The 60948-nt window shown below is 43.5% G+C and overlaps 1 protein-coding gene, 2 long non-coding RNA genes and 1 other non-coding gene across 6 annotated transcripts in view; 2 read left to right on the forward strand and 2 right to left on the reverse strand.

The window, feature by feature from the left end:
- The window catches only part of rad23aa (RAD23 homolog A, nucleotide excision repair protein a), an 8208-nt gene extending 1714 nt beyond the window's left edge, over positions 1-6494 (reverse strand). The window contains exons 1-9 of one of the 2 annotated variants that reach the window (XM_014193193.3): positions 6170-6494; positions 5354-5515; positions 5081-5235; positions 4093-4142; positions 3767-3888; positions 3303-3390; positions 913-1043; positions 577-738; positions 1-430 (exon numbers count right to left, since the gene is read on the reverse strand). The exon at positions 1-430 is cut by the window's left edge and continues 1714 nt beyond it. In XM_014193193.3, the coding sequence (XP_014048668.1) occupies positions 317-430; positions 577-738; positions 913-1043; positions 3303-3390; positions 3767-3888; positions 4093-4142; positions 5081-5235; positions 5354-5515; positions 6170-6235 (1050 nt within the window). In that variant the 5' untranslated portion in view covers positions 6236-6494 and the 3' untranslated portion in view covers positions 1-316. Of the gene's footprint in view, positions 431-576; positions 739-912; positions 1044-3302; positions 3391-3766; positions 3895-4092; positions 4143-5080; positions 5236-5353; positions 5516-6169 lie in introns of both variants that reach the window. The other variant, XM_014193192.3, reaches the window with a different exon arrangement.
- Positions 6495-34415: 27921 nt separating this feature from the next.
- Positions 34416-38524, forward strand: LOC106601194 (uncharacterized). 2 transcript variants are annotated; one of them, XR_014392644.1, is made up of 3 exons: positions 34416-35397; positions 35501-36239; positions 36456-38524. It is a non-coding gene; the product is annotated as an uncharacterized LOC106601194 (transcript). The 2 variants fall into 2 exon arrangements; XR_014392643.1 differs by having other exon boundaries at positions 34416-36239.
- On the reverse strand, positions 38437-39041 carry LOC106600279 (uncharacterized). Its single transcript, XR_006770212.2, has 2 exons — positions 38879-39041; positions 38437-38759 (listed from the first exon to the last, which is right to left on the reverse strand). It is a non-coding gene; the product is annotated as an uncharacterized LOC106600279 (long non-coding RNA).
- An 18613-nt stretch (positions 39042-57654) lies between these two features.
- Positions 57655-60277, forward strand: LOC145879827 (uncharacterized). Its single transcript, XR_014392645.1, has 2 exons — positions 57655-58047; positions 58264-60277. It is a non-coding gene; the product is annotated as an uncharacterized LOC145879827 (long non-coding RNA).
- The last annotated feature ends 671 nt before the right edge of the window (positions 60278-60948 follow it).

Here is a 60948-nt window from a genome sequence, read left to right on the forward strand (position 1 = left end):
TATGCATATCAATGACTTTGCACCTTAATTGAATGGCATCCACCTGTACACACACACACACCGCAAACCCTTCAGCCCCCTCCCTCCCGTTCCCAAAGCTCTTCTAAAATCTCTCTATATATCTGCCCTAAACAAATCCCACACATTCCATTGGAATTCAAGTGGATTTCATTATTCCTCTTTCACCCTTAGATCAACATATACTTTGTGTAGCTTGTAAGACCCCCCCCTCCCTCTGAAATGACCTGAAGATTGTTGCTCTACAGTGGGGTGTAGTCCTTGTGCTCGGCTGGAGAGGAGGGCAGGCCAGCGCCTCTCATTCATCCTCAAAGCCCTGGTTCAGGAGGAAGTTGGCCGCTAGGTTCTCGTTCTTTTCACAGGCAAAGTAGGCCTGGATCACCAGTGCCTCGGGGAAACCCAACGCTTTTAACTGAGACAGGAGAGAAAAAAAACACAGAACATTACAATTTCTCACCAGAAAGGTCACAATGTATGCATTTCTTAGCTAGTCTCCTTGTCAGTTGAAGCCATCTTATGCACTAAACAGTGCATTGAGAGGTCTTTAGCTCCCCTCACCCTCTCGATGGCTTCCTTCTCCTGAGGCGTGACCTGAATGTAGTTGACTGGAGCTCCCTCCTCCACTGCAGCACCCAAGTCCCCCACCTCAGGCACGTCTCCTACCTCCCCCGCCGGCTCATTCAGCATCTGGATGAACAGCTCCTGGTACTGGCTGATTTGCTGTTGTTGAGTTTAATCAATAGGGAAAGATAAGTAGACAGCAATCAGCAACAAGCAGAACATGCATTGTGAAATCACAAAACCTGGGAGGTATCACTATAGGGAGTGTGTGACGCAAGCTAGTATGAGTGGTGGTGCCATCAGTGTGTGTAGTGCATGGTGTATGTGTGTTACCTGTAGAAGCTGTGGGTTCTCCCGGCCAAGCTGTTGGAGTAGAGCTGGCAGCAGTGAGGGGTTTTGCTGGATCACCTGCCTCATGCTCTGGAACTGAGGCTGGGAACGCAGGAACTCCAGAGGGTTTTCTCCTGCAACACATACAGAATGTTTACAGAAGAGCACATGTTGAAACATACAGTAGATGTAGATACAACACTTACTTCGGAAAATGCACATAAACCATTCCCATCTTTCCAACAATCTGATATGCAGTGCATTTGGAAAGTATTCAGACCCCTTGACTTTTTCCACGTTGTTATGTTACAGCCGTATTCTAAAATTGATTAAATAAATGTTTTCCTCATCAATCTCCACACAATACCCAATAATGACAAAGTGAAAACAGGTTTTAGATTTTTTTTTGCTAATCATTTTTCAGACCTTTGCTATGAGACTTGAAATTGAGCTCAGGTGCATCCTATTTCCATTGATCATCTTTGAGATGTTTCTACAACTTGATTGGAAAGGCACTCACCTGTCTATATAAGGTCCTACAGTTGACAATGCATGTCAGAGCAAAAACCAAGCCATGAGGTCGAAGGAATTGTCCGTAGAGCTCTGAGACAGGATTGTGTTGTGGCACAGATCTGGGGAAGAGTACCAAACAAGTTCTGCAGCATTGAAGGTCCCCAAGAACACAGTGGCCTCCATCATTCTTAAATGGAAGAAGTTTTGAACCACCAAGACTCTTCCTAGAGCTAGCCACCTGGCCAAACTGAGTAATCGGGATAGAAGGGCCTTGGTCAGGGAGGTGACTAAGAAACCGATGGTCACTGACAGAGCTCCAGAGTTCCTCTGTGGACATGGGAGAATCTTCTAGAAGGAAAACCATCTCTGCAGCACTCCATCAATCAGGAATTTATGGTAGAGTGGCCAGACGGAAGCCGCACCTCAGTCAAAGGCACATGACAGCCCACTTGGAGTTTGCCAAAAGGTACCTAAAGGACTCTCAGACCATGAGAAACAAGATTCTCTGGTCTGATGAAACCAAGATTAAGGAGATTATTGTGGACTACAGGAAAAGGAGGACCGAGCACGCCCCCATTCTCATCGATGGGGCTGTAGTGGAGCAGGTAGAGAGCTTCAAGTTCCTTGGTGTCCACATCAACAACAAACTAGAATGGTCCAAACACACCAAGACAGTCGTGAAGAGGGCACGACAAAGCCTATTCCCCCTCAGGAAACTCAAAAGATTTGGCACAGGTCCTGAGATCCTTAAAAGGTTCTACAGCTGCAACATCGAGAGCATCCTGACTGGTTGCATCACGAGCATCAATTGCTCGCCCTCTGACCGCAAGGCACTACAGAGGGTAGTGCGTACGGCCCAGTACATCACTGGGGCTAAGCTTCCTGCCATCCAGGACCTCTACACCAGGCGGTGTCAGAGGAAGGCCCTAAGAATTGTCAAAAACCCCACCCACCCCAGTCATAGACTGTTCTCTCTACTACCGCATGGCAAGCAGTACCGGAGTGCCAAGTCTAGGACAAAAAGGCTTCTCAAAAGTTTCTACCCCCAAGCCATAAGACTCCTGAACAGGTAATCAAATGGCTACCCAGACCATTTGAATTGTGTGCCTGACTAACCAATCAATCAGCCTGACTAACCGGTGTCTGTATGTAGCCTCGCTACTTTTATAGCCTGTCTTTTTACTGTTGTTTTACTTCTTTACTTACCCATTGTTCACCTAATACCTTTTTTTGCACTATTGGTTAGAGCCTGTAAGTAAGCATTTCACTGTAAGGTCTACACCTGTTGTATTCAGCGCACGTGCCAAATAAACTTTGATTTGAAGATTGAACTCTTTGGCCTGAATGCCAAGCGTCACGTCTGGAGGAAACCTGGTACCATCCCTACGGTGAAGCATGGTGGTGGCTGCATCATGCTGTGGGGATGTTTTTCAGCGGCAGGGACTGGGAGACCAGTAAGGATCAAGAGAAAGATGAACAGAGCAAAGTAGAGAGATCCTTGATGAAGAGTGCTCTGGAGCAGGTTAGGACCTCAGGACTGGGGTGAAGGTTCACCTTCCAACAAGATAACGACCCTAGCGTCATACCTAAGAAGACTCGAGGCTGTAATCGCTGCCAAAGGTGCTTCAACAAAGTTCTGAGTAAAGGGTCTGAATACTTATGTAAATGTAATCTTTTTATTTTATTTATTAAAATCCTGTTTTTGCTTTGCTATTGTGGGGTATTGTGTGTAGATTGATCCGGGGAAAAAAACATTTCATTTTAGAATAAGGCTGTAACGTAACAAAACATGTAAAAAGTCAAGTGGTCTGAAAACATTTCCAAAATGCACTGTACAGTAGATGTAATACTATAGCAGAGCTATAGGCAGATGGTCTCACCCTCAGCTACAGTAGGAGTCTCTGTGCGGGCAGATGCAGGAAGCTGTGCTGGGGGATTAGTCTCTTGGACCGGACTGCTAGGAATGCCCTGGAAACACACAGCAGCACATACTCTCACACACACAGCACTAACGGACAGGCTGGTTCTAAGCTGAGGGTACATATAAAACTATTTTATAGCATCACTGTGCTGTAATAGTGTTTCTGGTAAAAATTTTGTACACCAGTGTTAAACTGTATTCTGAAAGCTGATGTCGCACAGTGCTGGTGTAATTTTGCTGAGACATTGTACATGCTGCCATGTTAAAGACTCATCAAATATGGTGCCATGCTGTACAGTGTAATTTAGCATTCATGGACTTTTTTGGGGCTATTGTTCAGTGTCATTTTGCAGAGTCATGGTGTATGGTGCCTGGTTGCACAGTATTGTGCATGCTAGGTAGTTGTGTGTTGACGGTTCTCACAGTGAGGAGGTACTCCACGGCCCGATGTGGGTTGTTGAAGCTGGCCCGGAGAGCAGCTACCACTCTCTCCCTCTCATAACCCATAGACATGATCTCTGCCAGCATGATCTCATACTCCGCTCCTGTCACTGACCAAAATAAACAAGTTGTTAACTATCTACCCGAGTTACAATGGACAATATTTACACCCATAAACACATAGCTGCTAGAAGGCATCTTACAAATCCCCATGCCCATACTACTTGCTATCATCAATCTAGCAACACAGCAGATACATTCCACACTGACACATTATTCACATATCCAGGTCGAAGTCCATCACTCACCCAAGGCAGAGGAGGCATCTCCCCCCTGGACCTCCACACTGGGGTCGGAACTGCAAACAGAACGACAGGGTCAAAAATCCAGTCAACCCATTCAAAACATTCAGTGGTATATTGTATATTCTGCTGCCAATGACTGGAACGAACTGCAAAAAAAATCACTAAAGCTGGAGACTAATCTCCCTCACAAGCTTTAAGCACCAGCTGTCAGAGCAGCTCACTGATCACTGCATCTGTACATAGCCCATCTGTACATAGCCCATCCAACTACCTCATCCCCATACTGTATTTATTTATCTTGCTCCTTTGCACCCCAGTATCTCTACTTGCACATTCATCTTCTGCACATGCTACCATTCCAGTGTTTAATTTCTATATTGTAATTACTTCGCCACCATGGCCTATTTATTGCCTTACCTCCCTTATACTACCTCATTTGCACATGCTGTATATAGACTTTTTGTACTGTATTATTGATTGCATGTTTGTTTATTCCATGTGTAACTCTGTGTTGTTGTATGTGTCGAACTGCTTTGCTTTATCTTGGCCAGGTCGCAGTTGCAAATGAGAACTTGTTATCAAATAGCCTACCTGGTTAAATAAAAGTAAAATAAAACAATTGTGTCCGTAAATAATATGCCATTTAGCAAACGCTTTTATCCAAAGCGACTTAGTCATGCGTTCATACATTTTCCCTATGGGTAGTCCCGGGAAATGAACCCACTATCCTTGAGTTGCAAACACCATGCTCTACCAACTGAGCTACAGGGACTACAGGGGGTGTATTCAGTAAGATGAAAAAAACTAAGAAATGTTGAATAATGTTTAGGATATATTTGTCCTACACAAAATGTGTCTATGTTAAGAGTTCTGCAATGCTCTACCCTCCTGAACAGGCCTCAAGATTACTTTATTACGCTCTCCAATTTGGCAGACTGTCTACCAAATCATAGGTTAATATCAGTTCTACAGCTGTCTTCTGTCTGCCTACCTGGCTGGAGCTGGGGGCTCTGCGACTGAAGGTGTGGGCTCCTCTGGGGGGATAGGGATGGCTGCAGGGGCCGGGCCCGCAGACGACCCAGAGTCCTGGACAGGGGCCTTGGGTGCCTCTGAGGAAGGTGTTGAAGCAGCTGTGGCAGACTTTGCCTAGTTCCAGAGGAGATATAAACAGGCTATTACTGTCATCTATGCAGACAATCATGTAACCCAAAACAGGTGGGTGCAGCTCATTATGAGTCCAAGTAAAATGGATTCGGAAATGTACCTTCGATACCATAACTACAACGAAATTCTTCTCGTCAATTTTGTAGTCTTTAATAGGTGTGTCATCTTGCAGGATTTTGCCAGCATATATGAGCTTCTGTCCAGACACTGGGAAGTTATCTTTCCCCCTTTCTGCTTCTATCTTCTCCTTCAATGCCTTCACCTGTTGAAACCAAAAAGAAGCTGTTCAGCCTTGCTTTAATTGTTAAACACAGTGCAACCAAAAAGTTGCTCGCTAACACTGACTGTTTGAATTGCCCAACTTTTTACATTGCGGTTTACCTTACATGATGTAGTTAGCTAGCCATTTTCACTCGTTATGACCTAGCTAGTAAATGTCTGCTATAATATTGCTGATTAATCGTCCAACTAGACTTGCATAGACTAAAATAGATAACGTAGTTAGCTAACTAGCTAGTAATATGGCTGTCTAGCTAACGCTAGATAGTTGGCTTAAACTCACATTAACGCGATGAGGGATAACTAACGTTGGCTAGTCATGTAGCAAGCTGATGTTTTAGAGGATAATAATTTACCTAGCTAGCTAATAATGAGACTCAACATTGGATTAGCAAATTGACACACATTAGCTTGCAAGCTAGTTTGCTTTAGCTATGTCATGCTGGAAAGCTAAGACTAAGAACTAGCTAGTTAGCTAATGCTAGGGGTGTCAATAACATCTAGCTAGCTAGCGTTAGCCTGTTAGTTGTATTATCCGAATTGATCATCTGGGACCAATTCATTTGGTCTTTCGTGCAAATAACAAAGAAAATAGTTAGCCAAGCGGGCTAGATAAAAAGAACAAATGGGCACTTACCGTTTGATCTGGGTCTATGTCAATTTGAATGGTCTGCTGTTGCAGTGTTTTTAGCGTGATTTGCATTGTTGCGGTAGCTAACGCTATTTTCCCTTTGCGCTTCGATTACAGCTGTGTTTTAAAATATTCAAAAGTAAAACAGAAACTACATTTAACCACAAGTTCAAGCAAGAGAATATTTATCCATGACCATGAGATGTGTCCATGAGCACTCAGCAAATCGCCATCTTTGATGACACAAAACTCAGAAGTAGGTGCAGTGTAACGGTTTGCTGCCCAACTTGCAGCCTCGAGCGCTCTCTGAGTCTGATTGCTACAACCACTAACTGGTCAATCATATGAATATCCCGGTGTAATCACACACCTGGGGTGCCAGTTCATCCAGGTGGTAATAGGATCTAGAGTCTACTTTGCGAGAACAAACGATGCTTTGCATTTATGGCATGATCTGTTGACAGTTGTGACCGGTGCGGTGGCGACCAACTGGGTGTACAGAACAGCAAATATACAACAAATGTACTAACGTTAGTATTTTTGTTTAGTTTACAGTCACTAGGCAGAGTGGCACCTTTTCAATGAGGTACGGTCAGAGGTCCTCCTAACATACCCTGATGAAGACAGCTTGTCGGTCGGAACGTTGGATATTAGGTTATTCAATTATTGAGTCTGAGCAAGAGAGTGCGGCTCTCCTTTTCTTTTTCAAAGGTCATCCTAACAACCATTGCAAAGCTATACGTTCGATCTGTATCAGATCACCGTCAACTGAAGTGAAATAGGCATTTTACTTTCCATAATAAAATATTACTCTAAAGTATTTTAAGAAGATAGAAGCTAATAAATATGTTTTATGTTTACTGTATATTGTATAGGCTGTAAATGTGTCTTTACATTTGTCTATTGCTGGCAGCACCAATTCACCGAGTCAAATTCTGTGAATGTGTGAAGGTAGGCCACTTGGGCAATAAAAGTTATTTTGATTCTGATAGACAGTACTTCGAATTTCCTAGCTTCTTACTATATCCCATACAATCATGCGTCAGTGACCCAGGGAGCATGGGAGAAAGAGAAGACAATGTTTTCTCAATAAAAAAACAGGTTTATTGGCAAGAACCTAGTTATTTTGTATATTTTATGAAATAGGAACAACTCTGAATACACGATCAATTCATTTTGTAAATTATTTTTCAACATTTTGGTTTGTGTGATTTGTTGGCTATTTACGCTGGTAACGCGTAGTCAAGCGCATCATAATTTGGTTATGACATCACAATGTTAAATAGGCAACATATTTTGATGTTCTGCAAAATAAGGCATAGTCTACAAATACACTGAAATGGGATGTTTGTGTTGCTGTAAAAAGGTATATGTTTAGTCTGGGCTAGAATTGATCTAATTCTGTTACAATTTAGAGTATATTATATTCTTTATTTTATGGTCAGATCATGTGGTTTGGGTGTGACCTTTGCTGCTAGTTCAAATATAACAAGGTCTGTTGTGAAGCAAGTAAGATCTTTTTATTTGATTTGTTATGTACTATATTAGCTATATAATGTTTCTCCAAACAGAAAAAGAAGTGCAGAGTTCGCCTCGGGATTGGGAGCCGCTGTCCATCGCCGTTCCCAATCCCACCCAAACTGACGTCATTGGATGCCAGCATGGTAACTGCGTCAGTTTGGAAAAACCGGGAGAAGAAGAACGTAAAGGATCACCACCAACTTGATTCTTCCTTTGTCTCTTCTTTCCATTTGAAACCGTCTACAACATCTCTGACACCCCTCGACCCCTTGTCTGGCCGAACACCAATCGGCGCTGCATCCCCCTCACCCCCTGGATCCCCTGCCAGATCCCCTTCCACTCTCTCCAAGTTCTTCAGCCTCTCTTCCCTCTCCTCTCTCCACATGTCATCTGTCTCTTCTTCTTCTTCTTCAGAGGAAGGATCACAGACCTCCTCCCCTTTTAGTGCTTCCTCTGTTTCCCTGGCTGTCTCAACTCAGTCATCCTCCTCTGCCACTCCCCCCAGTCCTGCCTGCCCTTCCTCCACAACCCACGTCTCCTCCCCTGCCCCCCAGTCCTCCTCTCCAAACCCCGTGGACCACCATGGAGAGACCAACAAAGACAGTGAGACTGCCAGGTACTGCAGCCTGATATCAAATTTCATGCCAACCAACACCATTGAATTGAAATGAAAAAGCCAATATAATATAGCTAACCTAATGCATATGTCTGTGTGTCTTTACAGAGATCTTATGAGCTCTGAGGTCAAAGAGGTGGGGGCATTTGTTCCACAGACAAAGAGAATGGTACCCCGATTTGCTGGCATCGCAGGTCTGTAAACGGGTGCCATTTGTTGGTGCTATTTTTCTCAATTCATCTTTGACAAAGCTTCTTTCTTACCGCTGTCCGTCTCTCGGTCTCTCTCTGCAGAGGCCTCCATTGACCTGAGGGATTCCTCTGTCTCCTTGGAGAGGTAAGTACTGTAGACAATAGCCACCTTCATCTCACTCGACTCTACATAAGAGTGGTCACTCACACCATGACATGGTAAGGAATATCTGTATGCTTGTACATTAAAACAGTGTTCAAACAGACCGATTGGTATCGAGCTACTGCAACTGAGGCCTCTAACCAGTCTCTCTTCCTCCAGGCCATTGGTCAGACCTCGGGAAGCCATGGCTCGCCTCCCAAACCTGTTCAGCAAGAGTAGCACCCAGCTGGGGGAGCAGAGCTGCACAGGCGAGGGCGAAGACAACACCAAGCTCCTCGGGTAAAACACACACACATCTACACACACACACCTACTCTTATCTCTGAGCTCTGCTTTTTGTTTTAAATAATTCTGTGTGGTATTCAGAGTTATCTTGCGTTCATGCCTTACAAATCCATTCATTAGTTTACCTTTGGTCCACTGTTCAGATATTAGTGTGTAACTGATGGCTTCTTTCCCACAGGTTGCCTAATATTGGCAACACCTGCTTCATGAACTCTGCTCTGCAGTGCCTGCTGGGGCTGCCAGCATTTTGCAGAGACATCCTGAGACAGCAGGACACCTGGAGTTCCTCCCCCTCCTCTAAACTGCTATGGTATACAGCCTCGCTTTCACTCTCCTGTCCCACCTGTACACACACTGACCCACCCATCTAGACGCTTATAGTTACAGTACACAAGTCCCGACTCAATGTATGTGTCAGTGGAGGCTGCTGAGGGGAGGACGGCTCGTAATGATGTCTGTAATGGAGCAAATGGAATGGCATCAAACACATAGAAACCATATGTTTGATGTATTTGATAGCATTCCACTGATTCCGCTCCAGCCATTACCAATTAAGGTGCCATCAACCTCCTGTGGTATGTATGTACAGTATGTACAGTATGTACAGTATGTATGTATGTATGTATGTATGTATGCTATCTATCTATCTATCTATCTATCTATCTATCTATCTATCTATCTATCTATCTATCTATCTATCTATCTATCTATCCTAAACAAATATATAAATGTAACATGCAACAATTTCAAAGATTTTACTCAGTTACAATTCATATAAGGAAATTAGTCTATTGAAATAAGTTCATTAGGCCATAATCTATGGATTTCACGACTGAGCAAGGGCACAGCCATGGGTGGGGCTGGGAGGGCGTAGGCCCAACCACTGGGGAGTTAGGCCCAGCCGATCAGAATGAGATTTCCCCCACAAAAGGGCTTTATTACAGACAGAAATACTCCTCAGCACACCCTCAGACGATGCCGCAGGTGAAGAAGCTGGATGTGGAGGTCCTGGGCTTGTGTGGTTACACGTGGTCTGCGGTTGGACGTACTGCCAAATTCTCTAAAACAATGTTGGAGATGGCTTATGGTATAGAAATTAACATTCAATTCTCTGGCAACAGCTCTGGTGGACATTCCTGCTGTCAGCATGCCAATTGCACACTCCCTCAAAACCTGTGACATCTGTGGTATTGTGTTGTGTAACAAAACTGCACATTTTAGAGTGGCCTTTTATTGTCCTCAGCACAAGGTTTACCTGTGTACCTGTGTGATGATCATGCTGTTTAATCAGCTTATTGATATACCACCTGTCAGGTGGATGGATTATCTTGGCAAAGGATAAATGCTCACTAACAGGGATGTTAATTGGGGCTAGGGGGCAGTATTGAGAATTTTGAAAAAAATATGTGCCCATTTTTAACTGCCTCCTACACCAACTCAGAAGCTAGAATATGCATATTATTGTTCAGGTTTGGATAGAAAACACTCCGAATTTTCTAAAACTGTTTGAATGGTGTCTGTAAGTATAACAGAACTCATATGGCAGTCAAAACCCTGAGACAAATTCTGACAGGAAGTGGATACCTGATGTGTTGAATTACCTTTAAGCCTATGCCATTGAAACACACAGGGGCTTATTAATCTTTGAGCACTTCCTATGGCTTCCACCAGATGTCACCAGTCTTTACAAAGTGTTTTGAGTCTTATACTGTGAGATCTGACCGAACAAGAGCCTTGGAACGGTGGTGGCCGATTAGACTCTGGCTCGCGAGTTCATGTTGGGTACTCTCGTTCCAATGCGTTTTAAAAGAGAATGCAATCGTCCGCCTTGAATATTATTCATGTTCTGGTTAAAAAAGGCACTAATGATTTATGCTATACAACGTTTGACATGTTTGAACGAACGTAAATATTTTTCCCCCCTCGTTTATGAAGACAAGTCCGGAGGGCATAGATCATGTGCTAACAACACGGAGCTTTTTGGACATAAATTATGAGCTTTTTCGAACAAAACTACATTTGTTATGGACCTGGGATTCCTGGAAGTGACATCTGATGAAGAGAATCAAAGGTAATGAATTATTTACATAGTATTTTCGATTTTAGATCTCTCCAACATGGCGGTTAGTTTGTATCGCAAAGCGTATTTCTCTGGGCGCAGTGCTCAGATTATTGCAAAGTGTGATTTTCCCAGTAAGGTTATTTTTAAATCTGGCAATCGGGTTGCCTTCAACAGATGTAAATCTATAATTCTTTGAATGACAATATAATATTTTACCAATGTTTTCGAATAGTAATTATTTAATTTGTTGTGCTAATTGACTGGCGGTTATTGGAGGGAAACGATTTCCTCAACATCAACGCCATAGTAAAACGCTGTTTTTGGATATAAATATGAACTTGATAGAACAAAAAATGCATGTATTGTCTAACATAATGTCTTAGGAGTGTCATCTGATGGAGATTGTCAAAGGTTAGTGCATAATTTTAGCTGGTTTTCTGCTTTTGGTGACGCCTGTCTTTGAATTGACAAAACATTACACACAGCTATTGTCAATGTACTCTCCTAACATAATCTAACTTTATGCTTTCGCCGTAAAGCCTTTTTGGAATCGGACAACGTGGTTAGATTAAGGAGATGTTTATCTTTCAAAGGGTGTAAGATAGTTGTATGTTTGAGAAATTTGAATTATGACATTTAATTGTTTTCAAATTTGGCGCTCTTGATATTTCACCTGTTGTTGATAGGGTGTATCAGGGGTGGGACATAGCCCATAGAGGTTAACAAATTTGTGCACAGAATTTGAGAGAAATAAGCTTTTTGTACATATGGAACATTTCTGGGATCTTTTATTTCAGCTCATGAAACATGGGACCAACACTTCACATGTTGCATTTATATTTTTGTTCAGTGTACTGTATGTATGTATGTATGTATGTATACATACTGTCTTTTGTACACTCTTAGTGCCTCATATGATTTTTAAGATAAAACCACACCCAACTCAGCTACTGATTAACACCAGAGATGATTTCCTGTCACAATCAGGAATCAGTTGAATCATATTTGATCAGAGGCTAAAGTAGAAGCACAGAGTTAATCTGTGGCCAAAGTGAGAGAGTGAAACCTGAATGCATGCTCTTTGTCTCCCTCCACAGCTGCTTTGCCGAGTTACATCAGGCAAGGCTTTCTGGAGGCACTGTCAATGCTAAGAAAAAGGAAAAGATGAAAATCCTTCAAACAGTCAAGCGCTGTCTCTCCGTTGTCAATGAGGACTATGAGGACGACGGTGAACAGGTAAGATATTATATGCTAAAAGACTCACTTAACAATAAACCTGGGACACGTGACAATCTTTTTCCTTAGCTCTGTTTCAGTTGTAGTTGTTGATGTATTTTCTGTTTCTTTCCCATTCTTCTCTTAGGATGCCCATGAATGTGTGTTGCTCCTCCTCTTTCAGCTGAAGGAGGAGGGTATGGCATTAAAGGGCTCCCCAGAGCCATACACCTGCCCCGTGAAGCAGTTAGAATTCAAGCTGAAGACTTTCCGTACCTGCACCAGGTAACAGCTGTCATTTGTATATGGTGTACCTTGATGTCTTCATCACATTTGTGAGGAGGTTTAATGTCAGCATAACATGCAGGATACAGAGGTAAAGCATTAAGATAGTTAGTGTGTAGAGGGATCAAAAGGTTTGTGTTGGAGAGCTGATGCATTTCTCTCCGTACCTCTGAAGCTGTGGAGTTATAGTGTATGGTCAGGAGGATTACAATCACCTGTCACTGAACCTGAGCCAAGACCTGACACACAGCCTGGACCTCTACTTTAAGGTCAGCACTTAGCTTCAACCAAGAGTTAGTGAGTATGTCAAGGAACACTATCATTAATGTCATGTTCATAATTGTATTGCTATGCTTTGTTACCTAGCCATCTGCATTAGAGTGTGCATGCAGGGTGTGCTCAGGCAGCATGGCATCTGTGACTAGGCACTTCCTCACGCTGCCCCGGTGAGTCCCTCAGATTACAATTGACAGTCCTGATCTAACTCACCAAACTGGGTTATTGATTTGAGTACAAGACTGATGCCTTTGTCTGTGTGAATGCCTGCCTGGTCGTCTGTGTATGTGAATGCCTGCCTGGTCGTCTGTGTATGTGAATGCCTGCCTGGTCGTCTGTGTATGTGAATGCCTGCCTGGTCGTCTGTTTATGTGAATGCCTGTCTGCCTCTGTCCGTCTGTCTGTGTGTGTGAATGCCTGTCTCTGAGCAGGGTCCTAATGCTTCATATCAAGCGGTTTACTGCAGGCAACTGGGAGCCAGAGAAGGTGGATGATCCCATATCCATCCCTGCAGAACTGACCCTCCCAGCCGTATGTGGGGCGACAGCCCCTGTCCAGCATGGAGCCAGGTTGGTTTAGACTCTGTTTGGGGACATTGCACATTGGGTAGCCAACACACACCATGATTTTCACACACTAGATATTTCTTTTCAATGCCATCAATTTACACAGGGCAAGCTCCATGGGGAAAAACAACATGGACAACACACCTGCAAACTCCCCGAAAGGCACCCTTGATAGACCAGGTAGGACATTGTGTTACTGACATCATGCAGAACACCCTCTCATGAAACAGGACTATTGAGGAAAGCAAGTCAGAAGCTGAAGTTAAGAGTATATTTGTTGATAGGTTTCCACTTCACTTTCTGGTTTGCATTTACACTATATTTGATATACCCCCACCAGCTTCAAATTCCTCTGACCAGCTAGAGAAACCAGCTGTTAGTGAGAAAGAGCAGCAGGCAGCCGCTGTGGTGAGGAGAGAGAGAGAAAGAGAGAGAGAGAAATAGAGAGAGAGAGAGAAATAGATAACATAATTCCATCCAGTTGAGATAGTGGGCGGATCAAGATAAGGCAGTTATAGAAGGCACCCCTATCCTGTAGACAAAATAACAATCCTATTATTAAATGTGTTTCCTTACAGAGACACCAGCCAGACAATATCTACAAATTGTCAAGTGTGATCTCACATCTGGGAGACAACATGTGTACAGGTAAAATGCACGCACGCACACACAATTCTGAAAGCTTAATGTACACTCTATTCTGTTTCCCTTGTTCCCTAGGCCACTACATCAGTGATGTTTTGGACAGCCGTGGCAGTGGGTGGCTCTGCCTGGATGACGCACATGTCTTGAGGACAGATGAGGCCACTGTGCTGAGGGCAACGGCACAGACTGCCTACATCCTGTTCTATGTCTGCAGGTAAGGCTCTAGCCCACACATTTGAGAAGAATGCCACAAATGGAGTCAATCACGACAATGAGTCATCAAGAAAAAAAAAAGTGTTCACCAAAGCTAGAAAGATGATTAATTGACCACGCATTAAGAGTTATCCCTTTAACGTGTAATCCCTCTGTATGTGTTATTTTCCAGACATTGTATGTACATGTAAGATCTCCCTGTCATTTCTCATTGTAGTGGAGCAGGTGAAGGAGACCAGGCCCCTCACTACTAGGAGAAGCACCAGGAGAACCCATCGTTAGGGGCACAGCGCTCAGGGACCACCTGGAGTAGCACCTACCGCACACCAAGAAACATCAGATTCATCGAATTAGGATGCCCTAGACCACCATCAAGCTGCCCTAGACCACCATCAAGCTGCCCTAGACCACCATCAAGCTGCCCTAGACCACCATCAAGCTGCCCTAGACCACCATCAAGCTGCCCTAGACCACCATCAACCTGCCCTAGACCACCATCAAGCTGCCCTAGACCACCATCAAGCTGCCCTAGACCACCATCAAGCTGCCCTAGACCACCATCAAGCTGCCTTAGACCACCATCAAGCTGCCCTAGACCACCATCAAGCTGCCCTAGACCACCATCAAGCTGCCTTAGACCACCATCAAGCTGCCCTAGACCACCATCAAGCTGCCTTAGACCACCATCAAGCTGCCCTAGACCACCATCAAGCTGCCCTAGACCACCATCAAGCTGCCCTAGACTACCATCAGGCTGCCCTAGACCACCAGAAGAAACAGCCTACACCACTGTAGGCTATCCACTGTTTATATAAATATAAAACATCTCACCTACCTAGTGCAATTCATTTTCCTTTACTGTACATGGTAGTTAATAACTGCACCTACAGTGCATTCAGAAAGTATTCAGACCCCTTGACTTTTTCCACATTTTGTTAAGTTACAGCCTTATTCTAAAATGGATTAAATTGTTTTTCTTCTTCTCATCAATCTACCCCATAATGACAGCAAAAACAGTTTTTAGAATTTTTTGCAAATGTATAAAGAAAACAAAAAGCTTAACTATCACATTTACATAAGTATTCAGACCCTTTACTCAGTACTTTGTTGAAGCATCTTTGGCAGCGATTACACCCTCGAGTCTTCTTGGGTATGACGCTACAAGCTTAGCACACCTGTATTTGGGGAGTTTCTCCCATTCTTCTCTGCAGATCCTCTCAAGCTCTGTCAGGTTGGATGGGGAGAATCGCTGCACAGCTATTTTCAGGTCTCCAGAGATGTTCAATCAGGTTAAAGTCTGGGCTCTGGCTGGGCCACTCAGAGACTTGTCCCCAAGCCACCCCTGCGTTGTCTTGGCTGTGTGCTTATGGTCGTTGTCTTGTTGGAAGTTGACCCCTTCGCCCCAGTCTGAGATCCTGAACGCTCTGGAGTTGGTTTTCAACAAGCATCTCTCTGTACTTTGTGCCATTCATCTTTCCCTCGATTCTGACTAGTCTCCCAGTCCCTGCTGCTGAAAAACATCCCCACAGCACGATGCTGCCACCACCATACTTCACCGTAGAAATGGTGCCAGGTTTCCTCCAGATGTGACGCTTGGCATTCAGGCCAAGGAGTTCAATCTTGTTTCTCATGGTCTGAGAGTCTTTAGGTGGCTTTTGGCAAACTCCAAGCGTGCTGTCATATGCCTTTTGCTGAGAAGTGGCTTCCGTCTGGCCACTCTACCAGAAAGACCTGATTGGTGGAGTGCTGCAGAGATGGTTGTCCTTCTGGAGGGTTCTCCAATCTCCACAGAGGAACTCTGGAGCTCTGTCAGAGTGACCATCAGGTTCTTGTTCACCTCCCTGACCAAGGCCTTTCTCACCTGATTGCTCAGTTTGGCCAGGCAGCCAGCTCTAGGAGTCTTTGAGGTTCCAAACTTCTTCCATTTAGGAATGATGGAGGACAATTCCTTTGACCTCATGGCTTGGTTTTTGTTCTGACATGCACTGTCAACTGCGGGACCTTATATAGACAGGTGTGCCTTTCCAAATCATGTACAATCATGTACAAGTATTTCTGTTTTTTATTTTGTATACATTTGCTAGAATGTCTAAAAACCTGTCTTCACTTTGTCATTATGGGGTATTGTGTGTAGATTGAGGATTTGTAATTTTTTTAAATCCTTTTTGAATAAGGCTGTAACGTAACAAAATGTGGAAAAAGTCAATGGGTGTGAATACGTTCCGAATGCACTGTATAAGAGGCAATCTCTATCATTCATTCATTCATGTTGAGTAAAAAGTGGAAAAAGTTAATAATATTAAAACAATATTGTGTGTCTGTGCACAGTCTATCTACGCACTCCCTCAGGATTTGAATGTAACCACAAATACAATAAAGTAATGGAACAATGAATGGCAATGTAACAGACCATACATCACAGATCAGTTTGGAAGACAGTCTTGACCCACAACTACTGTGGGAAAGACTAAGAGGACATCAGAGCTGGGGGCTCTGCGACTGGAGGTGTGGGCTCCTCTGGGGGGATAGGGATGGCTGCAGGGGCCGGCCCGCAGACGACCCAGAGTCCTGGACAGGGGCCTTGGGTGCCTCTGAGGAAGGTGTTGAAGCAGCTGTGGCAGACTTTGCCTAGTTCCAGAGGAGATATAAACAGGCTATTACTGTCATCTATGCAGACAATCATGTGACCCAAAACAGGTGGGTGCAGCTCATTATGAGTCCAAGTAAAATGGATTAGGGAAATGTACCTTCGATACCATAACTACAACGAAGTTCTTCTCGTCAATTTTGTAGTCTTTAATAGGTGTGTCATCTTGCAGGATTTTGCCAGCATATATGAGCTTCTGTCCAGACACTGGGAAGTTATCTTCTCCTTCAGTACCTTCACCTGTTGAAACCAAAAATAAGCTGTTCAGTATTGCTTTAATTGTTAAACACAGTGCAACCAAAAAGTTGCTCGCTAACACTGACTGTTTGAATTGCCCAACTTTTTACATTGCGGTTTACCTTACATGATGTAGCTAGCTAGCCATTTTCACTCGTTATGACCTAGCTAGTAAAGGTCTGCTAGAATATTGCTGATTAATCGTCCAACTAGACTTGCATAGACTAAAATAGATAACGTAGTTAGCTAGCTAGCTAGTAATATGGCTGTCAAGCTAATATACAACAAATGGCTGTCTAGCAAATATGGCTGTCTAGCAAATATGGCTATCTAGCAAATATACAACAAATGTACTAACGTTAGTATTTTTGTTTAGTTTACAGTCACTAGGCAGAGTGGCACCTTTTCAATGAGGTACGGTCAGAGGTCCTCCTAACATACAATGATGAAGACAGCTTGTCGGTCGGAACGTTGGATATTAGGTTATTCAATTATTGAGTCTGAGCAAGAGAGTGCGGCTCTCCTTTTCTTTTTCAAAGGTCATCCTAACAACCATTGCAAAGCTACACGTTCGATCTGTATCAGATCAGCGTCAACTGAAGTGAAATAGGCATTTTACTTTCCATAATAAAATATTACTCTAAAGTATTTTAAGAAGATAGAAGCTAATAAATATGTTTTATGTTTACTGTATATTGTATAGGCTGTAAATGTGTCTTTACATTTGTCTATTGCTGGCAGCACCAATTCACCGAGTCAAATTCTGTGAATGTGTGAATGTAGGCCACTTGGGCAATAAAAGTTATTTTGATTCTGATAGACAGTACTTCGAATTTCCTAGCCTCTTACTATATCCCATACAATCATGCGTCAGTGACCCAGGGAGCATGGGAGAAAGAGAAGACAAATGTTTTCTCAATAAAAAAACAGGTTTATTGGCAAGAACCTAGTTATTTTGTATATTTTATGAAATAGGAACAACTCTGAATACACGATCAATTCATTTTGTAAATTATTTTTCAACATTTTGGTTTGTGTGATTTGTTGGCTATTTACGCTGGTAACGCGTAGTCAAGCGCATCATAATTTGGTTATGACATCACAATGTTAAATAGGCAACATATTTTGATGTTCTGCAAAATAAGGCATAGTCTACAAATACACTGAAATGGGATGTTTGTGTTGCTGTAAAAAGGTATATGTTTAGTCTGGGCTAGAATTGATCTAATTCTGTTACAATTTAGAGTATATTCTATTCTTTTCTGCTATTCCTAGTTGTTTCATTGTCTATTTATGTGTCCCATATGGCAGGATTTGGGACAGAGGGTATAACTATGGTTACAATGGGCGACAAGTTCTTTATTTTATGGTCAGATCATGTGGTTTGGGTGTGACCTTTGCTGCTAGTTCAAATATAACAAGGTCTGTTGTGAAGCAAGTAAGATCTTTTTATTTGATTTGTTATGTACTATATTAGCTATATAATGTTTCTCCAAACAGAAAAAGAAGTGCAGAGTTCGCCTCGGGATTGGGAGCCGCTGTCCATCGCCGTTCCCAATCCCACCCAAACTGACGTCATTGGATGCCAGCATGGTAACTGCGTCAGTTTGGAAAAACCGGGAGAAGAAGAACGTAAAGGATCACCACCAACTTGATTCTTCCTTTGTCTCTTCTTTCCATTTGAAACCGTCTACAACATCTCTGACACCCCTCGACCCCTTGTCTGGCCGAACACCAATCGGCGCTGCATCCCCCTCACCCCCTGGATCCCCTGCCAGATCCCCTTCCACTCTCTCCAAGTTCTTCAGCCTCTCTTCCCTCTCCTCTCTCCACATGTCATCTGTCTCTTCTTCTTCTTCTTCAGAGGAAGGATCACAGACCTCCTCCCCTTTTAGTGCTTCCTCTGTTTCCCTGGCTGTCTCAACTCAGTCATCCTCCTCTGCCACTCCCCCCAGTCCTGCCTGCCCTTCCTCCACAACCCACGTCTCCTCCCCTGCCCCCCAGTCCTCCTCTCCAAACCCCGTGGACCACCATGGAGAGACCAACAAAGACAGTGAGACTGCCAGGTACTGCAGCCTGATATCAAATTTCATGCCAACCAACACCATTGAATTGAAATGAAAAAGCCAATATAATATAGCTAACCTAATGCATATGTCTGTGTGTCTTTACAGAGATCTTATGAGCTCTGAGGTCAAAGAGGTGGGGGCATTTGTTCCACAGACAAAGAGAATGGTACCCCGATTTGCTGGCATCGCAGGTCTGTAAACGGGTGCCATTTGTTGGTGCTATTTTTCTCAATTCATCTTTGACAAAGCTTCTTTCTTACCGCTGTCCGTCTCTCGGTCTCTCTCTGCAGAGGCCTCCATTGACCTGAGGGATTCCTCTGTCTCCTTGGAGAGGTAAGTACTGTAGACAATAGCCACCTTCATCTCACTCGACTCTACATAAGAGTGGTCACTCACACCATGACATGGTAAGGAATATCTGTATGCTTGTACATTAAAACAGTGTTCAAACAGACCGATTGGTATCGAGCTACTGCAACTGAGGCCTCTAACCAGTCTCTCTTCCTCCAGGCCATTGGTCAGACCTCGGGAAGCCATGGCTCGCCTCCCAAACCTGTTCAGCAAGAGTAGCACCCAGCTGGGGGAGCAGAGCTGCACAGGCGAGGGCGAAGACAACACCAAGCTCCTCGGGTAAAACACACACACATCTACACACACACACCTACTCTTATCTCTGAGCTCTGCTTTTTGTTTTAAATAATTCTGTGTGGTATTCAGAGTTATCTTGCGTTCATGCCTTACAAATCCATTCATTAGTTTACCTTTGGTCCACTGTTCAGATATTAGTGTGTAACTGATGGCTTCTTTCCCACAGGTTGCCTAATATTGGCAACACCTGCTTCATGAACTCTGCTCTGCAGTGCCTGCTGGGGCTGCCAGCATTTTGCAGAGACATCCTGAGACAGCAGGACACCTGGAGTTCCTCCCCCTCCTCTAAACTGCTATGGTATACAGCCTCGCTTTCACTCTCCTGTCCCACCTGTACACACACTGACCCACCCATCTAGACGCTTATAGTTACAGTACACAAGTCCCGACTCAATGTATGTGTCAGTGGAGGCTGCTGAGGGGAGGACGGCTCGTAATGATGTCTGTAATGGAGCAAATGGAATGGCATCAAACACATAGAAACCATATGTTTGATGTATTTGATAGCATTCCACTGATTCCGCTCCAGCCATTACCAATTAAGGTGCCATCAACCTCCTGTGGTATGTATGTACAGTATGTACAGTATGTACAGTATGTATGTATGTATGTATGTATGTATGTATCTATCTATCTATCTATCTATCTATCTATCTATCTATCTATCTATCTATCTATCTATCTATCTATCTATCCTAAACAAATATATAAATGTAACATGCAACAATTTCAAAGATTTTACTCAGTTACAATTCATATAAGGAAATTAGTCTATTGAAATAAGTTCATTAGGCCATAATCTATGGATTTCACGACTGAGCAAGGGCACAGCCATGGGTGGGGCTGGGAGGGCGTAGGCCCAACCACTGGGGAGTTAGGCCCAGCCGATCAGAATGAGATTTCCCCCACAAAAGGGCTTTATTACAGACAGAAATACTCCTCAGCACCCCCTCAGACGATGCCGCAGGTGAAGAAGCTGGATGTGGAGGTCCTGGGCTTGTGTGGTTACACGTGGTCTGCGGTTGGACGTACTGCCAAATTCTCTAAAACAATGTTGGAGATGGCTTATGGTATAGAAATTAACATTCAATTCTCTGGCAACAGCTCTGGTGGACATTCCTGCTGTCAGCATGCCAATTGCACACTCCCTCAAAACCTGTGACATCTGTGGTATTGTGTTGTGTAACAAAACTGCACATTTTAGAGTGGCCTTTTATTGTCCTCAGCACAAGGTTTACCTGTGTACCTGTGTGATGATCATGCTGTTTAATCAGCTTATTGATATACCACCTGTCAGGTGGATGGATTATCTTGGCAAAGGATAAATGCTCACTAACAGGGATGTTAATTGGGGCTAGGGGGCAGTATTGAGAATTTTGAAAAAAATATGTGCCCATTTTTAACTGCCTCCTACACCAACTCAGAAGCTAGAATATGCATATTATTGTTCAGGTTTGGATAGAAAACACTCCGAATTTTCTAAAACTGTTTGAATGGTGTCTGTAAGTATAACAGAACTCATATGGCAGTCAAAACCCTGAGACAAATTCTGACAGGAAGTGGATACCTGATGTGTTGAATTACCTTTAAGCCTATGCCATTGAAACACACAGGGGCTTATTAATCTTTGAGCACTTCCTATGGCTTCCACCAGATGTCACCAGTCTTTACAAAGTGTTTTGAGTCTTATACTGTGAGATCTGACCGAACAAGAGCCTTGGAACGGTGGTGGCCGATTAGACTCTGGCTCGCGAGTTCATGTTGGGTACTCTCGTTCCAATGCGTTTTAAAAGAGAATGCAATCGTCCGCCTTGAATATTATTCATGTTCTGGTTAAAAAAGGCACTAATGATTTATGCTATACAACGTTTGACATGTTTGAACGAACGTAAATATTTTTCCCCCCTCGTTTATGAAGACAAGTCCGGAGGGCATAGATCATGTGCTAACAACACGGAGCTTTTTGGACATAAATTATGAGCTTTTTCGAACAAAACTACATTTGTTATGGACCTGGGATTCCTGGAAGTGACATCTGATGAAGAGAATCAAAGGTAATGAATTATTTACATAGTATTTTCGATTTTAGATCTCTCCAACATGGCGGTTAGTTTGTATCGCAAAGCGTATTTCTCTGGGCGCAGTGCTCAGATTATTGCAAAGTGTGATTTTCCCAGTAAGGTTATTTTTAAATCTGGCAATCGGGTTGCCTTCAACAGATGTAAATCTATAATTCTTTGAATGACAATATAATATTTTACCAATGTTTTCGAATAGTAATTATTTAATTTGTTGTGCTAATTGACTGGCGGTTATTGGAGGGAAACGATTTCCTCAACATCAACGCCATAGTAAAACGCTGTTTTTGGATATAAATATGAACTTGATAGAACAAAAAATGCATGTATTGTCTAACATAATGTCTTAGGAGTGTCATCTGATGGAGATTGTCAAAGGTTAGTGCATAATTTTAGCTGGTTTTCTGCTTTTGGTGACGCCTGTCTTTGAATTGACAAAACATTACACACAGCTATTGTCAATGTACTCTCCTAACATAATCTAACTTTATGCTTTCGCCGTAAAGCCTTTTTGGAATCGGACAACGTGGTTAGATTAAGGAGATGTTTATCTTTCAAAGGGTGTAAGATAGTTGTATGTTTGAGAAATTTGAATTATGACATTTAATTGTTTTCAAATTTGGCGCTCTTGATATTTCACCTGTTGTTGATAGGGTGTATCAGGGGTGGGACATAGCCCATAGAGGTTAACAAATTTGTGCACAGAATTTGAGAGAAATAAGCTTTTTGTACATATGGAACATTTCTGGGATCTTTTATTTCAGCTCATGAAACATGGGACCAACACTTCACATGTTGCATTTATATTTTTGTTCAGTGTACTGTATGTATGTATGTATGTATGTATGTATACATACTGTCTTTTGTACACTCTTAGTGCCTCATATGATTTTTAAGATAAAACCACACCCAACTCAGCTACTGATTAACACCAGAGATGATTTCCTGTCACAATCAGGAATCAGTTGAATCATATTTGATCAGAGGCTAAAGTAGAAGCACAGAGTTAATCTGTGGCCAAAGTGAGAGAGTGAAACCTGAATGCATGCTCTTTGTCTCCCTCCACAGCTGCTTTGCCGAGTTACATCAGGCAAGGCTTTCTGGAGGCACTGTCAATGCTAAGAAAAAGGAAAAGATGAAAATCCTTCAAACAGTCAAGCGCTGTCTCTCCGTTGTCAATGAGGACTATGAGGACGACGGTGAACAGGTAAGATATTATATGCTAAAAGACTCACTTAACAATAAACCTGGGACACGTGACAATCTTTTTCCTTAGCTCTGTTTCAGTTGTAGTTGTTGATGTATTTTCTGTTTCTTTCCCATTCTTCTCTTAGGATGCCCATGAATGTGTGTTGCTCCTCCTCTTTCAGCTGAAGGAGGAGGGTATGGCATTAAAGGGCTCCCCAGAGCCATACACCTGCCCCGTGAAGCAGTTAGAATTCAAGCTGAAGACTTTCCGTACCTGCACCAGGTAACAGCTGTCATTTGTATATGGTGTACCTTGATGTCTTCATCACATTTGTGAGGAGGTTTAATGTCAGCATAACATGCAGGATACAGAGGTAAAGCATTAAGATAGTTAGTGTGTAGAGGGATCAAAAGGTTTGTGTTGGAGAGCTGATGCATTTCTCTCCGTACCTCTGAAGCTGTGGAGTTATAGTGTATGGTCAGGAGGATTACAATCACCTGTCACTGAACCTGAGCCAAGACCTGACACACAGCCTGGACCTCTACTTTAAGGTCAGCACTTAGCTTCAACCAAGAGTTAGTGAGTATGTCAAGGAACACTATCATTAATGTCATGTTCATAATTGTATTGCTATGCTTTGTTACCTAGCCATCTGCATTAGAGTGTGCATGCAGGGTGTGCTCAGGCAGCATGGCATCTGTGACTAGGCACTTCCTCACGCTGCCCCGGTGAGTCCCTCAGATTACAATTGACAGTCCTGATCTAACTCACCAAACTGGGTTATTGATTTGAGTACAAGACTGATGCCTTTGTCTGTGTGAATGCCTGCCTGGTCGTCTGTGTATGTGAATGCCTGCCTGGTCGTCTGTGTATGTGAATGCCTGCCTGGTCGTCTGTGTATGTGAATGCCTGCCTGGTCGTCTGTTTATGTGAATGCCTGTCTGCCTCTGTCCGTCTGTCTGTGTGTGTGAATGCCTGTCTCTGAGCAGGGTCCTAATGCTTCATATCAAGCGGTTTACTGCAGGCAACTGGGAGCCAGAGAAGGTGGATGATCCCATATCCATCCCTGCAGAACTGACCCTCCCAGCCGTATGTGGGGCGACAGCCCCTGTCCAGCATGGAGCCAGGTTGGTTTAGACTCTGTTTGGGGACATTGCACATTGGGTAGCCAACACACACCATGATTTTCACACACTAGATATTTCTTTTCAATGCCATCAATTTACACAGGGCAAGCTCCATGGGGAAAAACAACATGGACAACACACCTGCAAACTCCCCGAAAGGCACCCTTGATAGACCAGGTAGGACATTGTGTTACTGACATCATGCAGAACACCCTCTCATGAAACAGGACTATTGAGGAAAGCAAGTCAGAAGCTGAAGTTAAGAGTATATTTGTTGATAGGTTTCCACTTCACTTTCTGGTTTGCATTTACACTATATTTGATATACCCCCACCAGCTTCAAATTCCTCTGACCAGCTAGAGAAACCAGCTGTTAGTGAGAAAGAGCAGCAGGCAGCCGCTGTGGTGAGGAGAGAGAGAAATAGAGAAATAGAGAGAGAGAGAAATAGAGAGAGAGAGAGAAATAGATAACATAATTCCATCCAGTTGAGATAGTGGGCGGATCAAGATAAGGCAGTTATAGAAGGCACCCCTATCCTGTAGACAAAATAACAATCCTATTATTAAATGTGTTTCCTTACAGAGACACCAGCCAGACAATATCTACAAATTGTCAAGTGTGATCTCACATCTGGGAGACAACATGTGTACAGGTAAAATGCACGCACGCACACACAATTCTGAAAGCTTAATGTACACTCTATTCTGTTTCCCTTGTTCCCTAGGCCACTACATCAGTGATGTTTTGGACAGCCGTGGCAGTGGGTGGCTCTGCCTGGATGACGCACATGTCTTGAGGACAGATGAGGCCACTGTGCTGAGGGCAACGGCACAGACTGCCTACATCCTGTTCTATGTCTGCAGGTAAGGCTCTAGCCCACACATTTGAGAAGAATGCCACAAATGGAGTCAATCACGACAATGAGTCATCAAGAAAAAAAAAAGTGTTCACCAAAGCTAGAAAGATGATTAATTGACCACGCATTAAGAGTTATCCCTTTAACGTGTAATCCCTCTGTATGTGTTATTTTCCAGACATTGTATGTACATGTAAGATCTCCCTGTCATTTCTCATTGTAGTGGAGCAGGTGAAGGAGACCAGGCCCCTCACTACTAGGAGAAGCACCAGGAGAACCCATCGTTAGGGGCACAGCGCTCAGGGACCACCTGGAGTAGCACCTACCGCACACCAAGAAACATCAGATTCATCGAATTAGGATGCCCTAGACCACCATCAAGCTGCCCTAGACCACCATCAAGCTGCCCTAGACCACCATCAAGCTGCCCTAGACCACCATCAAGCTGCCCTAGACCACCATCAAGCTGCCCTAGACCACCATCAAGCTGCCCTAGACCACCATCAACCTGCCCTAGACCACCATCAAGCTGCCCTAGACCACCATCAAGCTGCCCTAGACCACCATCAAGCTGCCTTAGACCACCATCAAGCTGCCCTAGACCACCATCAAGCTGCCCTAGACCACCATCAAGCTGCCTTAGACCACCATCAAGCTGCCCTAGACCACCATCAAGCTGCCTTAGACCACCATCAAGCTGCCCTAGACCACCATCAAGCTGCCCTAGACCACCATCAAGCTGCCCTAGACTACCATCAGGCTGCCCTAGACCACCAGAAGAAACAGCCTACACCACTGTAGGCTATCCACTGTTTATATAAATATAAAACATCTCACCTACCTAGTGCAATTCATTTTCCTTTACTGTACATGGTAGTTAATAACTGCACCTACAGTGCATTCAGAAAGTATTCAGACCCCTTGACTTTTTCCACATTTTGTTAAGTTACAGCCTTATTCTAAAATGGATTAAATTGTTTTTCTTCTTCTCATCAATCTACCCCATAATGACAGCAAAAACAGTTTTTAGAATTTTTTGCAAATGTATAAAGAAAACAAAAAGCTTAACTATCACATTTACATAAGTATTCAGACCCTTTACTCAGTACTTTGTTGAAGCATCTTTGGCAGCGATTACACCCTCGAGTCTTCTTGGGTATGACGCTACAAGCTTAGCACACCTGTATTTGGGGAGTTTCTCCCATTCTTCTCTGCAGATCCTCTCAAGCTCTGTCAGGTTGGATGGGGAGAATCGCTGCACAGCTATTTTCAGGTCTCCAGAGATGTTCAATCAGGTTAAAGTCTGGGCTCTGGCTGGGCCACTCAGAGACTTGTCCCCAAGCCACCCCTGCGTTGTCTTGGCTGTGTGCTTATGGTCGTTGTCTTGTTGGAAGTTGACCCCTTCGCCCCAGTCTGAGATCCTGAACGCTCTGGAGTTGGTTTTCAACAAGCATCTCTCTGTACTTTGTGCCATTCATCTTTCCCTCGATTCTGACTAGTCTCCCAGTCCCTGCTGCTGAAAAACATCCCCACAGCACGATGCTGCCACCACCATACTTCACCGTAGAAATGGTGCCAGGTTTCCTCCAGATGTGACGCTTGGCATTCAGGCCAAGGAGTTCAATCTTGTTTCTCATGGTCTGAGAGTCTTTAGGTGGCTTTTGGCAAACTCCAAGCGTGCTGTCATATGCCTTTTGCTGAGAAGTGGCTTCCGTCTGGCCACTCTACCAGAAAGACCTGATTGGTGGAGTGCTGCAGAGATGGTTGTCCTTCTGGAGGGTTCTCCAATCTCCACAGAGGAACTCTGGAGCTCTGTCAGAGTGACCATCAGGTTCTTGTTCACCTCCCTGACCAAGGCCTTTCTCACCTGATTGCTCAGTTTGGCCAGGCAGCCAGCTCTAGGAGTCTTTGAGGTTCCAAACTTCTTCCATTTAGGAATGATGGAGGACAATTCCTTTGACCTCATGGCTTGGTTTTTGTTCTGACATGCACTGTCAACTGCGGGACCTTATATAGACAGGTGTGCCTTTCCAAATCATGTACAATCATGTACAAGTATTTCTGTTTTTTATTTTGTATACATTTGCTAGAATGTCTAAAAACCTGTCTTCACTTTGTCATTATGGGGTATTGTGTGTAGATTGAGGATTTGTAATTTTTTTAAATCCTTTTTGAATAAGGCTGTAACGTAACAAAATGTGGAAAAAGTCAATGGGTGTGAATACGTTCCGAATGCACTGTATAAGAGGCAATCTCTATCATTCATTCATTCATGTTGAGTAAAAAGTGGAAAAAGTTAATAATATTAAAACAATATTGTGTGTCTGTGCACAGTCTATCTACGCACTCCCTCAGGATTTGAATGTAACCACAAATACAATAAAGTAATGGAACAATGAATGGCAATGTAACAGACCATACATCACAGATCAGTTTGGAAGACAGTCTTGACCCACAACTACTGTGGGAAAGACTAAGAGGACATCAGAGCTGGGGGCTCTGCGACTGGAGGTGTGGGCTCCTCTGGGGGGATAGGGATGGCTGCAGGGGCCGGCCCGCAGACGACCCAGAGTCCTGGACAGGGGCCTTGGGTGCCTCTGAGGAAGGTGTTGAAGCAGCTGTGGCAGACTTTGCCTAGTTCCAGAGGAGATATAAACAGGCTGTTACTGTCATCTATGCAGACAATCATGTGACCCAAAACAGGTGGGTGCAGCTCATTATGAGTCCAAGTAAAATGGATTAGGGAAATGTACCTTCGATACCATAACTACAACGAAGTTCTTCTCGTCAATTTTGTAGTCTTTAATAGGTGTGTCATCTTGCAGGATTTTGCCAGCATATATGAGCTTCTGTCCAGACACTGGGAAGTTATCTTCTCCTTCAGTACCTTCACCTGTTGAAACCAAAAATAAGCTGTTCAGTCTTGCTTTAATTGTTAAACACAGTGCAACCAAAAAGTTGCTCGCTAACACTGACTGTTTGAATTGCCCAACTTTTTACATTGCGGTTTACCTTACATGATGTAGCTAGCTAGCCATTTTCACTCGTTATGACCTAGCTAGTAAAGGTCTGCTAGAATATTGCTGATTAATCGTCCAACTAGACTTGCATAGACTAAAATAGATAACGTAGTTAGCTAGCTAGCTAGTAATATGGCTGTCAAGCTAATATACAACAAATGGCTGTCTAGCAAATATGGCTGTCTAGCAAATATGGCTATCTAGCAAATATACAACAAATGTACTAACGTTAGTATTTTTGTTTAGTTTACAGTCACTAGGCAGAGTGGCACCTTTTCAATGAGGTACGGTCAGAGGTCCTCCTAACATACAATGATGAAGACAGCTTGTCGGTCGGAACGTTGGATATTAGGTTATTCAATTATTGAGTCTGAGCAAGAGAGTGCGGCTCTCCTTTGCTTTTTCAAAGGTCATCCTAACAACCATTGCAAAGCTACACGTTCGATCTGTATCAGATCAGCGTCAACTGAAGTGAAATAGGCATTTTACTTTCCATAATAAAATATTACTCTAAAGTATTTTAAGAAGATAGAAGCTAATAAATATGTTTTATGTTTACTGTATATTGTATAGGCTGTAAATGTGTCTTTACATTTGTCTATTGCTGGCAGCACCAATTCACCGAGTCAAATTCTGTGAATGTGTGAATGTAGGCCACTTGGGCAATAAAAGTTATTTTGATTCTGATAGACAGTACTTCGAATTTCCTAGCCTCTTACTATATCCCATACAATCATGCGTCAGTGACCCAGGGAGCATGGGAGAAAGAGAAGACAAATGTTTTCTCAATAAAAAAACAGGTTTATTGGCAAGAACCTAGTTATTTTGTATATTTTATGAAATAGGAACAACTCTGAATACACGATCAATTCATTTTGTAAATTATTTTTCAACATTTTGGTTTGTGTGATTTGTTGGCTATTTACGCTGGTAACGCGTAGTCAAGCGCATCATAATTTGGTTATGACATCACAATGTTAAATAGGCAACATATTTTGATGTTCTGCAAAATAAGGCATAGTCTACAAATACACTGAAATGGGATGTTTGTGTTGCTGTAAAAAGGTATATGTTTAGTCTGGGCTAGAATTGATCTAATTCTGTTACAATTTAGAGTATATTCTATTCTTTTCTGCTATTCCTAGTTGTTTCATTGTCTATTTATGTGTCCCATATGGCAGGATTTGGGACAGAGGGTATAACTATGGTTACAATGGGCGACAAGTTCTTTATTTTATGGTCAGATCATGTGGTTTGGGTGTGACCTTTGCTGCTAGTTCAAATATAACAAGGTCTGTTGTGAAGCAAGTAAGATCTTTTTATTTGATTTGTTATGTACTATATTAGCTATATAATGTTTCTCCAAACAGAAAAAGAAGTGCAGAGTTCGCCTCGGGATTGGGAGCCGCTGTCCATCGCCGTTCCCAATCCCACCCAAACTGACGTCATTGGATGCCAGCATGGTAACTGCGTCAGTTTGGAAAAACCGGGAGAAGAAGAACGTAAAGGATCACCACCAACTTGATTCTTCCTTTGTCTCTTCTTTCCATTTGAAACCGTCTACAACATCTCTGACACCCCTCGACCCCTTGTCTGGCCGAACACCAATCGGCGCTGCATCCCCCTCACCCCCTGGATCCCCTGCCAGATCCCCTTCCACTCTCTCCAAGTTCTTCAGCCTCTCTTCCCTCTCCTCTCTCCACATGTCATCTGTCTCTTCTTCTTCAGAGGAAGGATCACAGACCTCCTCCCCTTTTAGTGCTTCCTCTGTTTCCCTGGCTGTCTCAACTCAGTCATCCTCCTCTGCCACTCCCCCCAGTCCTGCCTGCCCTTCCTCCACAACCCACGTCTCCTCCCCTGCCCCCCAGTCCTCCTCTCCAAACCCCCTGGACCACCATGGAGAGACCAACAAAGACAGTGAGACTGCCAGGTACTGCAGCCTGACATCAAATTTCATGCCAACCAACACCATTGAATTGAAATGAAAAAGCCAATATAATATAGCTAACCTAATGCATATGTCTGTGTGTCTTTACAGAGATCTTATGAGCTCTGAGGTCAAAGAGGTGGGGGCATTTGTTCCACAGACAAAGAGAATGGTACCCCGATTTGCTGGCATCGCAGGTCTGTAAACGGGTGCCATTTGTTGGTGCTATTTTTCTCAATTCATCTTTGACAAAGCTTCTTTCTTACCGCTGTCCGTCTCTCGGTCTCTCTCTGCAGAGGCCTCCATTGACCTGAGGGATTCCTCTGTCTCCTTGGAGAGGTAAGTACTGTAGACAATAGCCACCTTCATCTCACTCGACTCTACATAAGAGTGGTCACTCACACCATGACATGGTAAGGAATATCTGTCTGCTTGTACATTAAAACAGTGTTCAAACAGACCGATTGGTGTCGAGCTACTGCTACTGAGGCCTCTAACCAGTCTCTCTTCCTCCAGGCCATTGGTCAGGCCTCGGGAAGCCATGGCTCGCCTCCCAAACCTGTTCAGCAAGAGTAGCACCCAGCTGGGGGAGCAGAGCTGCACAGGCGAGGGCGAAGACAACACCAAGCTCCTCGGGTAAAACACACACACATCTACACACACACACCTACTCTTATCTCTGAGCTCTGCTTTTTGTTTTAAATAATTCTGTGTGGTATTCAGAGTTATCTTGCGTTCATGCCTTACAAATCCATTCATTAGTTTACCTTTGGTCCACTGTTCAGATATTAGTGTGTAACTGATGGCTTCTTTCCCACAGGTTGCCTAATATTGGCAACACCTGCTTCATGAACTCTGCTCTGCAGTGCCTGCTGGGGCTGCCAGCATTTTGCAGAGACATCCTGAAACAGCAGGACACCTGGAGTTCCTCCCCCTCCTCTAAACTGCTATGGTATACAGCCTCGCTTTCACTCTCCTGTCGCACCTGTACACACACTGACCCACCCATCTAGACGCTTATAGTTACAGTACACAAGTCCCGCCTCAATGTATGTGTCAGTGGAGGCTGCTGAGGGGACGACGGCTCGTAATGATGTCTGTAATGGAGCAAATGGAATGGCATCAAACACATAGAAACCATATGTTTGATGTATTTGATAGCATTCCACTGATTCCGCTCCAGCCATTACCAATTAAGGTGCCATCAACCTCCTGTGGTATGTATGTACAGTATGTACAGTATGTATGTATGTATGTATGTATGTATGTATGTATGTATGTATGTATGTATGTATGTATGTATGTATGTATGTATGTATGTATGTACGTACGTACGTACGTACGTACCTATCTATCTATCTATCTATCTATCTATCTATCTATCTATCTATCTATCTATCTATCTATCTATCTATCTATCTATCTATCTATCTATCTATCTATCTATCTATCTATCTATCTATCTATCTATCTATCTATCTATCTATCTATCTATCTATCTATCTATCTATCTATCTATCTATCTATGTATACTAAACAAATATACTGCTCAAAAAAATAAAGGGAACACTTAAACAACACAATGTAACTCCAAGTCAATCACACTTCTGTGAAATCAAACTGTCCACTTAGGAAGCAACACTGATTGACAATAAATTTCACATGCTGTTGTGCAAATGGAATAGACAACAGATGGAAATGATAGGCAATTAGCAAGACACCCCCAATAAAGGAGTGGTTCTGCAGGTGGTAACCACAGACCACTTCTCAGTTCCTATGCTTCCTGGCTGATGTTTTGGTCACTTTTGAATGCTGGCGGTGCTTTCACTCTAGTGGTAGCATGAGACGGAGTCTACAACCCACACAAGTGGCTCAGGTAGTGCAGCTCATCCAGGATGGCACATCAATGCGAGCTGTGGCAAGAAGGTTTGCTGTGTCTGTCAGAGTAGTGTCCAGAGCATGGAGGCGCTACCAGGAGACAGGCCAGTACATCAGGAGACATGGAGGAGGCTGTAGGAGGGCAACAACCCAGAAGCAGGACCGCTACCTCCGCCTTTGTGCAAGGAGGAGCAGGAGGAGCACTGCCAGAGCCCAGCAAAATTACCTCCAGGAGGCCACAAATGTGCATGTGTCTGCTCAAAACGGTTAGAAACAGACTCCATGAGGGTGGGATGAGGGCCCGACGTCCACAGGTGGGGGTTGTGCTTACAGCCCAACACCGTGCAGGACGTTTGGCATTTGCCAGAGAACACCAAGATTGGCAAATTCGCCACTGGCGCCCTGTGCTCTTCACAGATGAAAGCAGGTTCACACTGAGCACATGTGACAGACGTGACAGAGTCTGGAGACGCCGTGGAGAACGTTCTGCTGCCTGCAACATCCTCCAGCATGACCGGTTTGGCGGTGGGTCAGTCATGGTGTGGGGTGGCATTTCTTTGGGGGTCCGCACAGCCCTCCATGTGCTCGCCAGAGGTAGCCTGACTGCCATTAGGTACTGAGATGAGATCCTCAGACCCCTTGTGAGACCATATGCTGGTGCGGTTGGCCCTGGGTTCCTCCTAATGCAAGACAATACTAGACCTCATGTGGCTGGAGTGTGTCAGCAGTTCCTGCAAGAGGAAGGCATCGATGCTATGGACTGGCCCGCCCGTTCCCCAGACCTGAATCCAATTGAGCACATCTGGGACATCATGTCTCGCTCCATCCACCAACGCCACGTTGCACCACAGACTGTCCAGGAGTTGGCGGATGCTTTAGTCCAGGTCTGGGAGGAGATCCCTCAGGAGACCATCCGCCACCTCTTCAGGAGCATGCCCAGGCGTTGTAGGGAGGTCATACAGGCACATGGAGGCCACACACACTACTGAGCCTCATTTTGACTTGTTTTAAGGATATTACATCAAAGTTGGATCAGCCTGTAGTGTGGTTTTCCACTTTAATTTTGAGTGTGACTCATAATCCAGACCTCCATGGGTTGATAAATTGGATTTCCATTGATTATTTTTGTGTGATTTTGTTGTCAGCACATTCAACTATGTAAAGAAAAAAGTATTAATAAGATTATTTAATTCATTCAGATCTAGGATCTGTTATTTTAGTGTTCCCTTTATTTTTTTGAGCAGTGTATATAAATGCAACATGCAACAATTTGAAATATTTTACTCTGTTACAATTCATATAAGGAAATTAGTCTATTGAAATAAATTCATTAGGCCATAATGTATGGATTTCACGACTGAGCAAGGGCACAGCCATGGGTGGGGCTGGGAGGGCGTAGGCCCAACCACTGGGGAGTTAGGCCCAGCCGATCAGAATGAGATTTCCCCCACAAAAGGGCTTTATTACAGACAGAAATACTCCTCAGCACCCCCTCAGACGATGCCGCAGGTGAAGAAGCTGGATGTGGAGGTCCTGGGCTTGTGTGGTTACACGTGGTCTGCGGTTGGGAGGCCGGTTGGACGTACTGCCAAATTCTCTAAAACAATGTTGGAGATGGCTTATGGTATAGAAATTAACATTCAATTCTCTGGCAACAGCTCTGGTGGACATTCCTGCTGTCAGCATGCCAATTGCACACTCCCTCAAAACCTGTGACATCTGTGTTGTGTAACAAAACTGCACATTTTAGAGTGGCCTTTTATTGTCCTCAGCACAAGGTTTACCTGTGTACCTGTGTGATGATCATGCTGTTTAATCAGCTTCTTGATATACCACCTGTCAGGTGGATGGATTATCTTGGCAAAGGATAAATGCTCACTAACAGGGATGTTAACAAATTTGTGCACAGAATTTGAGAGAAATAAGCTTTTTGTACATATGGAACATTTCTGGGATCTTTTATTTCAGCTCATGAAACATGGGACCAACACTTCACATGTTGCATTTATATTTTTGTTCAGTGTACTGTATGTATGTATGTATGTATGTATACATACTGTCTTTTGTACACTCTTAGTGCCTCATATGATTTTTAAGATAAAACCACACCCAACTCAGCTACTGATTAACACCAGAGATGATTTCCTGTCACAATCAGGAATCAGTTGAATCATATTTGATCAGAGGCTAAAGTAGAAGCACAGAGTTAATCTGTGGCCAAAGTGAGAGAGTGAAACCTGAATGCATGCTCTTTGTCTCCCTCCACAGCTGCTTTGCCGAGTTACATCAGGCAAGGCTTTCTGGAGGCACTGTCAATGCTAAGAAAAAGGAAAAGATGAAAATCCTTCAAACAGTCAAGCGCTGTCTCTCCGTTGTCAATGAGGACTATGAGGACGACGGTGAACAGGTAAGATATTATATGCTAAAAGACTCACTTAACAATAAACCTGGACACGTGACAATCTTTTTCCTTAGCTCTGTTTCAGTTGTAGTTGTTGATGTATTTTCTGTTTCTTTCCCATTCTTCTCTTAGGATGCCCATGAATGTGTGTTGCTCCTCCTCTTTCAGCTGAAGGAGGAGGGTATGGCATTAAAGGGCTCCCCAGAGCCATACACCTGCCCCGTGAAGCAGTTAGAATTCAAGCTGAAGACTTTCCGTACCTGCACCAGGTAACAGCTGTCATTTGTATATGGTGTACCTTGATGTCTTCATCACATTTGTGAGGAGGTTTAATGTCAGCATAACATGCAGGATACAGAGGTAAAGCATTAAGATAGTTAGTGTGTAGAGGGATCAAAAGGTTTGTGTTGGAGAGCTGATGCATTTCTCTCCGTACCTCTGAAGCTGTGGAGTTATAGTGTATGGTCAGGAGGATTACAATCACCTGTCACTGAACCTGAGCCAAGACCTGACACACAGCCTGGACCTCTACTTTAAGGTCAGCACTTAGCTTCAACCAAGAGTTAGTGAGTATGTCAAGGAACACTATCATTAATGTCATGTTCATAATTGTATTGCTATGCTTTGTTACCTAGCCATCTGCATTAGAGTGTGCATGCAGGGTGTGCTCAGGCAGCATGGCATCTGTGACTAGGCACTTCCTCACGCTGCCCCGGTGAGTCCCTCAGATTACAATTGACAGTCCTGATCTAACTCACCAAACTGGGTTATTGATTTGAGTACAAGACTGATGCCTTTGTCTGTGTGAATGCCTGCCTGGTCGTCTGTGTATGTGAATGCCTGCCTGGTCGTCTGTGTATGTGAATGCCTGCCTGGTCGTCTGTGTATGTGAATGCCTGCCTGGTCGTCTGTTTATGTGAATGCCTGTCTGCCTCTGTCCGTCTGTCTGTGTGTGTGAATGCCTGTCTGTCTCTGAGCAGGGTCCTAATGCTTCATATCAAGCGGTTTACTGCAGGCAACTGGGAGCCAGAGAAGGTGGATGATCCCATATCCATCCCTGCAGAACTGACCCTCCCAGCCGTATGTGGGGCGACAGCCCCTGTCCAGCATGGAGCCAGGTTGGTTTAGACTCTGTTTGGGGACATTGCACATTGGGTAGCCAACACACACCATGATTTTCACACACTAGATATTTCTTTTCAATGCCATCAATTTACACAGGGCAAGCTCCATGGGGAAAAACAACATGGACAACACACCTGCAAACTCCCCGAAAGGCACCCTTGATAGACCAGGTAGGACATTGTGTTACTGACATCATGCAGAACACCCTCTCATGAAACAGGACTATTGAGGAAAGCAAGTCAGAAGCTGAAGTTAAGAGTATATTTGTTGATAGGTTTCCACTTCACTTTCTGGTTTGCATTTACACTATATTTGATATACCCCCACCAGCTTCAAATTCCTCTGACCAGCTAGAGAAACCAGCTGTTAGTGAGAAAGAGCAGCAGGCAGCCGCTGTGGTGAGGAGAGAGAGAGAAAGAGAGAGAGAGAGAAATAGAGAGAGAGAGAGAAATAGAGAGAGAGATAGTGGGCGGATCAAGATAAGGCAGTTATAGAAGGCACCCCTATCCTGTAGACAAAATAACAATCCTATTATTAAATGTGTTTCCTTACAGAGACACCAGCCAGACAATATCTACAAATTGTCAAGTGTGATCTCACATCTGGGAGACAACATGTGTACAGGTAAAATGCACGCACGCACACACAATTCTGAAAGCTTAATGTACACTCTATTCTGTTTCCCTTGTTCCCTAGGCCACTACATCAGTGATGTTTTGGACAGCCGTGGCAGTGGGTGGCTCTGCCTGGATGACGCACATGTCTTGAGGACAGATGAGGCCACTGTGCTGAGGGCAACGGCACAGACTGCCTACATCCTGTTCTATGTCTGCAGGTAAGGCTCTAGCCCACACATTTGAGAAGAATGCCACAAATGGAGTCAATCACGACAATGAGTCATCAAGAAAAAAAAAAGTGTTCACCAAAGCTAGAAAGATGATTAATTGACCACGCATTAAGAGTTATCCCTTTAACGTGTAATCCCTCTGTATGTGTTATTTTCCAGACATTGTATGTACATGTAAGATCTCCCTGTCATTTCTCATTGTAGTGGAGCAGGTGAAGGAGACCAGGCCCCTCACTACTAGGAGAAGCACCAGGAGAACCCATCGTTAGGGGCACAGCGCTCAGGGACCACCTGGAGTAGCACCTACCGCACACCAAGAAACATCAGATTCATCGAATTAGGATGCCCTAGACCACCATCAAGCTGCCCTAGACCACCATCAAGCTGCCCTAGACCACCATCAAGCTGCCCTAGACCACCATCAAGCTGCCCTAGACCACCATCAAGCTGCCCTAGACCACCATCAAGCTGCCCTAGACCACCACCAAGCTGCCCTAGACCACCACCAAGCTGCCCTAGACCACCATCAAGCTGCCCTAGACCACCATCAAGCTGCCCTAGACCACCATCAAGCTGCCCTAGACCACCATCAAGCTGCCCTAGACCACCATCAAGCTGCCCTAGACCACCATCAGGCTGCCCTAGACCACCAGAAGAAACAGCCTACACCACTGTAGGCTATCCACTGTTTATATAAATATAAAACATCTCACCTACCTAGTGCAATTCATTTTCCTTTACTGTACATGGTAGTTAATAACTGCACCTACAGTGCATTCAGAAAGTATTCAGACCCCTTGACTTTTTCCACATTTTGTTAAGTTACAGCCTTATTCTAAAATGGATTAAATTGTTTTTCTTCTTCTCATCAATCTACCCCATAATGACAGCAAAAACAGGTTTTTAGAATTTTTTGCAAATGTATAAAGAAAACAAAAAGCTTAACTATCACATTTACATAAGTATTCAGACCCTTTACTCAGTACTTTGTTGAAGCACCTTTGGCAGCGATTACACCCTCGAGTCTTCTTGGGTATGACGCTACAAGCTTAGCACACCTGTATTTGGGGAGTTTCTCCCATTCTTCTCTGCAGATCCTCTCAAGCTCTGTCAGGTTGGATGGGGAGAATCGCTGCACAGCTATTTTCAGGTCTCCAGAGATGTTCAATCAGGTTAAAGTCTGGGCTCTGGCTGGGCCACTCAGAGACTTGTCCCCAAGCCACCCCTGCGTTGTCTTGGCTGTGTGCTTATGGTCGTTGTCTTGTTGGAAGTTGACCCCCTTCGCCCCAGTCTGAGATCCTGAACGCTCTGGAGTTGGTTTTCAACAAGCATCTCTCTGTACTTTGTGCCGTTCATCTTTCCCTCGATTCTGACTAGTCTCCCAGTCCCTGCTGCTGAAAAACATCCCCACAGCACGATGCTGCCACCACCATACTTCACCATAGAAATGGTGCCAGGTTTCCTCCAGATGTGACGCTTGGCATTCAGGCCAAGGAGTTCAATCTTGTTTCTCATGGTCTGAGAGTCTTTAGGTGGCTTTTGGCAAACTCCAAGCGTGCTGTCATATGCCTTTTGCTGAGAAGTGGCTTCCGTCTGGCCACTCTACCAGAAAGACCTGATTGGTGGAGTGCTGCAGAGATGGTTGTCCTTCTGGAGGGTTCTCCAATCTCCACAGAGGAACTCTGGAGCTCTGTCAGAGTGACCATCAGGTTCTTGTTCACCTCCCTGACCAAGGCCTTTCTCACCTGATTGCTCAGTTTGGCCAGGCAGCCAGCTCTAGGAGTCTGAGGTTCCAAACTTCTTCCATTTAGGAATGATGGAGGACAATTCCTTCGACCTCATGGCTTGGTTTTTGTTCTGACATGCACTGTCAACTGCGGGACCTTATATAGACAGGTGTGCCTTTCCAAATCATGTACAATCATGTACAAGTATTTCTGTTTTTTATTTTGTATAAATTTGCTAGAATGTCTAAAAACCTGTCTTCACTTTGTCATTATGGGGTATTGTGTGTAGATTGATGAGGATTTGTAATTCTTTTATCCTTTTTGAATAAGGCTGTAACGTAACAAAATGTGGAAAAAGTCAATGGGTGTGAATACGTTCCGAATGCACTGTATAAGAGGCAATCTCTATCATTCATTCATGTTGAGTAAAAAGTGGAAAAAGTTAATAATATTAAAACAATATTGTGTGTCTGTGCACAGTCTATCTACGCACTCCCTCAGGATTTGAATGTAACCACAAATACAATAAAGTAATGGAACAATGAATGGCAATGTAACAGACCATACATCACAGATCAGTTTGGAAGACAGTCTTGACCCACAACTACTGTGGGAAAGACTAAGAGGACATCAGAGCTGGGGGCTCTGCGACTGGAGGTGTGGGCTCCTCTGGGGGGATAGGGATGGCTGCAGGGGCCGGGCCCGCAGACGACCCAGAGTCCTGGACAGGGGCCTTGGATGCCTCTGAGGAAGGTGTTGAAGCAGCTGTGGCAGACTTTGCCTAGTTCCAGAGGAGATATAAACAGGCTATTACTGTCATCTATGCAGACAATCATGTGACCCAAAACAGGTGGGTGCAGCTCATTATGAGTCCAAGTAAAATGAATTAGGGAAATGTACCTTCGATACCATAACTACAACGAAATTCTTCTCGTCAATTTTGTAGTCTTTAATAGGTGTGTCATCTTGCAGGATTTTGCCAGCATATATGAGCTTCTGTCCAGACACTGGGAAGTTATCTTCTCCTTCAGTACCTTCACCTGTTGAAACCAAAAATAAGCTGTTCAGCCTTGCTTTAATTGTTAAACACAGTGCAACCAAAAAGTTGCTCGCTAACACTGACTGTTTGAATTAGGCAACTTTTTACATTGCGGTTTACCTTACATGATGTAGCTAGCTAGCCATTTTCACTCGTTATGACCTAGCTAGTAAAGGTCTGCTAGAATATTGCTGATTAATCGTCCAACTAGACTTGCATAGACTAAAATAGATAACGTAGTTAGCTAGCTAGCTAGTAATATGGCTGTCAAGCTAATATACAACAAATGGCTGTCTAGCAAATATGGCTATCTAGCAAATATACAACAAATGTACTAACGTTAGTATTTTTGTTTAGTTTACAGTCACTAGGCAGAGTGGCACCTTTTCAATGAGGTACGGTCAGAGGTCCTCCTAACATACAATGATGAAGACAGCTTGTCGGTCGGAACGTTGGATATTAGGTTATTCAATTATTGAGTCTGAGCAAGAGAGTGCGGCTCTCCTTTTCTTTTTCAAAGGTCATCCTAACAACCATTGCAAAGCTACACGTTCGATCTGTATCAGATCAGCGTCAACTGAAGTGAAATAGGCATTTTACTTTCCATAATAAAATATTACTCTAAAGTATTTTAAGAAGATAGAAGCTAATAAATATGTTTTATGTTTACTGTATATTGTATAGGCTGTAAATGTGTCTTTACATTTGTCTATTGCTGGCAGCACCAATTCACCGAGTCAAATTCTGTGAATGTGTGAATGTAGGCCACTTGGGCAATAAAAGTTATTTTGATTCTGATAGACAGTACTTCGAATTTCCTAGCCTCTTACTATATCCCATACAATCATGCGTCAGTGACCCAGGGAGCATGGGAGAAAGAGAAGACAAATGTTTTCTCAATAAAAAAACAGGTTTATTGGCAAGAACCTAGTTATTTTGTATATTTTATGAAATAGGAACAACTCTGAATACACGATCAATTCATTTTGTAAATTATTTTTCAACATTTTGGTTTGTGTGATTTGTTGGCTATTTACGCTGGTAACGCGTAGTCAAGCGCATCATAATTTGGTTATGACATCACAATGTTAAATAGGCAACATATTTTGATGTTCTGCAAAATAAGGCATAGTCTACAAATACACTGAAATGGGATGTTTGTGTTGCTGTAAAAAGGTATATGTTTAGTCTGGGCTAGAATTGATCTAATTCTGTTACAATTTAGAGTATATTCTATTCTTTTCTGCTATTCCTAGTTGTTTCATTGTCTATTTATGTGTCCCATATGGCAGGATTTGGGACAGAGGGTATAACTATGGTTACAATGGGCGACAAGTTCTTTATTTTATGGTCAGATCATGTGGTTTGGGTGTGACCTTTGCTGCTAGTTCAAATATAACAAGGTCTGTTGTGAAGCAAGTAAGATCTTTTTATTTGATTTGTTATGTACTATATTAGCTATATAATGTTTCTCCAAACAGAAAAAGAAGTGCAGAGTTCGCCTCGGGATTGGGAGCCGCTGTCCATCGCCGTTCCCAATCCCACCCAAACTGACGTCATTGGATGCCAGCATGGTAACTGCGTCAGTTTGGAAAAACCGGGAGAAGAAGAACGTAAAGGATCACCACCAACTTGATTCTTCCTTTGTCTCTTCTTTCCATTTGAAACCGTCTACAACATCTCTGACACCCCTCGACCCCTTGTCTGGCCGAACACCAATCGGCGCTGCATCCCCCTCACCCCCTGGATCCCCTGCCAGATCCCCTTCCACTCTCTCCAAGTTCTTCAGCCTCTCTTCCCTCTCCTCTCTCCACATGTCATCTGTCTCTTCTTCTTCAGAGGAAGGATCACAGACCTCCTCCCCTTTTAGTGCTTCCTCTGTTTCCCTGGCTGTCTCAACTCAGCCATCCTCCTCTGCCACTCCCCCCAGTCCTGCCTGCCCTTCCTCCACAACCCACGTCTCCTCCCCTGCCCCCCAGTCCTCCTCTCCAAACCCCGTGGACCACCATGGAGAGACCAACAAAGACAGTGAGACTGCCAGGTACTGCAGCCTGATATCAAATTTCATGCCAACCAACACCATTGAATTGAAATGAAAAAGCCAATATAATATAGCTAACCTAATGCATATGTCTGTGTGTCTTTACAGAGATCTTATGAGCTCTGAGGTCAAAGAGGTGGGGGCATTTGTTCCACAGACAAAGAGAATGGTACCTCGATTTGCTGGCATCGCAGGTCTGTAAACGGGTGCCATTTGTTGGTGCTATTTTTCTCAATTCATCTTTGACAAAGCTTCTTTCTTACCGCTGTCCGTCTCTCGGTCTCTCTCTGCAGAGGCCTCCATTGACCTGAGGGATTCCTCTGTCTCCTTGGAGAGGTAAGTACTGTAGACAATAGCCACCTTCATCTCACTCGACTCTACATAAGAGTGGTCACTCACACCATGACATGGTAAGGAATATCTGTATGCTTGTACATTAAAACAGTGTTCAAACAGACCGATTGGTGTCGAGCTACTGCTACTGAGGCCTCTAACCAGTCTCTCTTCCTCCAGGCCATTGGTCAGACCTCGGGAAGCCATGGCTCGCCTCCCAAACCTGTTCAGCAAGAGTAGCACCCAGCTGGGGGAGCAGAGCTGCACAGGCGAGGGCGAAGACAACACCAAGCTCCTCGGGTAAAACACACACACATCTACACACACACACCTACTCTTATCTCTGAGCTCTGCTTTTTGTTTTAAATAATTCTGTGTGGTATTCAGAGTTATCTTGCGTTCATGCCTTACAAATCCATTCATTAGTTTACCTTTGGTCCACTGTTCAGATATTAGTGTGTAACTGATGGCTTCTTTCCCACAGGTTGCCTAATATTGGCAACACCTGCTTCATGAACTCTGCTCTGCAGTGCCTGCTGGGGCTGCCAGCATTTTGCAGAGACATCCTGAGACAACAGGACACCTGGAGTTTCTCCCCCTCCTCTAAACTGCTATGGTATACAGCCTCGCTTTCACTCTCCTGTCCCACCTGTACACACACTGACCCACCCATCTAGACGCTTATAGTTACAGTACACAAGTCCCGCCTCAATGTATGTGGCAGTGGAGGCTGCTGAGGGGACGACGGCTCGTAATGATGTCTGTAATGGAGCAAATGGAATGGCATCAAACACATAGAAACCATATGTTTGATGTATTTGATAGCATTCCACTGATTCCGCTCCAGCCATTACCAATTAAGGTGCCATCAACCTCCTGTGGTATGTATGTACAGTATGTATGTATGTATGTATGTATGTATGTATGTATGTATGTATGTATGTATGTATGTATGTATGTATGTATCTATCTATCTATCTATCTATCTATCTATCTATCTATCTATCTATCTATCTATCTATCTATCTATCTATCTATCTATCTATCTATCTATCTATCTATCTATCTATCTATCTATCTATCTATCTATCTATCTATCTATCTATCTATCTATCTATCTATCTATCTATCTATCTATCTATCTATCTATCTATCTATCCTAAACAAATATATAAATGTAACATGCAACAATTTCAAAGATTTTACTCAGTTACAATTCATATAAGGAAATTAGTCTATTGAAATAAGTTCATTAGGCCATAATCTATGGATTTCACGACTGAGCAAGGGCACAGCCATGGGTGGGGCTGGGAGGGCGTAGGCCCAACCACTGGGGAGTTAGGCCCAGCCGATCAGAATGAGATTTCCCCCACAAAAGGGCTTTATTACAGACAGAAATACTCCTCAGCACCCCCTCAGACGATGCCGCAGGTGAAGAAGCTGGATGTGGAGGTCCTGGGCTTGTGTGGTTACACGTGGTCTGCGGTTGGACGTACTGCCAAATTCTCTAAAACAATGTTGGAGATGGCTTATGGTATAGAAATTAACATTCAATTCTCTGGCAACAGCTCTGGTGGATATTCCTGCTGTCAGCATGCCAATTGCACACTCCCTCAAAACCTGTGACATCTGTGGTATTGTGTTGTGTAACAAAACTGCACATTTTAGAGTGGCCTTTTATTGTCCTCAGCACAAGGTTTACCTGTGTACCTGTGTGATGATCATGCTGTTTAATCAGCTTATTGATATACCACCTGTCAGGTGGATGGATTATCTTGGCAAAGGATAAATGCTCACTAACAGGGATGTTAATTGGGGCTAGGGGGCAGTATTGAGAATTTTGAAAAAAATATGTGCCCATTTTTAACTGCCTCCTACACCAACTCAGAAGCTAGAATATGCATATTATTGTTCAGGTTTGGATAGAAAACACTCCGAATTTTCTAAAACTGTTTGAATGGTGTCTGTAAGTATAACACAACTCATATGGCAGTCAAAACCCTGAGACAAATTCTGACAGGAAGTGGATACCTGATGTGTTGAATTATCTTTAAGCCTATGCCATTGAAACACACAGGGATTTATTAATCTTTGAGCACTTCCTATGGCTTCCACCAGATGTCACCAGTCTTTACAAAGTGTTTTGAGTCTTATACTGTGAGATCTGACCGAACAAGAGCCTTGGAACGGTGGTGGCCGATTAGACTCTGGCGCGCGAGTTCATGTTGGGTACTCTCGTTCCAATGCGTTTTAAAAGAGAATGCAATCGTCCGCCTTGAATATTATTCATGTTCTGGTTAAAAAAGGCACTAATGATTTATGCTATACAACGTTTGACATGTTTGAACGAACGTAAATATTTTTCCCCCCTCGTTTATGAAGACAAGTCCGGAGGGCATAGATCATGTGCTAACAACACGGAGCTTTTTGGACATAAATTATGAGCTTTTTCGAACAAAACTACATTTGTTATGGACCTGGGATTCCTGGAAGTGACATCTGATGAAGAGAATCAAAGGTAATGAATTATTTACATAGTATTTTCGATTTTAGATCTCTCCAACATGGCGGTTAGTTTGTATCGCAAAGCGTATTTCTCTGGGCGCAGTTCTCAGATTATTGCAAAGTGTGATTTCCCAGTAAGGTTATTTTTAAATCTGGCAATCTGGTTGCGTTCAAGAGATGTAAATCTATAATTCTTTGAATGACAATATAATATTTTACCAATGTTTTCGAATAGTAATTATTTAATTTGTTGTGCTGATTGACTGGCGGTTATTGGAGGGAAACGATTTCCTCAACATCAACGCCATAGTAAAACGCTGTTTTTGGATATAAATATGAACTTGATAGAACAAAAAATGCATGTATTGTCTAACATAATGTCCTAGGAGTGTCATCTGATGGAGATTGTAAAAGGTTAGTGCATAATTTTAGCTGGTTTTCTGCTTTTGGTGACGCCTGTCTTTGAATTGACAAAACATTACACACAGCTATTGTCAATGTACTCTCCTAACATAATCTAACTTTATGCTTTCGCCGTAAAGCCTTTTTGGAATCGGACAACGTGGTTAGATTAAGGAGATGTTTATCTTTCAAAGGGTGTAAGATAGTTGTATGTTTGAGAAATTTGAATTATGACATTTAATTGTTTTCAAATTTGGCGCTCTTGATATTTCACCTGTTGTTGATAGGGTGTATCAGGGGTGGGACATAGCCCATAGAGGTTAACAAATTTGTGCACAGAATTTGAGAGAAATAAGCTTTTTGTACATATGGAACATTGCTGGGATCTTTTATTTCAGCTCATGAAACATGGGACCAACACTTCACATGTTGCATTTATATTTTTGTTCAGTGTACTGTATGTATGTATGTATGTATGTATACATACTGTCTTTTGTACACTCTTAGTGCCTCATATGATTTTTAAGATAAAACCACACCCAACTCAGCTACTGATTAACACCAGAGATGATTTCCTGTCACAATCAGGAATCAGTTGGATCATATTTGATCAGAGGCTAAAGTAGAAGCACAGAGTTAATCTGTGGCCAAAGTGAGAGAGTGAAACCTGAATGCATGCTCTTTGTCTCCCTCCACAGCTGCTTTGCCGAGTTACATCAGGCAAGGCTTTCTGGAGGCACTGTCAATGCTAAGAAAAAGGAAAAGATGAAAATCCTTCAAACAGTCAAGCGCTGTCTCTCCGTTGTCAATGAGGACTATGAGGACGACGGTGAACAGGTAAGATATTATATGCTAAAAGACTCACTTAACAATAAACCTGGGACACGTGACAATCTTTTTCCTTAGCTCTGTTTCAGTTGTAGTTGTTGATGTATTTTCTGTTTCTTTCCCATTCTTCTCTTAGGATGCCCATGAATGTGTGTTGCTCCTCCTCTTTCAGCTGAAGGAGGAGGGTATGGCATTAAAGGGCTCCCCAGAGCCATACACCTGCCCCGTGAAGCAGTTAGAATTCAAGCTGAAGACTTTCCGTACCTGCACCAGGTAACAGCTGTCATTTGTATATGGTGTACCTTGATGTCTTCATCACATTTGTGAGGAGGTTTAATGTCAGCATAACATGCAGGATACAGAGGTAAAGCATTAAGATAGTTAGTGTGTAGAGGGATCAAAAGGTTTGTGTTGGAGAGCTGATGCATTTCTCTCCGTACCTCTGAAGCTGTGGAGTTATAGTGTATGGTCAGGAGGATTACAATCACCTGTCACTGAACCTGAGCCAAGACCTGACACACAGCCTGGACCTCTACTTTAAGGTCAGCACTTAGCTTCAACCAAGAGTTAGTGAGTATGTCAAGGAACACTATCATTAATGTCATGTTCATAATTGTATTGCTATGCTTTGTTACCTAGCCATCTGCATTAGAGTGTGCATGCAGGGTGTGCTCAGGCAGCATGGCATCTGTGACTAGGCACTTCCTCACGCTGCCCCGGTGAGTCCCTCAGATTACAATTGACAGTCCTGATCTAACTCACCAAACTGGGTTATTGATTTGAGTACAAGACTGATGCCTTTGTCTGTGTGAATGCCTGCCTGGTCGTCTGTGTATGTGAATGCCTGCCTGGTCGTCTGTGTATGTGAATGCCTGCCTGGCCGTCTGTGTATGTGAATGCCTGCCTGGTCGTCTGTTTATGTGAATGCCTGCCTGCCTCTGCCTGCCTCTGTCTGCCTCTGTCCGTCTGTCTGTGTGTGTGAATGCCTGTCTCTGAGCAGGGTCCTAATGCTTCATATCAAGCGGTTTACTGCAGGCAACTGGGAGCCAGAGAAGGTGGATGATCCCATATCCATCCCTGCAGAACTGACCCTCCCAGCCGTATGTGGGGCGACAGCCCCTGTCCAGCATGGAGCCAGGTTGGTTTAGACTCTGTTTGGGGACATTGCACATTGGGTAGCCAACACACACCATGATTTTCACACACTAGATATTTCTTTTCAATGCCATCAATTTACACAGGGCAAGCTCCATGGGGAAAAACAACATGGACAACACACCTGCAAACTCCCCGAAAGGCACCCTTGATAGACCAGGTAGGACATTGTGTTACTGACATCATGCAGAACACCCTCTCATGAAACAGGACTATTGAGGAAAGCAAGTCAGAAGCTGAAGTTAAGAGTATATTTGTTGATAGGTTTCCACTTCACTTTCTGGTTTGCATTTACACTATATTTGATATACCCCCACCAGCTTCAAATTCCTCTGACCAGCTAGAGAAACCAGCTGTTAGTGAGAAAGAGCAGCAGGCAGCCGCTGTGGTGAGGAGAGAGAGAGAAAGAGAGAGAGAGAGAGAAATAGAGAGAGAGAGAGAAATAGAGAGAGAGATAATTCCATCCAGTTGAGATAGTGGGCGGATCAAGATAAGGCAGTTATAGAAGGCACCCCTATCCTGTAGACAAAATAACAATCCTATTATTAAATGTGTTTTCTTACAGAGACACCAGCCAGACAATATCTACAAATTGTCAAGTGTGATCTCACATCTGGGAGACAACATGTGTACAGGTAAAATGCACGCACGCACACACAATTCTGAAAGCTTAATGTACACTCTATTCTGTTTCCCTTGTTCCCTAGGCCACTACATCAGTGATGTTTTGGACAGCCGTGGCAGTGGGTGGCTCTGCCTGGATGACGCACATGTCTTGAGGACAGATGAGGCCACTGTGCTGAGGGCAACGGCACAGACTGCCTACATCCTGTTCTATGTCTGCAGGTAAGGCTCTAGCCCACACATTTGAGAAGAATGCCACAAATGGAGTCAATCACGACAATGAGTCATCAAGAAAAAAAAAAGTGTTCACCAAAGCTAGAAAGATGATTAATTGACCACGCATTAAGAGTTATCCCTTTAACGTGTAATCCCTCTGTATGTGTTATTTTCCAGACATTGTATGTACATGTAAGATCTCCCTGTCATTTCTCATTGTAGTGGAGCAGGTGAAGGAGACCAGGCCCCTCACTACTAGGAGAAGCACCAGGAGAACCCATCGTTAGGGGCACAGTGCTCAGGGACCACCTGGAGTAGCACCTACCGCACACCAAGAAACATCAGATTCATCGAATTAGGATGCCCTAGACCACCATCAAGCTGCCCTAGACCACCATCAAGCTGCCCTAGACCACCATCAAGCTGCCCTAGACCACCATCAAGCTGCCCTAGACCACCATCAAGCTGCCCTAGACCACCATCAAGCTGCCCTAGACCACCATCAAGCTGCCCTAGACCACCATCAAGCTGCCCTAGACCACCATCAGGCTGCCCTAGACCACCATCAAGCTGCCCTAGACCACCATCAAGCTGCCCTAGACCACCATCAGGCTGCCCTAGACCACCATCAGGCTGCCCTAGACCACCAGAAGAAACAGCCTACACCACTGTAGGCTATCCACTGTTTATATAAATATAAAACATCTCACCTACCTAGTGCAATTCATTTTCCTTTACTGTACATGGTAGTTAATAACTGCACCTACAGTGCATTCAGAAAGTATTCAGACCCCTTGACTTTTTCCACATTTTGTTAAGTTACAGCCTTATTCTAAAATGGATTAAATTGTTTTTCTTCTTCTCATCAATCTACCCCATAATGACAGCAAAAACAGGTTTTTAGAATTTTTTGCAAATGTATAAAGAAAACAAAAAGCTTAACTATCACATTTACATAAGTATTCAGACCCTTTACTCAGTACTTTGTTGAAGCACCTTTGGCAGCGATTACACCCTCGAGTCTTCTTGGGTATGACGCTACAAGCTTAGCACACCTGTATTTGGGGAGTTTCTCCCATTCTTCTCTGCAGATCCTCTCAAGCTCTGTCAGGTTGGATGGGGAGAATCGCTGCACAGCTATTTTCAGGTCTCCAGAGATGTTCAATCAGGTTAAAGTCTGGGCTCTGGCTGGGTCACTCAGAGACTTGTCCCCAAGCCACCCCTGCGTTGTCTTGGCTGTGTGCTTATGGTCGTTGTCTTGTTGGAAGTTGACCCCCTTCGCCCCAGTCTGAGATCCTGAACGCTCTGGAGTTGGTTTTCAACAAGCATCTCTCTGTACTTTGTGCCGTTCATCTTTCCCTCGATTCTGACTAGTCTCCCAGTCCCTGCTGCTGAAAAACATCCCCACAGCACGATGCTGCCACCACCATACTTCACCATAGAAATGGTGCCAGGTTTCCTCCAGATGTGACGCTTGGCATTCAGGCCAAGGAGTTCAATCTTGTTTCTCATGGTCTGAGAGTCTTTAGGTGGCTTTTGGCAAACTCCAAGTGTGCTGTCATATGCCTTTTGCTGAGAAGTGGCTTCCGTCTGGCCACTCTACCAGAAAGACCTGATTGGTGGAGTGCTGCAGAGATGGTTGTCCTTCTGGAGGGTTCTCCAATCTCCACAGAGGAACTCTGGAGCTCTGTCAGAGTGACCATCAGGTTCTTGTTCACCTCCCTGACCAAGGCCTTTCTCACCTGATTGCTCAGTTTGGCCAGGCAGCCAGCTCTAGGAGTCTGAGGTTCCAAACTTCTTCCATTTAGGAATGATGGAGGACAATTCCTTCGACCTCATGGCTTGGTTTTTGTTCTGACATGCACTGTCAACTGCGGGACCTTATATAGACAGGTGTGCCTTTCCAAATCATGTACAAGTATTTCTGTTTTTTATTTTGTATAAATTTGCTAGAATGTCTAAAAACCTGTCTTCACTTTGTCATTATGGGGTATTGTGTGTAGATTGATGAGGATTTTTAATTTTTTTATCCTTTTTGAATAAGGCTGTAACGTAACAAAATGTGGAAAAAGTCAATGGGTGTGAATACGTTCCGAATGCACTGTATAAGAGGCAATCTCTATCATTCATTCATGTTGAGTAAAAAGTGGAAAAAGTTAATAATATTAAAACAATATTGTGTGTCTGTGCACAGTCTATGTACGCACTCCCTCAGGATTTGAATGTAACCACAAATACAATAAAGTAATGGAACAATGAATGGCAATGTAACAGACCATACATCACAGATCAGTTTGGAAGACAGTCTTGACCCACAACTACTGTGGGAAAGACTAAGAGGACATCAGAGCTGGGGGCTCTGCGACTGGAGGTGTGGGCTCCTCTGGGGGGATAGGGATGGCTGCAGGGGCCGGGCCCGCAGACGACCCAGAGTCCTGGACAGGGGCCTTGGATGCCTCTGAGGAAGGTGTTGAAGCAGCTGTGGCAGACTTTGCCTAGTTCCAGAGGAGATATAAACAGGCTATTACTGTCATCTATGCAGACAATCATGTGACCCAAAACAGGTGGGTGCAGCTCATTATGAGTCCAAGTAAAATGGATTAGGGAAATGTACCTTCGATACCATAACTACAACGAAATTCTTCTCGTCAATTTTGTAGTCTTTAATAGGTGTGTCATCTTGCAGGATTTTGCCAGCATATATGAGCTTCTGTCCAGACACTGGGAAGTTATCTTCTCCTTCAGTACCTTCACCTGTTGAAACCAAAAATAAGCTGTTCAGCCTTGCTTTAATTGTTAAACACAGTGCAACCAAAAAGTTGCTCGCTAACACTGACTGTTTGAATTGCCCAACTTTTTACATTGCGGTTTACCTTACATGATGTAGCTAGCTAGCCATTTTCACTCGTTATGACCTAGCTAGTAAAGGTCTGCTAGAATATTGCTGATTAATCGTCCAACTAGACTTGCATAGACTAAAATAGATAACGTAGTTAGCTAGCTAGCTAGTAATATGGCTGTCAAGCTAATATACAACAAATGGCTGTCTAGCAAATATGGCTATCTAGCAAATATACAACAAATGTACTAACGTTAGTATTTTTGTTTAGTTTACAGTCACTAGGCAGAGTGGCACCTTTTCAATGAGGTACGGTCAGAGGTCCTCCTAACATACAATGATGAAGACAGCTTGTCGGTCGGAACGTTGGATATTAGGTTATTCAATTATTGAGTCTGAGCAAGAGAGTGCGGCTCTCCTTTTCTTTTTCAAAGGTCATCCTAACAACCATTGCAAAGCTACACGTTCGATCTGTATCAGATCAGCGTCAACTGAAGTGAAATAGGCATTTTACTTTCCATAATAAAATATTACTCTAAAGTATTTTAAGAAGATAGAAGCTAATAAATATGTTTTATGTTTACTGTATATTGTATAGGCTGTAAATGTGTCTTTACATTTGTCTATTGCTGGCAGCACCAATTCACCGAGTCAAATTCTGTGAATGTGTGAATGTAGGCCACTTGGGCAATAAAAGTTATTTTGATTCTGATAGACAGTACTTCGAATTTCCTAGCCTCTTACTATATCCCATACAATCATGCGTCAGTGACCCAGGGAGCATGGGAGAAAGAGAAGACAAATGTTTTCTCAATAAAAAAACAGGTTTATTGGCAAGAACCTAGTTATTTTGTATATTTTATGAAATAGGAACAACTCTGAATACACGATCAATTCATTTTGTAAATTATTTTTCAACATTTTGGTTTGTGTGATTTGTTGGCTATTTACGCTGGTAACGCGTAATCAAGCGCATCATAATTTGGTTATGACATCACAATGTTAAATAGGCAACATATTTTGATGTTCTGCAAAATAAGGCATAGTCTACAAATACACTGAAATGGGATGTTTGTGTTGCTGTAAAAAGGTATATGTTTAGTCTGGGCTAGAATTGATCTAATTCTGTTACAATTTAGAGTATATTCTATTCTTTTCTGCTATTCCTAGTTGTTTCATTGTCTATTTATGTGTCCCATATGGCAGGATTTGGGACAGAGGGTATAACTATGGTTACAATGGGCGACAAGTTCTTTATTTTATGGTCAGATCATGTGGTTTGGGTGTGACCTTTGCTGCTAGTTCAAATATAACAAGGTCTGTTGTGAAGCAAGTAAGATCTTTTTATTTGATTTGTTATGTACTATATTAGCTATATAATGTTTCTCCAAACAGAAAAAGAAGTGCAGAGTTCGCCTCGGGATTGGGAGCCGCTGTCCATCGCCGTTCCCAATCCCACCCAAACTGACGTCATTGGATGCCAGCATGGTAACTGCGTCAGTTTGGAAAAACCGGGAGAAGAAGAACGTAAAGGATCACCACCAACTTGATTCTTCCTTTGTCTCTTCTTTCCATTTGAAACCGTCTACAACATCTCTGACACCCCTCGACCCCTTGTCTGGCCGAACACCAATCGGCGCTGCATCCCCCTCACCCCCTGGATCCCCTGCCAGATCCCCTTCCACTCTCTCCAAGTTCTTCAGCCTCTCTTCCCTCTCCTCTCTCCACATGTCATCTGTCTCTTCTTCTTCAGAGGAAGGATCACAGACCTCCTCCCCTTTTAGTGCTTCCTCTGTTTCCCTGGCTGTCTCAACTCAGCCATCCTCCTCTGCCACTCCCCCCAGTCCTGCCTGCCCTTCCTCCACAACCCACGTCTCCTCCCCTGCCCCCCAGTCCTCCTCTCCAAACCCCGTGGACCACCATGGAGAGACCAACAAAGACAGTGAGACTGCCAGGTACTGCAGCCTGATATCAAATTTCATGCCAACCAACACCATTGAATTGAAATGAAAAAGCCAATATAATATAGCTAACCTAATGCATATGTCTGTGTGTCTTTACAGAGATCTTATGAGCTCTGAGGTCAAAGAGGTGGGGGCATTTGTTCCACAGACAAAGAGAATGGTACCTCGATTTGCTGGCATCGCAGGTCTGTAAACGGGTGCCATTTGTTGGTGCTATTTTTCTCAATTCATCTTTGACAAAGCTTCTTTCTTACCGCTGTCCGTCTCTCGGTCTCTCTCTGCAGAGGCCTCCATTGACCTGAGGGATTCCTCTGTCTCCTTGGAGAGGTAAGTACTGTAGACAATAGCCACCTTCATCTCACTCGACTCTACATAAGAGTGGTCACTCACACCATGACATGGTAAGGAATATCTGTATGCTTGTACATTAAAACAGTGTTCAAACAGACCGATTGGTGTCGAGCTACTGCTACTGAGGCCTCTAACCAGTCTCTCTTCCTCCAGGCCATTGGTCAGACCTCGGGAAGCCATGGCTCGCCTCCCAAACCTGTTCAGCAAGAGTAGCACCCAGCTGGGGGAGCAGAGCTGCACAGGCGAGGGCGAAGACAACACCAAGCTCCTCGGGTAAAACACACACACATCTACACACACACACCTACTCTTATCTCTGAGCTCTGCTTTTTGTTTTAAATAATTCTGTGTGGTATTCAGAGTTATCTTGCGTTCATGCCTTACAAATCCATTCATTAGTTTACCTTTGGTCCACTGTTCAGATATTAGTGTGTAACTGATGGCTTCTTTCCCACAGGTTGCCTAATATTGGCAACACCTGCTTCATGAACTCTGCTCTGCAGTGCCTGCTGGGGCTGCCAGCATTTTGCAGAGACATCCTGAGACAACAGGACACCTGGAGTTTCTCCCCCTCCTCTAAACTGCTATGGTATACAGCCTCGCTTTCACTCTCCTGTCCCACCTGTACACACACTGACCCACCCATCTAGACGCTTATAGTTACAGTACACAAGTCCCGCCTCAATGTATGTGTCAGTGGAGGCTGCTGAGGGGACGACGGCTCGTAATGGAGCAAATGTAATGGAGCAAATGGAATGGCATCAAACACATAGAAACCATATGTTTGATGTATTTGATAGCATTCCACTGATTCCGCTCCAGCCATTACCAATTAAGGTGCCATCAACCTCCTGTGGTATGTATGTACAGTATGTATGTATGTATGTATGTATGTATGTATGTATGTATGTATGTATGTATGTATGTATGTATGTATGTATGTATGTATGTATGTATGTATCTATCTATCTATCTATCTATCTATCTATCTATCTATCTATCTATCTATCTATCTATCTATCTATCTATCTATCTATCTATCTATCTATCTATCTATCTATCTATCTATCTATCTATCTATCTATCTATCTATCTATCTATCTATCTATCTATCTATCTATCTATCTATCTATCTATCTATCTATCTATCTATCCTAAACAAATATATAAATGTAACATGCAACAATTTCAAAGATTTTACTCAGTTACAATTCATATAAGGAAATTAGTCTATTGAAATAAGTTCATTAGGCCATAATCTATGGATTTCACGACTGAGCAAGGGCACAGCCATGGGTGGGGCTGGGAGGGCGTAGGCCCAACCACTGGGGAGTTAGGCCCAGCCGATCAGAATGAGATTTCCCCCACAAAAGGGCTTTATTACAGACAGAAATACCCCTCAGCACCCCCTCAGAGGTGAAGAAGCTGGATGTGGAGGTCCTGGGCTTGTGTGGTTACACGTGGTCTGCGGTTGGACGTACTGCCAAATTCTCTAAAACAATGTTGGAGATGGCTTATGGTATAGAAATTAACATTCAATTCTCTGGCAACAGCTCTGGTGGATATTCCTGCTGTCAGCATGCCAATTGCACACTCCCTCAAAACCTGTGACATCTGTGGTATTGTGTTGTGTAACAAAACTGCACATTTTAGAGTGGCCTTTTATTGTCCTCAGCACAAGGTTTACCTGTGTACCTGTGTGATGATCATGCTGTTTAATCAGCTTATTGATATACCACCTGTCAGGTGGATGGATTATCTTGGCAAAGGATAAATGCTCACTAACAGGGATGTTAATTGGGGCTAGGGGGCAGTATTGAGAATTTTGAAAAAAATATGTGCCCATTTTTAACTGCCTCCTACACCAACTCAGAAGCTAGAATATGCATATTATTGTTCAGGTTTGGATAGAAAACACTCCGAATTTTCTAAAACTGTTTGAATGGTGTCTGTAAGTATAACAGAACTCATATGGCAGTCAAAACCCTGAGACAAATTCTGACAGGAAGTGGATACCTGATGTGTTGAATTATCTTTAAGCCTATGCCATTGAAACACACAGGGGCTTATTAATCTTTGAGCACTTCCTATGGCTTCCACCAGATGTCACCAGTCTTTACAAAGTGTTTTGAGTCTTATACTGTGAGATCTGACCGAACAAGAGCCTTGGAACGGTGGTGGCCGATTAGACTCTGGCGCGCGAGTTCATGTTGGGTACTCTCGTTCCAATGCGTTTTAAAAGAGAATGCAATCGTCCGCCTTGAATATTATTCATGTTCTGGTTAAAAAAGGCACTAATGATTTATGCTATACAACGTTTGACATGTTTGAACGAATGTAAATATTTTTCCCCCCTCGTTTATGAAGACAAGTCCGGAGGGCATAGATCATGTGCTAACAACACGGAGCTTTTTGGACATAAATTATGAGCTTTTTCGAACAAAACTACATTTGTTATGGACCTGGGATTCCTGGAAGTGACATCTGATGAAGAGAATCAAAGGTAATGAATTATTTACATAGTATTTTCGATTTTAGATCTCTCCAACATGGCGGTTAGTTTGTATCGCAAAGCGTATTTCTCTGGGCGCAGTGCTCAGATTATTGCAAAGTGTGATTTCCCAGTAAGGTTATTTTTAAATCTGGCAATCCGGTTGCGTTCAAGAGATGTAAATCTATAATTCTTTGAATGACAATATAATATTTTACCAATGTTTTCGAATAGTAATTATTTAATTTGTTGTGGTGATTGACTGGCGGTTATTGGAGGGAAACGATTTCCTCAACATCAACGCCATAGTAAAACGCTGTTTTTGGATATAAATATGAACTTGATAGAACAAAAAATGCATGTATTGTCTAACATAATGTCCTAGGAGTGTCATCTGATGGAGATTGTAAAAGGTTAGTGCATAATTTTAGCTGGTTTTCTGCTTTTGGTGACGCCTGTCTTTGAATTGACAAAACATTACACACAGCTATTGTCAATGTACTCTCCTAACATAATCTAACTTTATGCTTTCGCCGTAAAGCCTTTTTGGAATCAGACAACGTGGTTAGATTAAGGAGATGTTTATCTTTCAAAGGGTGTAAGATAGTTGTATGTTTGAGAAATTTGAATTATGACATTTAATTGTTTTCAAATTTGGCGCTCTTGATATTTCACCTGTTGTTGATAGGGTGTATCAGGGGTGGGACATAGCCCATAGAGGTTAACAAATTTGTGCACAGAATTTGAGAGAAATAAGCTTTTTGTACATATGGAACATTTCTGGGATCTTTTATTTCAGCTCATGAAACATGGGACCAACACTTCACATGTTGCATTTATATTTTTGTTCAGTGTACTGTATGTATGTATGTATGTATACATACTGTCTTTTGTACACTCTTAGTGCCTCATATGATTTTTAAGATAAAACCACACCCAACTCAGCTACTGATTAACACCAGAGATGATTTCCTGTCACAATCAGGAATCAGTTGAATCATATTTGATCAGAGGCTAAAGTAGAAGCACAGAGTTAATCTGTGGCCAAAGTGAGAGAGTGAAACCTGAATGCATGCTCTTTGTCTCCCTCCACAGCTGCTTTGCCGAGTTACATCAGGCAAGGCTTTCTGGAGGCACTGTCAATGCTAAGAAAAAGGAAAAGATGAAAATCCTTCAAACAGTCAAGCGCTGTCTCTCCGTTGTCAATGAGGACTATGAGGACGACGGTGAACAGGTAAGATATTATATGCTAAAAGACTCACTTAACAATAAACCTGGGACACGTGACAATCTTTTTCCTTAGCTCTGTTTCAGTTGTAGTTGTTGATGTATTTTCTGTTTCTTTCCCATTCTTCTCTTAGGATGCCCATGAATGTGTGTTGCTCCTCCTCTTTCAGCTGAAGGAGGAGGGTATGGCATTAAAGGGCTCCCCAGAGCCATACACCTGCCCCGTGAAGCAGTTAGAATTCAAGCTGAAGACTTTCCGTACCTGCACCAGGTAACAGCTGTCATTTGTATATGGTGTACCTTGATGTCTTCATCACATTTGTGAGGAGGTTTAATGTCAGCATAACATGCAGGATACAGAGGTAAAGCATTAAGATAGTTAGTGTGTAGAGGGATCAAAAGGTTTGTGTTGGAGAGCTGATGCATTTCTCTCCGTACCTCTGAAGCTGTGGAGTTATAGTGTATGGTCAGGAGGATTACAATCACCTGTCACTGAACCTGAGCCAAGACCTGACACACAGCCTGGACCTCTACTTTAAGGTCAGCACTTAGCTTCAACCAAGAGTTAGTGAGTATGTCAAGGAACACTATCATTAATGTCATGTTCATAATTGTATTGCTATGCTTTGTTACCTAGCCATCTGCATTAGAGTGTGCATGCAGGGTGTGCTCAGGCAGCATGGCATCTGTGACTAGGCACTTCCTCACGCTGCCCCGGTGAGTCCCTCAGATTACAATTGACAGTCCTGATCTAACTCACCAAACTGGGTTATTGATTTGAGTACAAGACTGATGCCTTTGTCTGTGTGAATGCCTGCCTGGTCGTCTGTGTATGTGAATGCCTGCCTGGTCGTCTGTGTATGTGAATGCCTGCCTGGTCGTCTGTGTATGTGAATGCCTGCCTGGTCGTCTGTGTATGTGAATGCCTGCCTGGTCGTCTGTGTATGTGAATGCCTGCCTGGTCGTCTGTTTATGTGAATGCCTGCCTGCCTCTGCCTGCCTCTGCCTGCCTCTGTCCGTCTGTCTGTGTGTGTGAATGCCTGTCTGTCTCTGAGCAGGGTCCTAATGCTTCATATCAAGCGGTTTACTGCAGGCAACTGGGAGCCAGAGAAGGTGGATGATCCCATATCCATCCCTGCAGAACTGACCCTCCCAGCCGTATGTGGGGCGACAGCCCCTGTCCAGCATGGAGCCAGGTTGGTTTAGACTCTGTTTGGGGACATTGCACATTGGGTAGCCAACACACACCATGATTTTAACACACTAGATATTTCTTTTCAATGCCATCAATTTACACAGGGCAAGCTCCATGGGGAAAAACAACATGGACAACACACCTGCAAACTCCCCGAAAGGCACCCTTGATAGACCAGGTAGGACATTGTGTTACTGACATCATGCAGAACACCCTCTCATGAAACAGGACTATTGAGGAAAGCAAGTCAGAAGCTGAAGTTAAGAGTATATTTGTTGATAGGTTTCCACTTCACTTTCTGGTTTGCATTTACACTATATTTGATATACCCCCACCAGCTTCAAATTCCTCTGACCAGCTAGAGAAACCAGCTGTTAGTGAGAAAGAGCAGCAGGCAGCCGCTGTGGTGAGGAGAGAGAGAAATAGAGAAATAGAGAGAGAGAAATAGAGAGAGAGAGATAGATAACATAATTCCATCCAGTTGAGATAGTGGGCGGATCAAGATAAGGCAGTTATAGAAGGCACCCCTATCCTGTAGACAAAATAACAATCCTATTATTAAATGTGTTTTCTTACAGAGACACCAGCCAGACAATATCTACAAATTGTCAAGTGTGATCTCACATCTGGGAGACAACATGTGTACAGGTAAAATGCACGCACGCACACACAATTCTGAAAGCTTAATGTACACTCTATTCTGTTTCCCTTGTTCCCTAGGCCACTACATCAGTGATGTTTTGGACAGCCGTGGCAGTGGGTGGCTCTGCCTGGATGACGCACATGTCTTGAGGACAGATGAGGCCACTGTGCTGAGGGCAACGGCACAGACTGCCTACATCCTGTTCTATGTCTGCAGGTAAGGCTCTAGCCCACACATTTGAGAAGAATGCCACAAATGGAGTCAATCACGACAATGAGTCATCAAGAAAAAAAAAAGTGTTCACCAAAGCTAGAAAGATGATTAATTGACCACGCATTAAGAGTTATCCCTTTAACGTGTAATCCCTCTGTATGTGTTATTTTCCAGACATTGTATGTACATGTAAGATCTCCCTGTCATTTCTCATTGTAGTGGAGCAGGTGAAGGAGACCAGGCCCCTCACTACTAGGAGAAGCACCAGGAGAACCCATCGTTAGGGGCACAGTGCTCAGGGACCACCTGGAGTAGCACCTACCGCACACCAAGAAACATCAGATTCATCGAATTAGGATGCCCTAGACCACCATCAAGCTGCCCTAGACCACCATCAAGCTGCCCTAGACCACCATCAAGCTGCCCTAGACCACCATCAAGCTGCCCTAGACCACCATCAAGCTGCCCTAGACCACCATCAAGCTGCCCTAGACCACCATCAAGCTGCCCTAGACCACCATCAGGCTGCCCTAGACCACCATCAGGCTGCCCTAGACCACCATCAAGCTGCCCTAGACCACCATCAGGCTGCCCTAGACCACCATCAGGCTGCCCTAGACCACCAGAAGAAACAGCTATCCACTGTTTATATAAATATAAAACATCTCACCTACCTAGTGCAATTCATTTTCCTTTACTGTACATGGTAGTTAATAACTGTACCTACAGTGCATTCAGAAAGTATTCAGACCCCTTGACTTTTTCCACATTTTGTTAAGTTACAGCCTTATTCTAAAATGGATTAAATTGTTTTTCTTCTTCTCATCAATCTACCCCATAATGACAGCAAAAACAGGTTTTTAGAATTTTTTGCAAATTTATAAAGAAAACAAAAAGCTTAACTATCACATTTACATAAGTATTCAGACCCTTTACTCAGTACTTTGTTGAAGCACCTTTGGCAGCGATTACACCCTCGAGTCTTCTTGGGTATGACGCTACAAGCTTAGCACACCTGTATTTGGGGAGTTTCTCCCATTCTTCTCTGCAGATCCTCTCAAGCTCTGTCAGGTTGGATGGGGAGAATCGCTGCACAGCTATTTTCAGGTCTCCAGAGATGTTCAATCAGGTTAAAGTCTGGGCTCTGGCTGGGCCACTCAGAGACTTGTCCCCAAGCCACCCCTGCGTTGTCTTGGCTGTGTGCTTATGGTCGTTGTCTTGTTGGAAGTTGACCCCTTCGCCCCAGTCTGAGATCCTGAACGCTCTGGAGTTGGTTTTCAACAAGCATCTCTCTGTACTTTGTGCCGTTCATCTTTCCCTCGATTCTGACTAGTCTCCCAGTCCCTGCTGCTGAAAAACATCCCCACAGCACGATGCTGCCACCACCATACTTCACCGTAGAAATGGTGCCAGGTTTCCTCCAGATGTGACGCTTGGCATTCAGGCCAAGGAGTTCAATCTTGTTTCTCATGGTCTGAGAGTCTTTAGGTGGCTTTTGGCAAACTCCAAGCGTGCTGTCATATGCCTTTTGCTGAGAAGTGGCTTCCGTCTGGCCACTCTACCAGAAAGACCTGATTGGTGGAGTGCTGCAGAGATGGTTGTCCTTCTGGAGGGTTCTCCAATCTCCACAGAGGAACTCTGGAGCTCTGTCAGAGTGACCATCAGGTTCTTGTTCACCTCCCTGACCAAGGCCTTTCTCACCTGATTGCTCAGTTTGGCCAGGCAGCCAGCTCTAGGAGTCTTTGAGGTTCCAAACTTCTTCCATTTAGGAATGATGGAGGACAATTCCTTCGACCTCATGGCTTGGTTTTTGTTCTGACATGCACTGTCAACTGCGGGACCTTATATAGACAGGTGTGCCTTTCCAAATCATGTACAATGATGTACAAGTATTTCTGTTTTTTATTTTGTATACATTTGCTAGAATGTCTAAAAACCTGTCTTCACTTTGTCATTATGGGGTATTGTGTGTAGATTGATGAGGATTTGTAATTTTTTAAAATCCTTTTTGAATAAGGCTGTAACGTAACAAAATGTGGAAAAAGTCAATGGGTGTGAATACGTTCCGAATGCACTGTATAAGAGGCAATCTCTATCATTCATTCATGTTGAGTAAAAAGTGGAAAAAGTTAATAATATTAAAACAATATTGTGTGTCTGTGCACAGTCTATCTACGCACTCCCTCAGGATTTGAATGTAACCACAAATACAATAAAGTAATGGAACAATGAATGGCAATGTAACAGACCATACATCACAGATCAGTTTGGAAGACAGTCTTGACCCACAACTACTGTGGGAAAGACTAAGAGGACATCAGAGCTGGGTGCTCTGCGACTGGAGGTGTGGGCTCCTCTGGGGGGATAGGGATGGCTGCAGGGGCCGGCCCGCAGACGACCCAGAGTCCTGGACAGGGGCCTTGGGTGCCTCTGAGGAAGGTGTTGAAGCAGCTGTGGCAGACTTTGCCTAGTTCCAGAGGAGATATAAACAGGCTGTTACTGTCATCTATGCAGACAATCATGTAACCCAAAACAGGTGGGTGCAGCTCATTATGAGTCCAAGTAAAATGGATTAGGGAAATGTACCTTCGATACCATAACTACAACGAAATTCTTCTCGTCAATTTTGTAGTCTTTAATAGGTGTGTCATCTTGCAGGATTTTGCCAGCATATATGAGCTTCTGTCCAGACACTGGGAAGTTATCTTCTCCTTCAGTACCTTCACCTGTTGAAACCAAAAATAAGCTGTTCAGCCTTGCTTTAATTGTTAAACACAGTGCAACCAAAAAGTTGCTCGCTAACACTGACTGTTTGAATTGCCCAACTTTTTACATTGCGGTTTACCTTACATGATGTAGCTAGCTAGCCATTTTCACTCGTTATGACCTAGCTAGTAAAGGTCT

This window comes from Salmo salar, chromosome 06, assembly GCF_965601325.2.
Source record: "Salmo salar chromosome 06, fSalSal1, whole genome shotgun sequence".
In the NCBI taxonomy this organism is placed as follows: domain Eukaryota; kingdom Metazoa; phylum Chordata; class Actinopteri; order Salmoniformes; family Salmonidae; genus Salmo; species Salmo salar.